Source organism: Chelonoidis abingdonii, chromosome 7 (genome assembly GCF_003597395.2).
Source record: "Chelonoidis abingdonii isolate Lonesome George chromosome 7, CheloAbing_2.0, whole genome shotgun sequence".
Taxonomy (NCBI): Eukaryota; Metazoa; Chordata; order Testudines; family Testudinidae; genus Chelonoidis; species Chelonoidis abingdonii.
Window position 1 is genome coordinate 38,564,640 of NC_133775.1, and position 72,089 is coordinate 38,636,728.

General features: G+C 40.3%; 2 protein-coding genes across 16 annotated transcripts in view; one reads left to right on the forward strand and one right to left on the reverse strand.

The window, feature by feature from the left end:
* The window catches only part of PALMD (palmdelphin), a 68,455-nt gene extending 43,281 nt beyond the window's left edge, over window positions 1-25,174 (forward strand). For both annotated transcript variants that reach the window (XM_032804964.2, XM_032804965.2), the window contains exons 4-9: window positions 4,308-4,438; window positions 15,278-15,392; window positions 16,477-16,510; window positions 16,625-16,738; window positions 17,619-18,725; window positions 25,053-25,174. In XM_032804964.2, the coding sequence (XP_032660855.2) occupies window positions 4,308-4,438; window positions 15,278-15,392; window positions 16,477-16,510; window positions 16,625-16,738; window positions 17,619-18,725; window positions 25,053-25,096 (1,545 nt within the window). In that variant the 3' untranslated portion in view covers window positions 25,097-25,174. The remainder of the gene's footprint in view (window positions 1-4,307; window positions 4,439-15,277; window positions 15,393-16,476; window positions 16,511-16,624; window positions 16,739-17,618; window positions 18,726-25,052) is intronic.
* Window positions 25,175-28,710: 3,536 nt separating this feature from the next.
* FRRS1 (ferric chelate reductase 1) lies at window positions 28,711-57,703 on the reverse strand. Of its 14 annotated transcripts, none has more exons than XM_075067815.1 (18): window positions 57,611-57,703; window positions 56,742-56,848; window positions 47,634-47,772; window positions 46,912-47,107; window positions 46,452-46,588; window positions 45,792-45,886; window positions 44,427-44,577; window positions 42,852-43,031; window positions 39,687-39,785; window positions 38,560-38,707; window positions 37,844-37,960; window positions 36,083-36,195; window positions 35,665-35,751; window positions 34,639-34,736; window positions 34,355-34,413; window positions 33,395-33,538; window positions 31,131-31,192; window positions 28,711-31,045 (listed from the first exon to the last, which is right to left on the reverse strand). In XM_075067815.1, the coding sequence occupies exons 3-18, from the start codon at window positions 47,634-47,636 to the stop codon at window positions 30,953-30,955; spliced, it is 1,782 nt and encodes a 593-aa protein (XP_074923916.1). In that variant the 5' UTR covers window positions 47,637-47,772; window positions 56,742-56,848; window positions 57,611-57,703; the 3' UTR covers window positions 28,711-30,952. The 14 variants fall into 14 exon arrangements, with proteins under 14 accessions (XP_074923916.1, XP_074923915.1, XP_074923920.1 ...); XM_075067814.1 differs by having other exon boundaries at window positions 56,742-56,808; window positions 57,611-57,630; XM_075067819.1 differs by lacking the exon at window positions 57,611-57,703 and adding an exon at window positions 57,526-57,579 and having other exon boundaries at window positions 56,742-56,808.
* Window positions 57,704-72,089: the final 14,386 nt, after the last annotated feature.

The following is a 72,089-nucleotide window of genomic DNA, read 5'->3' on the forward strand; positions in this document are numbered from 1 at the left end:
TCTATTTTTGAAAGCTCTTAAAATATGAAAAAAAACCTCAGACCTTTTCCTAGATATAGTGTGGGTATGCATTTTGCACATTGGGAAAATAGACTATGCACCTGATGACCAGTCACAAAATTTACATAAGACTCTGAAACACCTATGCAGGGGACAAAATAATGACATCCTGCTACATTACTCCAGACTTGTTCTGTGGTCTCTGACCAGCTACACCGCCCTCAGATCATGCTCAGGAGTTTGTTCACAGCAATGTAATCTATTGTCAGTACCATTAGCATGATGGAATATGAACCACATGGGGCAATGATAGCATTCCAGCCATTCAGAGAGTGTTATCACATCCTATTGTATTAGCATCCTTTTCCTCTATACAGAGTACAGAAGTCAACATGATATCAGAGGTACAAACATACTGTAGCATGCATACCTTTGTACCGTACTGGAGCCACTTTCATTCTTTGTAATGAAGGAAGAGCAAGATGGTGCTGCAGAAAGTTTCTGCATGCCTAAAGGCAGCTGTTATTGCTATATCTCAATGAATTATACTGGTTTCAGTGGAGCCATGCAGGATTCTTCTCTAGCCAGAGCTTCTCCCTTTATACTACAAACATTTCCAAGTTATACAGCATGTAAGCCATCCATGAAAGTGCGACTAATGAAATAAAATGTTCAAGAAAGCTATAATAGGAAATTTACCCACATTGCTTATTTTTTATATTATTGTACTTGTATGGATGGGGATTATCCCTGTGGTTCTTGTACACAAAACTTCCATTGACTCTAATAGGCAATATGCATGCCTGAGAACTACAGGATCAGATCCTATGTCATATTTGGAAATTATAATCTCCTTTGCCCACAAGCACTGCTAGGTCAATACAAAGCAGAGCAATACCTCGAAAGTCATTACCCTGAAAGCCCTACCTATCATAAACATTTAAATAAAAGATACCTTGGTTCCTAATCAGACTAGATTATCATAGGAATTGTCCCGATTTGACAAGGGGAAGACACATTTTGAGTGCCAAATATTCTGGCATAATCCCAGTCATCTCCTTTCTGGTCACAATCACACATCTCATCATGCAAAGACCAAGACACATTCATTGCACAAGCACTGCACATCCTCTTTGCACAAGCACAGAACTAGCTTCTTGTGATGGCTTAGTGGTGAACTAAACAAAACCACTTCCCATTCAAACAGTTTCATTAGGAAGCTGATGCTGTGCTGCCCAAATGAAGAAATCATTTGTCAAGTTAAAGATTACGTGCGGAACACAACAGTGGGTGAACAGAGTAGGGGTCAGCCAAAGGCTTCAGTACCCACCAGCATCCCACTGGTGGCCTCCAATCTTAGGCTGAAATATTATGTTAAACTGGCATTTTGACTGAATTTTATGTTAACATCTCTTCCTAGTTGTTTTCACTAGGAATTTCAATACTATCCTGCAAGGCAAGAGGCATTATGCATCAATGGCCCATACTATCTGATCACTTCACAATCTTTGTATTTATCCTCATACCATTGTGAGGTAGGGAAAAGCTGTTCTCTCCGTTTCTCAGATGGGGAACTAAAGCACAGAGAGGCTAAGTGACTTGCCCAAGATCACGCAAGAGGTCTGTGGCGCTGCCGGAACTTAACTCAGGATTCCCAAGTCCTAATCATAGGACCATCCTTCCACTGCCACATCTCCATCGATCAGCAGCAGATTGGAAAGATACCAGGGAGGGCAGTTCCTAGGGAGGGAAAGGCTACTCCTGGTTGTCTTCCTCAGGGCTACTCTTCCAGCCCTTCCAAGTGCAGGCACATGGAATTTGGCTTGGAGAAAGTTTTAGAGCCTGATCAGCTTCTCACAGTTCAATCCTATTTCTATTTGAAAGTGAACCTACTCAGTGAAGGAAAATGTGTATATGGGTGACAATACACTTGTAGCTTCTCAGAAGCACCTTGAGAAATTAACACATTTCCTCTTATTTATTTTAGATTGTAGTGATGAATACCTACACATTACATTCTAGATGTCTTTCATTTACAAAGTCTGGGCAAGATTCTCTACACAGTTATGGGGCTTTGCACTGCTCTGGTGTGCAAAGGAGCCATAGCTTTCACAAGCACCCCACAGAGAATTCACCTGTTGGAAGGAAACTCCCTGCTGGCATAAACATGACAGATTTGGCCCTGTACACCACACATCCTTCCCCTCTCCCCACTCCCCGTCTTCCCAGCACAGGAACGCATCAGGGTAGGAAGGGGCATGCTGAAACATCTCTCTAACAACCCTACACCAGTGATGCAATTTAGAGGAGCCCAGAAGCTGCTCTAAGCTGTGCTGAGACCAAAGCAGCTCCCATTCCTGCACCAAGCACAACTCTGGCATAGGAGAGACTGTAGCCATCTGATCCAAAGCAAGTTCTAAAACAATGGGAGTAATAACTGAGTGTGCTTTATAATCCCGTGAAAGGAGGATCAGCAGCCACTTCATGTAATTGACAAATACATAAATGAAAAAGTGACAGAGCACGTTCTGTGTGATCAATTCACCAGCTCAAAAGAATCTAAACCGCAGATGAAAGACAGACTCGTGTTTTAATTAAGTAATGCTCATTAACAGGTGCAAAAGTCCAAACACCTACTACTAATGCACAGTTCCACTCGTTAACCAGCCACGAGAGCCACTTCATTCCAAAGAGACTGGAAGGTCTCCATCTGTACTGCTGTGGCTTTGTCTTTGAGGGGTTTAATACCTCCTATTTACCTTCAGGAGACTATGATGGAGCACCATCCTCAAGCATGCCCCTTCACAGTCCACTACCCATTTTCTGTCTTGCAGTGATTTACTCCTGCACTAGAGTACAAGGCTTGGATTCCTGCTTTCTAGGACTTATGTATTAGTTGTCAAACAGAGTCCAAACTCTCAAGCCCCTCAGCACCCAAAAGAAGGGCAGAACTAATTGAGGCAGGCCTCCTCTTCTAAATTCAGGAATCCTACAGCCTCCCGCTAGGTCTGTATAACTGAGATAGGCTTACCCTGCTTGTATTCAAGAGTCCCACATGTCTTATCCTGGGATCTGTATTAATAATTCAATCCTTCCAGTCCTACACTGGGAAAGCTCAGCAGGCAACAATTCTCCTGGTATTTTCAGGAGCTCCTCTAAATAACCCTTGCAATGAGAATTTTGCACATAGAGCAGAAGACTGACACAATGAGAAAAAGGCAAGGCAACCTGGGGCTCTAGGCATGCTGATACAAGCCACTCCCCTACACTATGGTTCCCCCTCTGCAGCCCCACTCTTGAACCACGTTCAATCTCCAAGTGAGCAAGGGACAGCTCTCAGAGCTATTGTTTCAGGCTGTCTGGAGACTCAGGCAGTCATCAGTTTGTTGACTGTTTCAAGGTTTTCTTTATAACCTTCCGGGCTGGAAACTGTCATTTAAAAATAAAAAGATATATATATATATATATATATATACACACACAGAGAACATGAAACAATGGTGTTACCATACACACTATAAGGAGAGTGATCAGTTAAAGGTGAGACTCAGGCAGTCATCAGTTTGTTGACTGTTTCAAGGTTTTCTTTATAACCTTCCGGGCTGGAAACTGTCATAATACAGTAAAAAGATATATATATATACACAGAGAACTTGAAAAAATTGGTGTTGTATCAACTATAACAAGACTAATCAATTAAGGTGGGCTATTATCAGCAAGAGAAAAAAATCTTTTATAGTGATAATCAGGATGGTCTATTTCCAACAGTTGACAAGAAGGTGAACAGTAGGGGAAAAATTAGCATGGGGAAATAGTTTTTACTTTGTGTAATGACCCACCCACTCCCAGTCTTTATACAAACCTANATATATATATATATATACACACACACAGATGGAACCGCAGGACTTCAAGAGGTGGGGCCCTAGGCGTGAGCCTGTAGTAGCTATGCTTTAATGCAGCACAGACTAAAACAAACAAATTTCAAACACTGGGTCAGTTCACAAATGTTAACCATCACAGCTAATAAGTGACATGTGGTCTGCTCACCTGTTAATTCAGCCCATCTGTATAGGCAGAATGATTGATAATGAAAATGTTTTGCTCTTTTAAACCAATCACTAAACAACAGTTTATTCTTGTTTATTTATATTTCTATTATGGAAGTCCAGATGCTCCCATTTCTCATTGGTGCTGTACAAAGACACAGTCCTTGCCCCAAAGAGCTTACAGTCTAGGAAGCAGATAGGGAAAGTTACTGATTAGCAATTTTTAAACACACTTGTCTTTATCTTTCCTGAAATTAGAAAAAGGCCCTTCGGGAGAAATGGCTCTTGGATGGCCTGAGTGCTCTCACTCCAAAAGAGCAAGAAAAAATGCAAAAGCACAATAGAGAAGACCAGGAACGGACCAATGACCTGGAAAAAAGCATCTTCAGGTACAGCACTAATTTGTTGTGGCCCCCTATAGTCATTAAAATGGTTCATTCTTAAAAGCATGAAGAAAAGAAGAGGTCCCACCCTCCATTGTTATAGGTAAAATGAAGCATCAGCTAAAGATAATAATTTGCAGTGTTTTATTTAATTCCAAGGGTGCGATACAGTCTTTAATATATTCGAAGGGCTTCTACAACTATCAGAAATATAGCATGTGGGGTTGAAAGTCATTATTCCTACTAATCTATACAATACCCCTGAAGGATTTGTTTTCCTGACTCCAAATTCACCATTCATACTGTATTCTACAGAGGCAAGCACCAGCATGTGGATTTTGCTCAGAGATGCTAACAAATTGAATGAATATTTTAGTAAGTCAGATAATGCACACTTAAAATTAAGATAACCAAAAAGTTCTTAAGTTTAGCTAGAGAACATGTAGCCTTCAAAACTTGACCTCTTGCAAAGCATTCCACATCAAAATATAGTACCTCTAAGTCATGTAATCATTCGTGCCCTGTGATTCTCTCCTGTCCTGCTCTCACTCATAACCCATAATGTTAAGCCCATCCTAAATGTAATCCTCAGAACCCTCCCACAGTGTCCTTTACCCTTTCGCTACCTTATCTTACCAGTTTCTACAAATCTCACAGCTTGGCTCTCCACCACATATAGCTATTTTTAAAGCGACATAAGCAGATTCAGACATGGTGGCTCTATTTGATCACAGGCATGGTCTTCAGGATTGTTATCCACATTCAGTACTTCTTGAATGCTGTGAGGTTTGTACTATACACATGTTGGAGCTCCTCTGTGGCTAGGAGTACCAACGTTTGCTCAGTGAGGACTATAGCAAAGATGAAGAGCTGTTTCTTTAGATCCACAAAGTTGCCTTGTCCCTGGAATCTTGCTGAGGCTTCTTCCTATTTAATAGCATCTTCATCTGAAGAGTCCTCTTCCTCAGCTCTCCTCCCCTGCACGCTCCTTTGGCTAAATTGTCGTCAAGATTATCTCCCATCCACCTCCTCCCTACTTCATGTCTTCTTGGTACAAGTGATATGTGTTTGCTGATAAGCTGGCACAGCAGTGCTGCCTATGTCCCATAATTAGAGCAATTCCTTCCGTGAAATACTTTTCCCAAGGAGAATCACTTTTTGAGTACATCAGTGGAATGCTTTGTTGTGGTGACAAGGGTATAGCTGCCTAGCTGGTTGTAAGACTCAGTTAAAATGCACCATCAACGTGATTGTCAAATATTACACACATGCACAGGGAAGGATAGACTCAGGACCAAACAGAGGACACACTGCTTTCTGTGAGCTGCTGTCCTATTATTAAGGCCCCAACGAATCTGGTTTCTCTGATATACCAGGAGGAGATATTTTCAAAGGCTCACAGACTTCCAGTGGGAGTGGGGTATCTACCTCTGCTTTGAGCCTTTGAGAAGAGAAAGAAAAAACCTAGCCTCCCCAGCAATTTCTTTAAATGCTATTTTTAAAGCCATAGAATCAGGTCAAGAATGTTCATTTTTTCCTTTCTCTTCCCTGTAGCAGTCCTCTGCACTGTTTCAAATTCATTCAGTGGCACCTAAATAAAGAACAGACAGTGCCCTTATCCTGCAGCTCTGTGAACAGTAGTAGAGCTAAAATGAGAGCTGTTGAACTCCTGACAGATTAAATGCCTTGGAGACCGAGACACACCAGTGGGAAAGTACTGTAACTCCAGAGTATAAATCCAATTTGTCACCTGAACAAGGTACCTTAAGTGCTCTCTGTGCCTGAGTCATAGTATCTGGCAGGTCTCATAGCAACAGTTGCTGCAGGTCTCCTGCATCCTATCAGTAGAGAGGTCTTAGAATTAGCATCAAAATAACTCCTACAGTATTAGCTCAAAGCTTTCAGCAAGTTTTTAAATCCTTATAATAAATGGTCAGACTATTGCATAAAAAAAAAAGACTCTACATTCTTAATATTGGCTTAACCAGGTTTCTAATAAGGTTAAATCCTATTAGAATCACCCATGTAGTGGTGATATTTTTGTATCTCTTACTATGTTTGGTTCCTAAGGACTGTTCAGGATGTTGCAGAATATCATTATAGAGTACATACTGCCCTTTGATGCTGCCTTTATTCAAAATATAGCCCTTATTTCCACATGCACAGGAGATTGTATACACTGATAATACACTTTCTTTTGCATCATATGGAACATTAATTGCATATCACTTATTGTTCTTACTATAAAGCCAATATACTGTAAAGGAGAGAACCCCTCCTAAAACAGAACTAAATACTTCTTTTGTATTTCAGGGAGGTGGATTAGAATCAGAGCCTCTACTTTTCATTGCAGGTTGAATACAAAAGTAGACAAAGGGTAAAAATTTCAGAAGGGCCTAAGTGACTTAGATTCCAAAGTCCATTTTCAAAAGTGACTTAGACACTTAGATGCAAGTAGGCTCTTAGTGAGATTTTCAAAAGCACCTAGGCATCAAAATCCTATTTACTTCAATGGGAGTTAAGCACCTATCTGCATCTTTAAATGCCTATATTTAAAAATATGGCCAATAAGCTCCTAGGTCAGTTAGGCACTTTTTGTATTCTAGATCATATTTTTACCAAAGTATAGTTTGTGATTCTGGTTCAGATGTAGCCAAAGCTTCACAGCAACAATAATTCTCATGAGAGTTGGCCACAAGATGTTGAAAATCTCACAGCTGGCCTTGCAAGTTTTCTATTATTTGGAAATAAAACTACATAAAACCAGCTCATAGATAAAAGTGCCATCTAATCCATAATCTAGACGTGATTCAGCCTTGAACCTGAGCCCAAGCGTAACCCTCTAACACAGATCCAAAGACTTCCTTGTCCCTAGCCCATCTCTGATAGTTTTCCATTATTTTTACATTTACTAGCAGAAAACTATCAAATAGCTTAGTTACAGAATGCAAATATCCATTATATTCCTAGTGGAATTTTAGCCTGAGAGTTTTTAATTGTTTCCACTATATCTTCTCTGAAAAGCTGTTTGCAAATCCCTTCCCCAAACACAGTGTTTTCCTGTATACCGAGAAGCCTATTTTGAAAAAGCTAGCTTCTATTGCTGTGCCTGTAAATTCCAGGTACAGACAATTGTAAAAGCAAATTTGAGCCTTTAGTTGTTTACAGGCATGATTAACATACCATGGGTGTCTAAGCACCTGGCTGTGCCTACAAATCAGTTATTTAGATTGCAAATTCTTTAAATTACTCCCACAATCGTTTACAGATGCAAAATCGGAAGCTTAGTTAAACTGAGGGTGAAAATTTCATCCTAAAAGTCCACTGCCCCCACATCACTAAAAGGTTCCTCTCTTCATATTAGGCTACTTCATTTTGCTACTCATGAATAGCAGAACCCAGAACTGTTGCTGATTTTGTGTGCACCCTTGTAGCAGGTGACCTTTAGCAATGTGATATGGACAGTTTCACAGCTCTGTGCTATTATTATTTGTCTCATCTACTTAATTTTGTTGCCCAGCTAACTTTTCCTTCACGTTGACCTTTCTTTGCAAGCACTCAGATCATTTTCTCCTCCAGATGATTTCCACTTCTTGATGCACATACAAAATATCCTAGCTTTAATTGGAGTGCACAGAGAGCCTGACATAAATGGCATGAGTATAAAATGCAAAAGGTTAACTGCCAAGGGAAATACAGCACAGAGAGATGCACCGTACTCACTTTAAGAAGAAAAGATCTAGTTATGATGTAATGCTACTTAAATAGAATGAGGATCGGTAAATATCACTTAGTTTTGTTTTGAATGTCCTGTGTTTGAGAGAATGTAGAAAGGAATCAGTGCTATTACTCAGCAAAATTATTTCCAGAAAGATATGAGAGAACTGAAGTGTGGAACAAATCACACACACAGACGTGCACACACACACAGCTTTCATATAAGTCACATTCTTAAAGCTAACACATTTGGCAGCCAAAGAACTACATTCAGAACCATTGTAAAATACTGCTGGGGATGCTCAGAGCTCTGAGCCATCCTGCTCTCTCTCTGCCTCCTCAGGAGTGGGTTTTGCTGGAAGGTAGAGTGCGTATCAGCTTCTCCCCCCCTCCTCCCGCATGCCATCCAATCTGTCTCCTCACCAGCCAACTCGACACTCGTCCAATCTTCATCTTGCCTAGCAAGTAAAAGTCAGTGAACTCCAGCCCCAGAGCTCCTCAGAGATGCCTCTCTTCAATGCACAGCCCATCATTGCACATTCACAAAAATACTACATTTGTTGCTCCTTTAAAGAGTCAGTGTATTTCAGCTCATTAATGTAGTTAGTATTTGGCACTCTGATTTCAGTCACAGCACTGAACTGGTTTATGGTAAAGATAAAACTAGTTTACTACATAAAAAGCCATAGATTTAAGTGATACCAAGTACTAGGAAGTACAGGTAGAAAGGTTTAGCAAAAGAAAGAATACGCTTTCTAAAGGGCACAGAATTAATTTAGCAAGCTGCAGTCTTCATTCAAGGTAGTTTCCTCACCAATATTCCTTTTTGAGCAATGGCTGATAGTTCGTAGCCAGGTCCTGGTTTTCCTTGTCTCCTCAGGTGAATTATAACTTAGTCTTTGTGTGTGTCCTTATATCTCAAAGTCTGCCCTTCTTTCCAGGGTCAAATTGATCCCCTGGAGTTCAGTCTGTGGTCTCCTCCAGGAGACCAACTTCATCTTGATTAAGGTGTCCCCTGGTGTATTCCAATGTGATGGTTCCTGCTGCAATTTTACAATGTAACTGTCCCTATAGCAATTCCCCATGCCAAATGACTGGGAATTGTCTTTCTTTCTGTTTACCACGTACATAAGTTGCAATCCCACCATCGCTGATCAACCATGCTTTGTTTGTATTCAACTCTTGGGCAGACCTGTTTTCTACTTTGTTCAAATACAGACTTTTAAATCCAATATCAGAGACCATCCACACTCAGCATTGTCACATACATTTCACAAAGACATTATTGACCAGTCTGTTGTGACTTGTCAAATGATACCTCACAAGGCATATTTTGTATAAATATTTATTGCAATAGTGTGTAGGGTGTGAATATGAGAGTATCAAGGGTCACACCCAGGTCTGACATAATACAATTTAATTCCCAGAGAATTTAAAAGACAACAAACAGGAATCAAGCTGAAATGAGTAACACTCCAGGAAGTAGAAAGGTATAATGGGATGGTGTTAGCTCTTGAAAGCATGATCCGAATATCATCAAATTCTCTGGGGATTAAATTGCATTATGTCAGACCTGGGTGTGACTCTAGGTACCCTTGTAGTCACACTCTACACACTATTGCAATAAATATTTATATTATATATAAATAGTAATTTTAATATTAAATTCTAATTGGGGTTTGATCAAACTGTAACAAGCTAAAACTCCATTCAGAGCAAAATGTAGCATAAAAGCATTAAAAATCTTTGAAAGTGAAAGCCTCACCATTTTAGTGCTGATCTATCAATGGCCCTGTGTGGGTGTGCCAAAGAGGAGAGAAGGTGTAAGAAACTCCCATCATTTCACCAAGCCTTCTAGGCATAGTTCAGCTGTCTGCACACAGGGGCACAAAAGATAGTGACCTCCTAACACTAACCAGGCCAGAATGGGTGTGGCTCTGGTCTAACCTTCCTGCACGCTGGTAAGGGCTTGCAGGTGGCACAGTTACACCTTTTAAAAAATATAGCAAGACCTACTCCTGGTCAGACGGCCGAGCCCCACAGGTGTAATAGCTCTGTCTACCATTGGTGAAGATCTAGCTGTGCTTTAAAGGTTTTCAGGACCTTAATATACAAGAAAAACCTAACATGAGCACCTCACGATCATTAATGGATTTTATCGTCAACACCTGTGAGAGGTAGGGAGTCATTATCCCTGTTTTACAGATGGAGAATTGAAGCATGGGGTAGATTAAGGCCCAGACCACAAAAAGATTTAGGCACCTAACTCCTATTGAAATCATTGAGAGTTAGGCCCCTAAATACCTTTAAGGATCTGGGCCTAAGTGTCTTGCACAAGATCACAAGGAAGTCAACATGTGAGCAGGGAGTTGAATCTAAGTCTTACAAATCTTAGTGTAATGTGCATTCGAATAGCCCATCTTCCTACCACTGTGCTATAACTACCTATCCAACAGCTCGGAAAGAGAAGACAGATACACTGCTCATGTGCACGCTTGCCACTGAGTAACAATATATTATTGAAAATCCCAGAAAAAGAATTGTACTGTTCATCTGAATGTCAAACTGGAGAGTGGATGGCACATGTACTGCCAAGGGGTGAGTTATTCTATACTTCTTTCTTTCTTACTCTTCTTTAAGAAAAACATGTAAATTCCTTTAAGGAATATTGCAGCATTTGGTTAGCTCCTGGTTTCTTTCTGCTGTTGCAGGCAAGTTCATAGTGAATGCATGTATCTTTCCCTCTCTTCCCCCTAAGGAGCCTCCAGTTTGAAGCATTTCTTTTTTGGAATGCCCAGTAGATCCCTTCAAGGGTTAATTTGTGCCTGTTAATCCTGTAGTATACAAGCAGGGTTTCTGTTTTTTTAGATAAATGAGAGAGTTCCGTTCTTTGTATCAATACTAAACAATTAACAGTGGCCTGAACCAAAACTGCAGGCAAGTAGTTCAACACTCAGGTTACGACAGGAATAGCACTCACAGTATCTATCCCATAATACCCTGTTTACATGGTAGAGGTTACAGGGCATAAAGCCAAACATTCTCTGCTGAGGGTGCAAACCGGCTGCAGAATCAGTTAGACATATTTTGTCACTTAACTTGACAGCTTGGTTGCAAAAAAGATTCATTTCTCAGTAGAATTAGTTGCTAAACAACTTATTTAAAAAAAGATCACAAAAAACAATGTTACCAAGCACCATCCAGCCAGTTGGGAATATCCAGTATACTCCCAATTATCCAAATAGCAATAGGAACACGGATTTTATTCAGATACTCAAGATTTAGATAATTGAGAGGGCAGGAGCCGTTCAGCAGTGGATGGCCTCCCCTGCAGCCTGAGGCTTGTCCTCTGCCTCTTCCTCACAGTCCTGACGAGGGGTGTCTGCTCTGCCCACCAGGACTGCAGTCTTCTCTGCACCTTGCACCTGCAGGGATTAGGTGTCCCCAGCCCAATGGCAGCCAGGAAGCCCTCTGCAACTCTGCTGTCATGGCCCCACTTAGTCATTCCTGTGACAGTGGTCTACCACAGGAGCCATCCAGCAGCAGGGTGGCCTCCCCTGCTACAGACTGTAGTCCTCCTCCTTCCAGTCCTGGCCCAGGGTCTCTGATTAATTACTTGAACCTCTGCATTATCCGAATCCCTCTCTTGTCCCCCAGCATTAGATACCTGCCCTCTGCAGCATGTATTTCATGCATTTCATGCTGCAGGACAAGGATGGGGTTCAGATAAGGGGAGGCTTAGATAATAGGGTTTCAGAAAAACAGAAGCATACTGTAATTTATGAAGGGAAGTTATGGCTAGGTGGAACCCAGAGCTGCTAAAATGTTGGGCTCACCCAAAACAAGTTGCCTCCCCGCCCCGAACTGACTTTTCCTCTCTTTCTGGGATCTTCCAGTCAGACTCTTGTCTTTTTTCCACTCCTGGGTTCTAGATCTTTCTTCCAGGTGAGGCAGAGCTGTCTCTTCCCGCAGGCAGCAGCAATCAGCTGTGTGCTGTACTGTTTCCCCGAGTCAGTCATTGTTCTGATTGGGCACCCTCCAACTTGAAGTCCCAGTTCCAAGGAGCCTGCCTTAATCTACTCCAGATAGAAATAGGAAACTGCTTCAAGCCCTAAGAGACAAATACCCACATCATGTATTTAATATCCGTAGATATGCCCAGCTTCCCTACACCTGAAACCTGTACAAAGCAGTGAAAACCTCCAAAGATAAGTATCCCATAGCAGCCAAATTCCTCTTAGAGCATATGTATGTTTTAAAACTTAAACACTAAGAATGGGAAATAGTTAAATATGAGAACTTTTTTTCCCCAATAGAACATTTAAACATTTCTAAATCAGATTTTAAAAAAATAATTACAAAAAGCTGTTCTGGCACAATTTTCAGCCTCTCCTGCTATGCATGTGAATCTTTGAACACATATAGCGCAGGGCTTTTGCAAGAATGCATCCCCACAAGTTTCAGTGTGCAAATATATAAGATTCTTTGCAAGCTGACCCTAAACATTTTATACATAAACATGAAAGGGCAGGAACAAGTGCAAAAGCATTTATTTTAGATCCAGATCCAATGCCTACTGAAGTCAATGGGAATCTTTCAATGAATCCAGTGGAAATCTACCTATGGACTTAGGTGGAGTTGGCTTAGGACCATGGTTATTGTTCTCTCTTGTGGGGTTGAATAACATATAGCAGAGCTGGTGAGAAAACAAGCCTTCCTTTTCACAAAAAATTACAAAGTTTCAAAACCTTCATGACATTTTCCTCAAATCCAGTCCCGTTCAGTGAAACACTTCAGTTTCAACAAAACAACATTTTTGATGGTAAAAAGTTGTGCTGACATGTTTTTGACCAACTCTAACAGACAGTTCTGCATAACAACAACAAAAAAGAGAGGGAGGGAAAAAAGAACCATGATTCCCTAGATATACAGAGAGGACACACACAACTAGTAAGAAGACATGGTGAAATCCAGCATAGACTAAGAGATGAGTTCTTTCAGCTGGGTATCAGTGTGTCTCTTCTGTAACAATAAAGGCTTTAAAAGCAACCAGACAGCCAACATGTCTGACAGGGAGGCTATTTTGGGTTAATACTATTGAAATCTGGAAGGGAGATAGCAGGATCTCCAGTAATGGAAACACTGTCTTATTAATACTCAAATTTAGTTTACTAAATATTCATGAAATATCTATACTCTTTGCAAAACACAGTGGTATTTTAGATTTATGCTTGCATTGTATTTAATCTGCTGATAGAGACCTTTGGTTACAGGTAGGCATGACCCAAGAAATTTTCCTGTAATAAATGACTCCCTTAAAATGACTTGTTACAGAACACCTCACCCAAGTGGGTAGAAGGTTCAGAAAGGGGATGTCATTAATAACCCTCTGACATATATCTTGCTTATCAAAGCTGACAAGTTTCTCTTGCAAACTGACTGGCTGCAATTGTGAGGACATTACCTTGTTCACTTGAGATCGTGTCTCAGCAAGCACAATAAATGTTCAGCTTTCCATGCTGCCTGTCCTTGGTACATTGAATCAGCATTTCTGGTCATACTACTGTTCTTCTGAAAAGAGATACTTCCAGAGATGTGGAGCCAACACTTCTTCTACAGAGCAGGATGTACAGAAACATGGAGTTATACTGGTAAAGGGCACATGACAGGAAGGTGGATTTTATTGATAGCTGGGATATGGGTCCATCTACTTAAAACTGGTCAATGTTGTAAAGTTGTAGAAGATATGCATCCAATTCTCTGCTTGTATTAAGGTGTGCCACATCTAAAACCGCATCATCACAATACTTTTCATTTATGCAGCACCCTTCCTTTCACAATTAATCAAGCCTCATGCAGTAACATGCCTGGGAGACAGGTATTGTTACACCCTGTTTACGGATTGTAAAGTGAGAGACAGAGATGGTGGGGGGGAGGTAAATGTTCAAATTCCACCCTCTATATGTGGACTTGTGCATACACGTACAGAGGAACAATTGTTAGAATAGTCGTCCCCCAACCCCTTGTCACTGAGTATCTGTAAATCAGTTCTATTTGGTCCTAAACAAATGAAAGGGAAAGAAGGAAAGCTTTAATCCCAGTCTCCATCGAAGCTTTTGTATGTGGGTGACTTTGTTTTTGCCAGATACACAATTAACACTGTTTGGAAGCATTTGTGCTAGTATCATTTAAAATACTATTATCATCACCATTATGATTAGTAATAACAATTGTTTTCTAAAACTGAAATAATTACACTGAACAAAGATAATGAGATCACTTTATTGGTTTACTTTAGTCCTACAAAGTGAACTTTAGTTATTTGTAGCTGGGTTTTAAAAAACAAGTACTCATAATCACAGTTCCACTGTGTGCCAGCTACAAGGAAGGAATGTTTTTATCTCCAACAGCAGCAGTTTAGCTCTCTGTATCTTCCACCATTCTTTTGAGCTCACTTCTGCCATCCTTACTCACACAGTACCTTATTCTACAGGAAGTCCATCTGAAATCATTGCAGCAATTTATGTAGTAAGGGACTAATCCACATTATGGAAAAATTGTCAGAATCTGGCCCCTTAATTATAAATGGTGTAAATTGTTGTTATAACTTTCCTACCACCAAGCAATCAAATTGCTCTGCTTGTTCTAGAACATGGGAGAATGGTGATCCAGAAGAAGTGAGCAAATAAACACATTCACCCCACTGTCTGTGAACTGGCCTAATATCTTAAGTCATTGTTATGGGGAGGTGAACACCATTTTAGTTGTGATAATACTTGAGAGAGTTTAGTTAAAGGTGAAGAAATCTTTTAGGGACTTCCTTTTCTCCCTCCATCCCCTTCTAAAAGAGTTATAAGGAAATTTTACCAGGGTGCCTTAATCGGTTTATTTCCAAAGTACTCTCTGAAGAGATTTGTGACAAACACATTGGCCTGTAAAAACCAACAGGAATATTCTGATTTCACACCTTCCTAAATCAAGAGCAAATCAGTTACATCAGAGTAAAAATGGTGTAAGTGTGAGAGGAATCAGGTGCATCGATACCGCTATAGGAGATATACTGTAAGCATAATTGCATTTTAATACATATTCTGTAAATATTGTTATGTAAATATATTATGCTTGCAGACTTGAGAAAGAAATTGAAGCTCTGGAAAAAGAAGAGATGAAAATCTCAGTTAATGAACAGGAAATTTTAAAGAAGCTTAAATCAGTTGAGAGAACAGCAGAAGATATCTTAAAGGTTGGTGTTACAACACTTCAGAAACAGGATTCTTTAATTCATTATTATAACAAATAGATTTTAGTAAAGAGAAATTGAATGGATCATGGGACTGATAATGAGATATGAGGTATTTTACCTCAGTAGTTCAAATCTAACACAGAAGAGTGACCAAAAGATTACGCCATCCAATGGCTACATGATCTATATGGAAAGAGTTTGGTGGTTTCAGCTCATTACTCAATGGAAAAAATATCTACAGCACATCACAAAATCACACACTGCAATTGGCAGCTTTGCATGTAATCTCAGCAGAGAGGGCAAGGAATGAATAATGAGCATGGACACTGAGCTACCTAAACCCTTGAGATGGTCATTCCAAGCAACTATATTGTGACAACTACCTTGTCTCTCTAGTATCCTGGGACTGACAAGGCTACAGCTACACTTTATCGTGCACCTGTCATAAGTGCACTTACAATAAAAATCTTATGGTACCATTAATCATTAGTCAGCTATGCTGACATAATGTCAACAGCATTTTTTAAAACCTTCTTATCTCTCACTTGAAATAAAAGAGAAGCCTTAGCCCATAACTTCAGGAAAACCCTATCTAAACAGATTTTCAGCAATATGCCTGAAAGTCAACAAACTTGGGACCAGATTGCACAACACTTGCTCCTGCAAATAGACTCACTGACTTCAATGAGACTACTCACAACCATAATTGCCCTGTGGCTTTGTCAGCTCCCGGGGAAAAGGTAATTCCTGAAGTTAGGGCCCTCCACTAAGAACACCCTGTCCTCTACACTCCAGATGTACAAATCTATGGGTTGTTCTCTAGTTTCGAACTACGAGAGAGGCCGGCAGGAGCCAGACTCTAAGGGGCTAGATAAGGCATGCTGGCAGAGTGGAGTGGGAAAGCTTGCCCCACAACTACAACTGCCCTGTTGAGAGGTTATTTCCATTTCCAGGTATCTTCCAGTTCAAACTGAGCTACACAAACACTTAAACAGTTGTGCAGTAGAAAAGTCTCTTGTGTTTTGAGTTAATTTCTTAAAACCACAATAATTGCATATCACTTTTTGTTGCTCTTTCTTCATAGTCTGTGAAGGCAGCTAAAGCAGAAATTCAAGAAGGTATGTTCAGCCAAAGCATTTTATACTAAATAATAAATAATAAATAATAATAATGTTTGTTGCATGAAGGCAATGAAAAGTACTCTGGATCTCCTATTTATTTATTTTTAACAGAGGCAGTGGACTACATATATACCAATATACCTGACCTTCCAAAATCTTTCAGACCTTCTGCACTGAAAAGGGCAGGACATGCAGGAACTGAAGATGAGGAGGAAAACAGAAGAGGTACAGATTGGTAGTAACTCTAGAAAGAGTGCAGATTTGCAATGGTTCATAAGCCTCTTTAAAAAATTAAAGCTAACTTATTTAGGGAAAGAATAGAGAGAGTACAGATAATAGGCCCAATTCTCTTCTTTCTTACACACAGTAACTCCGTTGTAGTCAGTTGTGTGGCACTGCTGTATAACTGATGTACCATCAAAAATGAGGCCCAATGTTTTCTAGCACTTTCATCCAGCACTTACTTACTGTACTTGATGTAACCCCTATCTGGTTCTGATAGTAGTCCACATAATGCATTTTCCGTGAGCAATTATGCCTGCTGAGTAACCCAAATCTAACCATCTCCTGACCTCCACAAAGCTTTCTATCTCCCACTGTCTTTTAGATCGAGACTCTACTCCTGCATAGTATTACACTCCCTCGATTCCCATTGACTCCCACTGCTCAGCACCTTGTAGGAGTTGGCCTCAAGAGACCCAGTTTAACCTGGCTTTCTCATTTGGTGTTGCATAATGGAGACTCAAATAGCTGATTTTCTGTCAAATGAGTCCCAACCAAAATATTATTTCTTAATATCTTCAAACTTAGAAGAGGGCAGCAGGGGATAAAGTGAGCATTCAATCTCAGAACCGAGATCTGGATTCAAATTACAAGGTTGACCATTTTCGCTATACTACTGAACCAAAAGCCTAGGTCTGAGTGTATGCCTCATTCTTTGGTGCCTTAGACTCAGGATCCAAATTTGGTGGCACAGGCCAATCTCTGCTGAAAATTGGACTACAAGATTTGACAGTTTATCCAAACCACCTATCATAAGGATAAAATCTAAATATTTGGTGCAGCTACTATGTTATCAATATTAAGTTCTTGTTTCTCTTAACAGCATTGTTTGCCATGGAAATTAAAGTTGAGAAAAACATGAAGACTGGGGAAAGCACAGTTTTGTCTACCATACCTCTTCCATCTGATGAGTTTAAAAGTACAGGAGTAAAAGTCTATGATGATGGTAGGAAATCAGTCTATGCAACATGCTCCAATGGCAGTTTAACACACAATGGCATAGATGAGCTTGCACCTGTTGAGGTGGAAGATCTTTTAAGAAAAGCAACTGAAAAAAATGCTAAATCTCCTACAGAGTATCATGAGCCTGTGTATGCAAACCAGTTTTATAGGCCAACAACTCCCCAGAAAGACAAATTAGTTCCTGGACCAAATTTGGAAGACACTGTTAAAAAAGAAACTAATGTACTTGGCAATCACCAAAATGAATCTTTCTATAACAAAGGCAACAGGCAACACAATGAAGAAAATGGTTTTGATCTTCCCAAATTAACACTTCCAAAGTCTCCCTCTCCAGGGTCTCAGCAAAAAGAGGGAAAGGTACACATTAGTCCAAAACCCAGGATAATACATAATGATGAAAGAGGAGTTCTACAAAAGGATTTGGAAGCCTATCAGAAGACAAGAGAGAGTCATTGTGAGGCAATGTTTATGAACTCAGAGAATATCAGTGAAAAGTCTCCTGTCACTCAGGATGCTGATGAAGATGTTAGGTACAGCATTGTTCAAGCTGTGCCATGTTATGTGGATGATACAGAACCTGTTACAATGATTTTCATGGGTTATCAGCATGTAGATGATGAAGAAGCAGCAACAGCAGCAGCAAACAAAAACTTGTCCAGATATGATGGAATTATCCATGCGGAACTGGTTGTCATTGATGATGATGATGAAGAAGAAGGAGGAGACGGTAAATCTGAGAGACCATCATATCATCCTGTAGGCCATTACAGTCAAGTTTACCAGCCACCCAACAAACAAATAGCAGAAGTTCCACAGAGGATCCCAGAGGGTGGAAACATCAATAAATCATCCCACAAAAATTCCATATCACTGCAAGAACAAGAGGAAAGTTTGAGCTCTCCTATGTACCATACTCATCTCAGTGGCCAGCTATCTGGAGATGGTACAGAGGATCCCTCATTAACAGGTAATAAAAAAGGAAAGTCATGTCACTGCTGTTCATTCATGTAACAACCGATTGCATCACTCTTTTTTCCTACTAACAGTCCTTACCACTTTCCCATTCTTCTGCTATCTTATGGACAATTACACAATTATTGGCCTATGTCTTTACTCTTTTTATTTGTTAACATATGTTAATGATTTTTTAATACTGTGAAATGCTTTTTTCACCTTCAGAAATTCACTAGTTGCCATATTTTGAAATAATGATCATTTTGAAAATTAATCTCCAAAAACCTATTTCCATAATGTTCAAAGATTAAAAAAATGAAACAGAAACTTGACAGTCTTGCTTCTTCTAGAAATGCCAATTTAAAATCCTTCTTTTGGCATATGATATATAAGAATAGATTCAGTTTGCTTCTGGGTGACTAATAGCATTGCTTCTTACACTATGTATCTCCTTATTGGAACATTAGCTGTGCCTGTGTTCTAACTACTTCCTGTATAATCTAATTTATGCCTTAAATTAGAAAGACTGTTTAGCAAGCAGGTTTACATTCTTCTTGGATCAATTTTGCCTACCTTGCCTTGACTATGTTTATGCAAATTTTAATATTTTTTCTAGCCTGATTTATTTAGATATTTTTATAATTTTTAAATTATGATAAAATGTCATTTTTCTGTCTGTATGTTAACTTCAGTCTGTCTGTATTGTCTGTCTGTCTTTATTTATTAAAATACTTTACTTTTTTCTAATCTGTTAACATATACAGCTTTGCACTCTTTCTTGATGCAAAATTTTATAAAAATGTTAAAAAGAAATCCTCAAATAGCAGTAGTTGTCTATCAAAGTAAGCTAATATGTTTTATATTTATACTGTAATTTAGCTATCAGTGAAATATATCTAAAGAATAAAAGGAGCATGTTTCAATCAACTGGTAAAGGTTATATTACATTTAAAAGAAAAAGACATCATAATACACATATAACTCAAATGTATTCAATTGTCTCCTGATCCTGCACCCCCCTCCCACCCTCCAAAATTCCCAGTAGTTTTGATTGCAGTAGACATGCAAGACTGGACCTTAGCTAACAAGCCACTGATGATCTAGCAATAGTTAGAATATTAGGAAAGGAGTAGCAATTTAAATGTATCTCCAAAGGACATGGTTACTTCATTGTATCAAGCTATCTATTTCAAGTAATATTGCCTGAATATCACTGTACTTGGAGAAGTTTCTGCATAGCTATTGTGAAAGGATGCATTCACTGAATTCATGTTGTCATGGTGCATTCATGCACCATGCAGTCAGAAATTTTAAAGTTTATTTTTCTTTCACTTTCAGAAGCTGAATTTCTTTTGGCAGATAGAAATACACTCACAGGCTGGTCCTGCCTCATTTTAACAGTAAACTAACAATTACTTCAGCAGGAATAAGGCAAGCCTTAAATGTAGTAAAAACATAAGAGAATCTGCTCCATTCTTTTAAACCATTTTTATCTTTGAGTAATTCTACTGATTTAAAAGTTGTATGAGAGAGAGGAGAAACAGGTCATTGGATGTAATCCTAGTCCCGTAGACATCAACAGGAGTTTTGTCATTGACTTCGATAGGGAGAGAATTTCACACACTATGGGCAATACTATCTCTAACAATGTATTTTAAAGTTCCCAGCAGAACATGGAACAAGGCCACATCCCTCTCCTTCCCCCATCTTTTTTTCTCCACCCCTTGCCATATTAGATGGTGGAAAAAGCCAGGAAATGACTAATTTTTTCCAAATAGCCTTGTAGTCATACTGCTAGCTCTAAAAAGGAAACAAAAGCAGGAAAACCTCTTATATCCAAAGTAACAATGTATTATAAAGGGCTGCTGCTTAGAGAAAGAAACACTGTTTACAAATCAATAATTCTCTTGACTCCACTACCAAATTCATCCTGATAAGGCCACTGAAATCCATGGAGTTACACCAGGAATGAATCTGGCACATTCCTATTAATTGTTATCCCATTCCAAGCTCCTGTTTTATGTTTTAGACCAGTAACTCTGGGTCAGATGCTACATGTAGCATAAAGAGGAAAACAATCAACTAGGCTCTGGAGGGTTGAGGAGCCAATGGTTGCATGTGCACATGAAGAACGTGTATCAGGGGCTCTGCTAAAAATGAAGGGGAAGTGGATGGCAAATTAGACTAGGGTACAGATGTCTTATGGGGAAATTAATTTGAAAAGAATCTCCAGAGTAAATTGCTGTAGAGGTTAATACTAGTCAGGGTCAGCTCAGAGGCACATGAGCTATGTTCTTTGCCTATGTATATGGGGATCCATGGGTTTGAACCAGAGTCTCCTACACATCCCCCTGCAGTACTAGAATTGCAGAACAAACTCCTCCCCTTTTCACCTGGAAGCCATCCCCCTGAGAATGGTGGTGTACTCAGGACACCAAGGTACAGTTGCAGGCTACTGCTTCCATAGGGTCTAGCCGTAGGATTACAACTTCAAATTTAAAAAAAAAAGTGTACTCGAACATTTCATTTTACTTCCAGCATGTGAATTAGGGTCTACAAATGTTTGCATAAGCCAAACACCACTCAGGGAGAGGCAAAGCACTTAGGCACAGGTGGTGAGTTGTATGGGCTTATGGTGCCTGTGCTCCACCAATATTTAGGAACATGGTCCCGGCTCCACCAACATTTGGGCTTACAGTGCTTTGGGGGGGGGTCCCATGCTTCAGGGGGACTCAAGCTCTTGGGCAGCCTGGGGGATTAGCAGGCGACCTGGTACTGGTAACAGCAAGTGACCCAGCCCCAGCCTGCCCTGCTGCCTCCTGGTGTCACTCGGGGAAGGGAGGGTGCAAACTGGAAAGAGGCAGGGCAGGGACTTGGGGGAAGGAGTGGAGTGTGGACAGGGTGGGGCAAGTTGGGGCTGGGTTGCTCACTGCAGCTGATGTCAGGCCCCCCTGAAGCATGGGCCCCCTCAAAGCACGGGGCCTAGGGCAGTTGCCCCAGTATGTCCTATGGATGGATCAGCTCTGGGTCTAGGGCAGCCTGGGGACTAAGCAGGGGGCCTGGCACCAGCAGAAGCGAGTCACCTGGCCCCAGCCCACCCTTACTCCACCCCTTCCCCAAGCACCCTCCCTTGAGCGATGCTGGGAGCCAGCAGGGCGGAGTGGGGCAGGCTGTGGCTGGGTCGCTTGCTGTTGCCAGCACCAGACCACCCTGGGCCCCACATCTTCCTGAAATGCAGGGTCCAGGGCAGCTGCCCCAGTCCATCTTAGAGATGGGATATGTCTGCCCGGATCCCACATCCCCGTGAAGCACAGGGCCCGGAGCGGTTGTCCTGGTCTATCCTATGGATGGGACACTCTATTTGGAGATGTTATGGGCACCACCAAAAATGATACAAACCTGGCGCCCATGTACTTAGGATCACACAAACTAGGAGGAAGGGAATGAAACAAATAAAGGAAATATTTAGGCTGAATAGCAGGAAAATCTCCTACCGGTGACCTTTAATAGAGTGGTAGAATATTCTATCAGAAGTAGAGAAAGTCTAGGCCTTCTGGCAGGGAGTTGGAGTGGATGAACTAATGTTTTCCTTACTTATTACTGTGTTGTGAAGGGGAAACACAACTGACGTGTAACTACATTCATGTAGAGGAAAACAGTATGCAATAAAAACTCCATAGAGAAGAAAAAAATGTGTTCCACACTATTTCTGTAAAGCAAGGGGCAATGCACATCCAGGTGGTCAAATTACATTTTTAAATCAAGTGCTTAACTGATCATTCTTCCAAACCATGATAGGATTCATCATCCAAAATTCCTAGATCTGAAGGTGGTAGCCACAGAGCCTTCAGACTTTGGGTTCTCCAAAGCCTAATCCAGACTGTGGTCTGGTGAGCAGGTTTTCCCCATAGCTGTAGAGTGTAACCTATGATTAGCAATAACTTTCAAGTTTAATATGTACACTCAGGGGCTCCCCAAAGACACTTGTGAGCCTCATAAATCAGATAACAGATGACTAAATCCTCAACACCAGTTATCTCGCAGTAGACAGAGCTAGGCAAGAGCGGGGTGGAGAGGAGGAAAAAAAAATCTGTGACTAACTTTTTTACTACAGAAATTTTCTTTAAATAAGGTTGTATATCCTTGTTTTAGAAAGAACCTTAATATTTAATCACCTGTGTTTCCCTTGTAACTTTGAAATTAGTTACAGTGCTCCAGTCACAATTATAATTAGGCCCTTAGTACTTAGAGAAACCACATTACCGAGACAAATTGAACTTGGGGTAAGATTGTGACATTGCTGCCCCACTCTTACTCCACTGTGAATGGAATCAAATCTTCTACATATGTTAACCCAAAAGAAACAGAGAAGCTTCTAAGTGTTTAAACCAGGGCTGTCAAGTGATTAAAAATAATAATTGCAATTAATTGTGCTGTTAAACAATACCATTTATTTAAAATATTTTTGGATGTTCTCTACATTTCCAAATATATTAATTTCAACACAAAATACAAGGTATACAGTGCTCATTTTATATTTCTGATTACAAATATTTGTACTGTAAAAAAATAGTATTTCAATTCACTTAATACACGTAGTTTAGTGCAATCACTATCATGAAAGTTGAACTTACAAATGTAGAATTATGTACAAAAAATAACTGCACTCAAAAACAAAACAATGTAAAACTTTAGAGCCTACAAGTCCACTCAGTCCTATTTCTTGTTCAGCCAATCACTCAGACAAACAAGCTTGGTTACAATTTGCAGGAGATAATGGTGCCCGCTTCTCACTTTCAGGTGAGACTGTGAACAAGAACAGGCATTCATATGGCACTGTTGTAGCCAGCCTAACAAGATATTTACATCCAAGCTGATAACAGGTTCTGCTCGATAACAATCTGAAGCAGTGCAGACTGATGCATGGTCATTTTCATCATCTGAGTCAGGTGCCACCAGCAGAAGGTTGATTTTCTCTTTTGGTGGTTCAGGTCCACATTGGAGTATTGCTCTTTTAAGACTTCTGAAATCATGCTCCACATTCCATGCCTCTCAGATTTTGGAAGGCACTTCAGATTCTTAAACCTTTGATCGAGTGCTGTAGCTATTTTTAGAAATCTCACATTGGTACCTTCTTTTCATTTTGTCAGTTCTGCAGTGAAAGTGCTCTTAAAACGAACAACATGCTGAGTCATCATCCGAGACTACCATAATGTGAAATATATGGCAGAATGCAGGTAAAACAGAACCGGAGACATACAATTCTCCCCAGAGGAGTTCAGTCACAAATTTTAAACACTTTCAAAAAAAAAAAAAAAAAAAAAAAAAAAAAAAATATGGAGCATCATCAGCATGGAGGCATATCCTCTGGAATGGTGGTCGAAGCATGAAGGGGCATACAAATGTTTAGCATATCTGGCATGTAAATACCTTGCAATGCCGGCTACAAGAGTCCCACATGAACACTTCTTCTCACTTTCTGGTGACATCATAAATAAGAAGTGGGCAGCAGCACCTCCCATAAATGTAAACAAACTTGCTTCCTCTTTGTGATTGGCTTCACAAGAAGTAGGACTGAGTGGACTTGTAGGCTCTAAAGTTTTGCATTGTTTTGTTTTTGAGTGCAGTTATGTAACAACAACAAAAATCTACATTTGTAGGTTACACTTTCATGATAGAGGTTGTACTACAGTACCTGTCTGAGGTAAAAAGAAAAAAACTTTTACCATTTTACAGTACAAATATTGGTAATCAAAAATATAAAGTGAGCAGTGTAGTGTGTTGTAATTGAACTCTATATTTCAAAATGTAGAAAAATATCTACAATTTTAATACGTCAATTGGTATTCTATTGTTTAACAGGGCAATTAATCACAATTTTTTGTGATTAATTAGAGTTAATCATGTGAGTTAACAGCAATTAATCAGTCCTATTTTAAACTAAACCACTAAGTGAAGGCTATAAACAAAGTTTAGTTTAATTACACATGTTTTCTTTTAAACTGGTCACCTATCCAATCAAGAACCATACCAGCTGTTTGCTGTGCATTAAAGCAAAAAATAAATAATAGTAATAATAATAAACAAGCTTTGAAATTTAGTCCACTTTTCTAAGTGTTAATGGATTCATTTTCTGTACTCTGTCTATGCTGTGAAATTACCAGTACTAATCCTTTCTACTAATTTCTCTTTCTATAATACTAAAATAATGCTTAGTCTGTTGGATCTAACCATTCGGGTAAGTGCATTCTTCCTTATTCTGAATAAGGAGATTAGATTCAGAAGCAGAAAGCTAATCACATTATTCACTGAGGTTTTCTGTTCTCTTTTCTATCCACAGCTCTGAGGATGAGAATGGCAAAGCTGGGGAAAAAGGTGATTTAACAGTTGGAGTGACATGGAACTAAAATTTAGGCTTTGTTAATCAAAAGAGAATAAAGTTAAGGACTTCCTTTTCAGCTGTTTTTTCTGGACTTTAACATTTACATTTTAGAATAAGCAAAACATTAATTACATATTACACATATGCAACTCTGTCCCTCTGCAGAGATCCAGTGACTTCACTAGGATTCTCCCCAGACATAGCGGGGCATATGCATAGATAAACAGCGCAACTCAAACCCTGGAGTCCTTACACCTAAATAAAACTACTAATGACGTCAATAGGAAATTTGCCCACATAAGAACCTGTCAACTTTGGCCCTAAACAAGCACACGCGCACACACACACACACACACACACACAAAAGAATAACAGTTGCCATGGAGTACAGCACTGAACCAATTAAACACCCCTTGAGGAAATTGTAGTATTCAATTTTCAAGGACACGTGCACACACTTGAAAGTGAACCAACCTAATTGAAGATGCTATTCAATGTATTTCTAGTGAAAGTTTATTAAGTTATGTTAAAAAAGCAGCTATTTAAAGTAGAAATATGATGGAATGTAAATATGCAGAGATTCCCATAGCATAAATGGAAGTAGCACTACTGGACTCCGATGGATTGGTAGCAACTGACAACAGCTGAGGACTTGGCTCAAAAAATGTTTTCATCAATAATTACAATTCAGACTGTAGCTGCCTATCAGGAGGCTCTCTCAAGCCAGCTGCAACCCAGCAGGGATGTAAAAGCAAATCCAAATTCTCTCTCATGAGGTGGTAACTGTCTGTCACTGTGCCGGCTGCGGGTGGGCATTCCATAGCTGTACTCCTACACAGCCAGTGAGCAGGCAACAGCTAGTGCTGAATCTGGTGCTAGACTTAGGTGCAACTCACACAAAAGCACCCTGTTGTGCTTGGCAAGCGTGAGTCTGGTTATTTAGCTCCCCTGCTGCCCCCCATCCAGTGAGCTGTCATCATACCCGACACAGACGCCTTCTGAGATACACACAGGCGTTTTTTAACATGTAGGGCTGCAAAATCTCAAATGTTAGAACTTGGGCAAATGCAGGAAAATGGACAAATAAAACTGAATAAAGTTTAAACTGTTGGGTGGCAGTTTTTTCCACTTGGAAGGAGAGAGAAAACAATGCATCCTTAGTAATCTCACATTGTCATATTACTTTGCTTTTCCCTTTTGTCCGTCTTCTCCTTCTAATCTGACCACCCTGTTCTTTAGTACCACATTTGCTCTCTCTCAGGCATTTCCACCCTAAGAAGATGGAGTCCCTTCCTTTCTCTGTATATTAAGTAGTGTAGTTTAAGTATTTTTCCCCACAATGTAAGGAAACCGCTCAAGTATTAATGCCCAATTTAAATATATTTCTGACCTGATCCAGAAGTCAGTCAACATAAACATTATACCACGCATTTCTCATGAATTCAAGCAATGCCCTAATCTCAGGCTGCCTGTGCTGCCACAGCTGCGGGAAATATGCTGCCCCCACACCCTCAATACCTGTGGCCAGACTATCATTAGCAAAACAATCACAAGCATTAATTTTTCAGTGGTAGTATAGTTTTTACAGTGACTTATCTCAGTGCATCACTAAACTGAAGGGCACTGGGAGGGAAGCATTAAAAGACGACTGGGATTTTCCTTGCTACACCACCACTAAATAAAGACTTTTGGAACATAACCCTAGTGAAGTCGTACAAGTGAAAATATAAACTCTGTAAACCAATCGCAGTCAGTTCAACCATGACCTCTCAAGTAAAGACCCAGTTTCACTATGTATATCTGTGAAATACATTCAATTTATTCACCCAATTATCTAATATTTTGATATTATAAGCAGCTTCTTTAGGCCAATTTCTTTTTATTGACTGTCTTTTGTAAATAATCTCCCACACCTAGGCCCCCACATTTACAGTTCTAAAAATTGAAGAGGGAGAAACAAAACCAAAACCCCAACCACCTGGACTTCATGTTATTTGAACAAGAGCGCCACATAGTATCACAAAAGCTGAAGTGAGCAGGAAAGAGGACAAAACAACTTTGTCCACTTATGTATCTCTGATAGTTTCAAATCCTAGGAAGAAGAGGAAATATGGAGTAAATTTTAAATACATTTTCTCCAGCTGGTACTTTTTGACAAGAACAAAAAAGGTAGCAACAATGCAGGAAGTCACAGTGACTGGGAGGAAGAAATCTTTTTCTTAAAGTGCACTGTACAAGCTACCACTGCATATAATTTTAAATTAAAGTTCTGTTAAACAGTTTTCATAGTCAAGAGAATTGACAGTCTCCAGCACCTTTATAGCATCACTTGTGGGTATTTTCACCACTTCATTTTTCCTCTAAAGTAGATCAGGGTGAAACACTGCTTCAGCAAAAGGAGTTTTGCATTAAGGAGCAAACTCTGGTCCTATTGACTTCATTGGGAACAAGATTTGGCCCAGGAGTGAGTTTACACTGCACCTCGGAATCCTTTGTTTCCTCTTTGGGAATATTGGAGGGTGACAGAACTTCAACATAACAGATTACAGAAGAAATGACTTCTAACTGAAGCCCTGATCCTTAAACCCTAACTCATGGGAACAGTTCTGTTAACATCAATCACACAATGTAAGTGGAACCAGAATATGGTTTTAAAGGAGAAATGCATTACCAGAATGAAACTATTCTAGTGATTAATTACATCTTGTGTCATAATGAGTTGGAAGGAAGGGGTTCTGCTCACCTCACTGGAGCAGTCCCACTGAAATCAATCGGATTTCAAACAGGAGTACGGAAGCAGGATTTGATGCTGGTAGTAAAGTAATATAATATATTAAACATGAAATGATGGCATGGAGGAAGTCAAAAATCAGTATGCCTAATTCTATGCTCCCTTACACAAGCAAAATTCCCCTGGACTTCAGCTGGGAGTTTTGATTGTGTCATGATCAAATCAGTCCCACAGAATTAGTAATTTTGATTGAATGTATTTTAATAGCAAGATATAGCCTTAAAGATACAGACCAACAATAATTCACCCACCTTCATTTAAAGCTAGATTACCAAATGACTCAGAAGGAATAGTAGTAGCTCTCAATGGCTCTGGAAATAAACCTGCTGCCAGTGCCATCTGTTCTGCTGCTGCCATGGGATGGTCCATCAGTCTTTAAACAGAGTTATAAAAGAGGAAAGGGGGGCAAGCTCCAGAAAACATACCTGAGCAGTGTTTTGTACTCCTATTTATGCTGAGCCTGGTCCAACACCCATTGTCATTAATTCAAAAACTACTGTCTTCACTGGGTGTTGGTCAGGCCCATTGTGCAGAGACTTTAAATGAGGAGCACCCAGCAATAACTGTTAGCAGATTGATCCAGTTATTTTTCCCCCCCCTCTTTTGAGACTAGCAGGTTAGTCTCACTATCATCATCTGGGAAGGTGACATGAGCAGCAATCCCTGGAAGCCCTTTTGGGAAAAGCCAGTAGTGCAAGAGATTAATTTAAAAAAAAGAAACAGATCTTTAAGGTTTAAAAGTTGAATAGGTTTTCTTTTGTAGGAAGGAAATCTTACACAATATTTTGAAGTGTCTTTATCCCACTAAAAAGACAAGAGAAAAACTTTAATTTCAAAAGTACTTATATTAATGTTCTTTAAAACAAAAAAAAAATCATCCAGACTGTGTTCACATTTCCATGACAGAATGGACAATGTTTGAGGTATCAGAGTACGCATCACATACAGGTATCAGGGTAAAAACCATGCAAAAGAACTCAACCCTGATAATTAAACAAGAATAAAAACCCAGTGAAATGTCTGGTTTGACAGCTTTCCCCCCCCTCCCCCCGCCCCATAAAGAAATACATTTGTATGCAGAGTCCCTAGTGACTTTAAATCTGATCTGCTCATATGACAGTAGGGTACCAGTGGTCCCCAGGCTCCTGAGATTGGGAATTGATTGCAATGGAATATGGGGATTTCCAAACTCATATCCCAGTATAGTTCCTGCCATTTCTTTCCTTCTGTATCCACACCTAGAGTTTTTGGTAAGTACTTCCTCTTTTTGCTTGGTATTTTTTGTTTGTGTTTTGGTTGCCCCACTCCCTCCTTTCTGCTGGTGGTGGTTCTTTTCCATTCCTACACCCACTTGAAGGCTTATCATTGCTGCCCATGAGGTTACCGATCAACAGTAGGGGCTGAAACACATGTTAAGATAGTTCTGGAGGAGCCAAGAAGAAAATCTTGAAACAACAGCCTGAGCCCATAGCCCTCCACTGAGCTGCTCCTTTAACCAACTACAGTAGTAGGTACCCAATGGAAGAAGTACAGATGGGTTATACAGGAGACAATCGGTAGCCACCACTTAATCCCTATCTATGACAAATGCCACAGCTACATCATGCCTGCTAAGAGAGTGGAGGGTGCATAGGTCTGGTTTCATATACACCTTTCTTCATCCCAAATCTCACCCCATCACAGCTAGTCAGGTATTCCCTGGTTAGCAAAATATTCTGTTATAACATACCTAGATCTTTATGCTTTGAAACATCATGAACTAGAATAAAGCATGAATGGAAGCAGTTCAGGGTTCACAGGGGGTATTATTGCAGTTATACACTAGTAAAACACTGCTTATAGAATGCTTTGACTATATAGTTGGCAGAGCTACTGCTACCCCTAGACAAACCCACAAAACAAAAACCAAACAATTTAAAACAAGAAGTGGAGAGAGTTGCTTTTATCTAGCCAATATTGCTTACGGGAATCTCGTACTGCTCAAAGTACAGAGAGGCACCACCCCTTCTTCCACTCCCCCCCACAGTCTCTAATATTCCTGTGCACATGAAGCAAAAAAGGTCATTCTCCTGTTGGATGGACACGCTAATTCAAAAAGCGCTGTGGGAAAGCAGCTTCTATCAGGTTAACCAGGAGGTCAAGGGAACACTACATTTCTAACAGCACCATGTTTAATCACAAAGGAATGGAAGAGACTTAAGTGACCAGAAGACACTATGACTATGTAGACACATTGCGGCGTAGTTTCGCTAAAAGTTTCTCATAAAGAGTTTGCAGTGTGTGTCTTCTCTTTATATTCTAAAGATTTTTTTTAAAATCTTGTGACTGATGCAAGTAATGACAAAGTTACAGGACCGAAGCTCAGCCCAGTTTGTGTGTTATATGGAACTGCTCTTAGAGCAGAAAATGTAGGTTTTGCATTTAATTGCAGAGAAATATGCCAATGTACTGTAGTCTCTGATGCATCAGCTACTGTTTGTGACAATCATTCTGAGCACAGATTTTTTGGAGTGCACAATACAAACATCACATACTTTAAATAAGAGCCATTTAGGCAGTACATTATTCAGTTTACCATGTTGCTTAATGAATTATACGACGAGCAGATTTAGGACTGGTCTATTCAGTATTTCAAATAATGTACATATAGGTACAGAGAATGACAACAAAAAGTTCAAAACAGTGATTTCCACCCATATCAACCAGTAGTTATCATACCCTCTCAGTCTACACAATTCAAAACAAGAAGTTAAGTTACTGGGTTAAAAGTTACTACAGTCCTTACTCAGGAAGAAAGTCCCATAAAAAAAAAAAAAAAAGAAAGAAAAAAGAGAAGTAGTTTGGGCCGGACTGCAGGATCAGTCTTTAGAATCTAAACATACATTCTCTCTGTTGATGGTCATGAGAGCACAGACAGATGGATCATCATCATCACACACAATTATTCTTCAAGTATAACTTCAGGAAGATATTGAGGCAACCTTGGTATCTGTAAGAATTTCCTTGAGTGGTGCTTCACTTTTGATTTCACTGCAAATGCTCAACATCTAATGTCCTTGTCAGAAATTCATAGTTGGTGGATTGCTGCCAGGAAGGTAAGAAGGAATGCTATATTTCCACAGATGTAGATGGTTAACACAATCTCTTTAAATGTATGACCCTGTAAGAGAAAATACACATTTCACAATTACAGCGTTGGAAAGTATTTCATGGTATGTGCTTTTCTTTACAAGGTAGCAACTTGCCTCTGCCTCTGCCGATGTAAGTGACTGAAGAATTTGTATTCTATCCTCATCAATCACTTCAACTGTAAAACCAAAACAAACACATGGTTAGCCTTGTACTTGATAAGAAGAGATGCAACGTTTCACATATACTTCTTTCTGGCTAATGGTTGATTAAGCCTGATCAAGAGGTATCTCTCCTGCCAGTTCAGAAACATCATTGAAAAAGCCTCATGCAATGGCATCCTCTCATGGCCTACACTTCAGTGTTCACAGTTAAGTTAATGAAAATTTGGAAGAGCATGCCACAAGCATAAAGGACACTCTCAGGTGTTTTGTCTTTTCAATGCTAAAGAGCAGTGGTTCTCAACCAGGAGTCTTCTAGGCCAGCGGTTCTCAAACAAGAGAAGTGGGGGCCAGTACATCCCTCAGCCCGCGCTGCTTTCTGCAGCTCCCATTGGCCCGGAACAGCAAACCGCGGCCACTGGGAGCTGCGATCGGCCAAACCTGCAGATGTGGCAGGTAAAACAAACTGGCCCAGCCCGCCAGGGGCTTTTCCTGAACAAGTGGTGGCCCTAGTTTGAGAACCATAGTTTATGCAATACATCGACTCATCTAGACATTTGCCTAGGTTTTACAAGAGGCTATATAAAAAGCAGCATAAACAAAAAATTTCATACAGATTATGACTTCTTTATACTGCTCTATGTACTATATGCTGAAATGTAAGTACAATATTTATATTCCAATTGATTTATTTTATAATTATATGGTAAAAATACAGAAGTACACAAATTTTCAGTAATAGTGTGCTGTGACACTTCCATTTTTATGTCTGATTTTGTTAGCAAGTAGTTAAGTGAGGTGAAACGTGGGGTATGCAAGACAGACTCCTGAAAGGGGTACAGTCATCTGGAAAGGTTGAGAGCCACTGCTAAAAAGGACAATTTGATTATGATTTCTACATTGTCTCTCTAGATTTCTCATGGTCAGCTCCTCTTTCCTCCAAAAATCCTCTATCCCCCTCTCGCCCTGCCCATTTTGAGCCACTTGATGCTGCTATCTCTCCGGTTACTGGCTTGAGTAACCAGAGAGTCACCCAGTTCTTCTCCCTTCATGTATAGGCAGCATCTAACTCCTCCCGCTTCTCCACATAATAGCTAAATTGGTCTCTTCTCTTCATTCTATTTTATTAGTAAGTATCACCCTTCCTGTCTACTGTAACCAGGGGTGAAAGTAAGCTGGTACCATGTATTGGTAAAAAGCTGGTACCAACCCGTACCAGCAGGGCCACTGAGCGAGGGGGGGGGAGGGGCAGCTGCCCCAGGGTCAGCGATTTTAAAAGGGCATGCGGTTCCCAGCCGCCACCACAGCAGCAGCTGGAGCTCCAGCCCCTTTTAAATTGCTGCCGGAACCCTGGGCAGCACAGGTCAGGCAGCATGGATGGGCTGGCTGGGGGAGGCTGACCCCTCCAGCCCTGCCCCTTCTACCTGAGGCCCCGCTCCTTCCACACATTTAATATTATTTTCACCCTGATTATAACCACTGCTCTCCATCCTTCTTGACAACTATGCAGTGGTTTATTTACTTGTGTGTGTAATCTTGACTTCTGGTGAGATACTGACCAAAGTGAAGATAAGAACTTAGGACGAAATCCTAGGCCTTACTGAAATTAACTTCAAAACTCTCTCAGGCTTCAAATGGGGCCAGCTGGTATTTAGCAGCTAACGAGTTACCCATTTTTGCTCAAATAGTGTTTGTGCTTAAGGTCCTCTGCTGTAGGCCAGTCTGTTCATAGGTAGGCAGCCACGGCTAGTTACAGTAACTGTTTAATCGCAGAGGATCTCAAGCGACAGTACCTGCTTTCCTACCTAGTTTCAAAGGACCGAGTTCACTCTCACACTAAGCTTGACTTTCCCCAAACACAAAAAAGTTTTTTGGTGTACATTTTAGAGATTCATATGACCCTCTGGCACTAAGTTTTGGGATTTCACGAAAAACGGGCCAATTCAAAAATGTACCAGCACTTATAGCCAGGAAAGTCTAACCAAAAAAGCGTCACAATTCATTTATTGTTTTCAAAAGTAGCCATCCATGCATCTATTTCACATATCCAAAAATCACCTAAATGAGCAGATATTTGCAAGCACAAAATTAGAGACTGGTTTAAGCCTCTTAACTAAGTGAACTAAATTATCCAAGTTTTTGCATTTCACCTGGGAAGTCCTATTTTGCACTACCTGGCAAGCAAAGCAGTGACAGTAGTCATATTGTTTGGTTTGTACCTTTGCGAATGAGACAGTAGCTATGTATCTCCAGGAGAATATCAATACTGACATGCCAAGCTACAAATCCAATCATTGTATAAGTGTCCCATGGGTCTGGAAGGTTGAGTGCTGGTAGATCCATTCCCAGGAACATAGTCACCACTGTTAAAACAAAGTTAGTTTAAAGATGTGAAAAGAAACATTGAGAATTACTGTCCCCAAGACAAAATAACACAAGCTTATGACTTAGTAGGTGAATGGTTATCAAGAGTTAAATATACTTATAGAGGCTTAAGAGTGAAAAACCACATCCAACTACCTCTAACTGTATGGCTCAGGATAACCATGATCCTTGTTATACGTTGATTCTATGAAAAAAGCTCAGAGTCCGGAGCTACTTTACTACATAGATTAGCATGTTTACAAGGACAATGGATGTGATACACAGCCACAATGGTAACAAATTCCTCCAAATAAATGGAGGACCACAGCTGATTTGGAAACTCTGGTGATTACACACCCTTTAAAAAAAACAAACCAACAAACCCCAAAACAAAAAAGGTTCCCCCAAAAACTATAAGATGAGGCGAGAGAGAGGTGCCTCATGCAGGAGATGGGCCACCAGAGTCCCAGCACTCCATATTGATAGGTGGAGACTTAGGGAAAGAAGAGGAGCTTTGAATACACAAGCAAGCCTGTAAACATTTGCCTGGTTGTTGCTTACCCTTGCTATTGTACAGGGTTAAGTCTGGTTTGTACATCCCATACAGACAAAACCCCTTATTCCAAGTTCATTTTGGTGATTAATGAGATTGAAGTAGTCATCTACATTAAGATCCATGTTTGAGTAACTAGTGTTCAACCACCACTCCATTTCTGCAATACCAACATATCTCAAGATGCCTAAGCAAGTTACAAATGGGCTATAAAACAATGGAGGTACACTAGATATGCCTAGACAAGATTACAATTACTCACCAGCTAGTATTCTAGCTGTTGTGCCAGTACTCCAGTGAATCCAGTTAAATACTTGCCTTCTACAAGAAGAAAAAATAATCAGTGTTATATCAAGTAATTTAGTTGCCAGCATGAAATCTTCCAAAGGTTGAAAAAGAGATCCTTAAATATGCCATGTTATCTTGAAAAAATATAAAAGTTTATATCTGTATGAAACATGTTTAAAACTTGCTTTGTATGCTATCAGCGTAATCTCTTGGAGAAGAACATTATGACATTTTAAGAAGTGTAAAACAACAGTGTACCTTGGTGAATGAGGAGGTGGTCTGAAACCTGCCATCAGAGGTTGAAAGATTGCCAGAGCCATCACGGTACAGCCAAGGTATGGATGAAATCCTGCCCACTGAACAAATGATTTCTTTTTATTAATACTGTGACATTCATACTAAAGAATGCAAGCATCATTCAGACCAAAGAACAGGTCAAGAACAACTGTACACAATTGCAAAGCCTTATTTTAATACTGTTTCTTCCAAGTGCATTCCAAGCCCCTATCCTCAGCTACTAGTGTTCCTATCTCACATACCTTTTGGTCTAAGTCTTGGCTACGAGTAGAAGCACTTTTTTCTCCTGGTGTATGTTTTTAAATTAATTTAAAACTGAATTGGTATTTATAGTGTACAAGGCAGCTTGAGAAAAAACAGAACGAAGTGGAACATGGTGACAAAATTAAGAGCAAAGGACGTAAACAGGAAAAGGAAGATTCAGACTGAGTGTTGGGATGAACTTGAGGTCAACTATCATCGTCACACATAGAACAGTTTTCTTAAGAGAAGTGCTTTGCCGTCCATCATTTAAAATTAGGCTAGATAAAGCACTAGAAAATTATACCACAGAGAAGAATCCTGTATTAGCTGGATGAGGGGAGAGGAAGCAGCAGCAGAGTGATTCAGGACCTAATAGATCTTTTTCATCTCTAGTTTCTGTGGTGAAACTAGAAAAAAGATGGACTCAAAGTGGGTAACAATTCTAAACAAGGTCTTTCACACAGGGGGAAAACCAGAAAAGGTGACAAGTGCAATTTTTCAACTGAAAGAAATAGTAAGTAGAAAAACAAGGTAAAAGCCTGATTTATACTTCTTGGTCATCAGGAGGTCACTAAGCAATGAGGTAACCACTTTCATGGCAATTTCTTCAGAATTAAATAACTACCTATGCCATGGACACTAAAAAAACAACAACAAAATCTACTGTTCATACTTCAAATGACATTTATCCGGGAAACAATACAGACTTAAATCTCAGAGGCAGCCCAAAAAGGTTTTACTCACTTCACTCCAGCCTCCTCTGTATATAAAAGGAAGAACAAAAGCGATGCTCGTAAGAAGCACTGTGGTCAACATCAGCATACGATGTACCTATGAACATTTAAATAGGTTTAAAATGAAGGAGCGGCGATATATTTTGAAGTGTATTTAGAGGAAACTGTTAGAGTTTGCATTACATTGGGAGGCAAGCAGAGATTATAGTAGAGGCAAAGTCCACTGTAAATAGGAGACAATACCTAACTGAACTCATTGTACTTCACAAATCCAAATTAAAGTTATGACCTGTTGTGGCACTCCAGGTTAAGAAATAAAGGAAGATGCAGTTTAAGGAGCAAGACAGTCTCTTGTGTTTTAATCTATTTGTAATAAGACTAATACAAATACATACAGCTAAACTTTTTATGTAGAGTTTTTTGCCCACCTGGAACCAAATCTCCTTCCCAAACAATGAATGAGGCCAAACTGGTTTGAAGAATCTGGCAACAATAACGCCAATACTAACTGTAGTCATCCATGCAACAAACATTAATGAAGCTGAAGGAAAAAATATTCACATGAACATTTGGTTACAACACTGGATATGAACACAATTGACCAAATATTGCAGGGGATAAGCTTCAAAACATAACTTTAGAAGAACATAAGAGTAGAGGGTCAAATCCTTCTGGTACTTGGTTCAAAAATGCCTCACATTGGTGTACTCTTGCTATGTTATATCTGTTTTTGGAGCGGAGACCAGTCAATAATAGGACTAATCTGTATGGATAGTACTGTAGAGAGATCGGTGCCAGGTCAGGGAAAGCACATGCACTAAGACATAGATTTCACTTCCAAACCAGAGGGCAGTCTATTGCTGCCTCCACGAGTCAGTTCACTGTGCAATAGCACAAGTCAAAACAGAGGCAGTAATGAGCAGCCTGTGCTTCATCTGCTGACCACAGGTTTTTTGGTGAGCACCTACACAGAGAATTCTTGAGTTAGATTTTAGTAGCAAAAGTTTAAAAGTTAATTCAAAACAGGTCTTCTTTCTTTGACAAAGTAGAATTGTCATTCAGCTCTTTATGGACCTGTTTCAAAACCAATTAATGTGATCGGAAAGACTCATTAACTTCCATGGCCTTTGGCTCAGGCTCTGAACCACGACCCGATGAGTGTCTTATGATTAAGGCTGCATGTCTGTCACAGAGATCATGGAACTCATGGATTCCGTGACCTCCATGACTTCTTCAGCTGAGCCAGGCAGATCCTGGGCCAGCAGCAGCAGTAGTAGTTTCGGTGCGTGGGAGGGAGCTCGGGCAGGGGTTTGGGGTGCAGGGTGGTGTTTACCTGGGGGAGCTTCCTGGCTCCCATCAGCATGTCCCTGCAGCTCCTAGGTGGAGGAGCCAGGGGGCTCCACATGCTGCCCACATCCATAGGTGCTGTTCCCCCAGCTCCCATTGGCTGCGGTTCCCAGCCAATAGTAGCTGGTGCTTGTGGCAGGAACAGTGCATGGAGCCATCCTAGGAGCTGCAAGGACATGCTGGTTGAAGCCAGGTAGGGAGCCTGCCAGCCCCACCAACCCTTCCCCCCAGAGAAGAGGTCCCGGGCCATGCACTGCACCTGTGGTGGCCCCAGACCATCACCATCCCCAGCACCCACAGCTTCAGTTAAGGGTATATAGTAAGAGTTATGGACAGATCACAGGCCATGAATTTTTGTTTACTGCTTGTGACCTGTCCATGAGTTTTACTAAAAATACCTGTGACTAAAACGTAGCCTAGATCATGGTACACGCATTTATTTTACATAGTATTGGAAAAAGGGAACTTCAAAATAGAGACGCAATTCTAAATTTAGACTGCCAAGTCATTAAAATAAGATGACAAAATTCCTTTAACACAAGAGAGCTAGTAATATGCTTGACAAATGAGTAAAACAAGTTCCTCTCTCTGGATGAGTAGAATCCTACAAAACCATATTACAGTTTGTCAGGTTTTTTAAAATTAAGAAAAAAAAAAAAAGTTTTCCTACTTTTCCCCCAGTTTTCCAAACCAGCTCTTATATCAGGAGAAGCAGATACCCCAGTGGACTGACACCACAAGAAATAGCTTCTTTACAAAATTTTCATCCTTCTTTCTGCAATCAACAGTAGCTTCTTCAGCACTGGGAAAATCTAGTATTTGCTGTTAGAACTGTAACTTGCCATGGAGTTTAAGAAGAAGTGGAGAGCGGGATCCCCCTACATCCTTTGGAGAGTCTGTGACATTGTACATTCCATTGGTGATCAGAGGCTGACGATGATGTTTGTGGATTAGACCTCCTATGCAAAGACACGGAGTAGTTTATAGATAGATGGTGAAAGTCCCTTTCCCTCCTATCCCTTGTTTACAATTCAGTGAGCACCATGTCTTGTAGGGGGATGATGATTGTGTTTGTAAATTACACCTCTGCAGATTCTGACTGGAATCTTTTGGATTCAACTCCACCCGCCCCCTCCTCCCCCCCACACCAAGATTTTTCTTGTATATTTTATACACACACACCCTACACAAAAGATATCACTATTAGATCTACAGGGTTTCGAAGATTATCTTGTATTCAATACTATTTAGTTTCCATACTCGTTTCAGTTTAATTCCTATTAAAAATTGTATAGGATTCTCTCTCAAGAATACTGCTCAAAGCACCAGATGGTTATGGAACACAATTATATTAAGAACAAACCAGATTTTTGTTACATTCCCAGAGACGAGCCAGAGCTCATCACATTAAGGTTATTTTCACTGGTTACATGTGAAACTTGAGACAGAAGTCAGATTACGTCTCGTGTTTATTTTTAATACACTTTATAGGGGATAGTCCTTGTTTAGCGTGGTTTGAGAAATGTGAATATTTAACCATATCTTCAACCAGACTTACCCTCACTCGCCTCCCCATCTGCCAGAAATATGTAATAATTAGCATCTAGATTAAACCTCCCTTTATAAGCAGGAAGATGAAGGTTTCTTCTGAAAGAGCACTGAAGAAGACCATCAGCCACCCTCCATGAGAGATCTTCAAGGCCATTCTATGAAACATACAATGAACATTTAATACTCATTGTGTGGGGTCTTTCAAACTTGAAAACAAAATTTACTTCACTCCTTCCTCAAGGCCAGTGATTTTGGCCTGGCTCTACTTGACCAGTGTTGGACAATGAGCCAGTGTTCACTGTCTCCTAACAGCCCATATCATAAAAAGAGAGTTAGCTGCACCAGCATAGCCAGTGATGCCAGCAAGAATCAGAGTTCTGTTGGTGTGGTAGGTTTCTAGACAACAGCTGTAGGGACATGCTTTCATACACTACATTTTAGGGCATTGTCTTCAAAACGGTGACTAACCAAGTTGCGTCTTACACGAGTGTATTTACAGAAAGCTATTTTAAGAAGACAATACATGCACAGGAGCACTGTGCAGTTAAATTATTTGCTCAAGGTCACAAAGAGGGCACAAGGGTAAAGATAGAGTGCTTCCCTGGATACAGAATCAGGAAGTTTGCATTGCATTACCCGTTTGTCTGCCATCTCAGCACGACCTTGAGCAAGTCACTTCCCCGCTACCAGTTTTACTCTCAGTTAACCTTTTGTAGAGACACTGCAGGGCTCTTGAAAAGTCACTTACACTGTGGAGCTCCATCAGCTTTAGCAATGATAGGAGATTTTCTAGAAAGTTTCCCTAGCATAGGCCGGGCAATAACAGACAACTACCTTACACGTTGTTCAGATAGAAGTAATAAAGAAGCCAGCAACAGATCTGGATCTCGACATTTCTTGTACATCAGGAATAAGCACCTTCTATGTGAGGTGGGTCAGTGAGTCCAGAAAGGGAAAAATCCTGGGGCCTTTATCATAAGATGGCTAGTTATAGAACTACTCCCTTATTAGCTTCATTCAGAGCTATTGGATTTAAAAAAAAAAACAAAAACCACACACCACTATACATCAGTGAAATATTGACAAATTAGAACCCAGCAGCATGCAAAGTGACTTAACTGTCACACACCATACCTCTGAGTCCAACACAGGAGGAGTTCGCCCACTAAGATAGGCCGTGTTTATATTAATACGGTGATCTTCATTAATACACAGATATGCATCATCGTCACCCTGAAAATAAAAGCATTTTCCCCCCCAATTTAGACAGTAATTCTAGGCAAGGCCACATGCAGATGAATGGTTTATTCCAAGCTCTCCTTTCCACCTGCGCTATACTTTAATTGCCATTACAGCAAGTTTACAATGGTGCAACTAAACAGAATCTGGCCTGAAGTACTATAAGAGTTGAAGTTTGAACTTACAAAATCTAATGGAAAAAACCTACTTTTTTGAAGGACATTGGCAAGAACTATATAAGGTATTAAAAAGTTATTTAATTGCATGCCATATACCAATACCAATCTTTGCATTGTTAAGTTGAAGATAATGTTATAGTTTAAAAAAAGTTTACTCCAACACAATACACCCTACACTGTAAGATATAGTGCTTGAAATGATAAAGGCTTATGTCATAAACAGATAGTTAAGGGTTAATGCCTCTTTTACCTGTACAGGGTTAAGAAGCTCAGTGAACCTGGCTGACACCTGACCAGACGACCAATAAGGGGACAAGATACTTTCAAATCTTGGTGGAGGGAAGTCTTTGTCTGTGTGCTTTGTTTTGGGTGTTGTTTCCTCTTGGGACTAAGAGGGACCAGACGTCAATCCAGGCTCTCCAAATCTTTCTGAATCAGTCTCATGTTTTAAAATTGTAAGTAACAGTCAGGCAAGGCGGATTAGTTTTATTTTCTCAACTTATAAATGTCCTTATTTTTGCTGAGAGGATTTTACCTCTGTTTGCTGTAACTTTAAACCTAAGGCTAGAGGGAGTTCCTCTGGGCTATACAAATTTGATTACCCTGTAAAGTATTTTCCATCCTGATTTTACAGAGATGATTTTTACCTTTCTTCTTTAATTAAAAGCTCTCTTTTTAAGAACCTGATGGATCTTAAAAGGAAAAATCAAAGGGGATTGGCTCTGTGTTCACCAGGGAATTGGTGAAGTCCCTCAAGGCCACCCAGGGAGGGGAGAATTTTGGGGGTACAGAGTGCTCCAGACACTGAAATTTCTGGATAGTGGCAGAGTTACCAGATCTAAGCTAGTAATTAAGCTTAGAAGTGTCCATGCAGGTCCCCACATTTGTACCCTAAAGTTCAGAGTAGGGAAGGAACCTTGACAGCTTACCACCAGGAGTCAGTGGTACATGTACCTTTTGTAGTATTTATGCAGTGAGCACCAGGACAGTCTGTAAAACAGTTTGATCCTGGTATATGACAGCCCATTGACAGTATTTTTGGGATGCTAGAAGTGTTTTCATCTAGACCTTTTGAACATCAGTGCCAAAAAGGGGTGGGATTTTAATTCAAATGAATAACTTGTTTATAAATCTGGCAAAGTGGGTATTCACCCACGAAAGCTGATGCTCCAATACGTCTGTTAGTCTATGAAAGGTGCCACAGGACTCCGTCACTTTTTTACAGATCCAGACTAACATGACTACCCCTCTGATACTGGTTTATAAATTAAATTATACCATTACTTTTTCTACAAAGTATCCCCATCCACATTGCCAGAGTCACAAATACTTCTGGGAGTATTAATAAGTACCTCTGATTATTTAAGCTAAGTAGATCAATTTAAATTATCAAATTATGTGATTAAAACTGGAACTAACTGTTGAGGTCAAAGCAGAGAATGTTATTTCTTCCTATATTTGTAGAGTGAAGAACTACTTTTTCTTGTGACAGACACATATAGAAATGCTTTAAGAACATTACTCTGTTCAGTAAGGAAGTTAGATATAAAGATTAGTACATAATACTCTTGCATATTGTAACTCTCTTCAGTCATAAGAATCTCCAAAGGGCTTTCAGGAATGACTGCGTCCACCCCTGAACTGCACACTTATTTTGGACAGAAACCACTGTGAACATACAGCACCTTACATAGATTCCTTTTAGGATAGGCAGTGAAGAATAATGCCTCTAAGGACAACTAACCAGGAATTTAGTTATGCTACAATGTAACTGTCTGGAATTTGACCAAGACAGAATGCCAGAGAATCTTAAATGCAACTGTTTAGTCAGGGACTACATTTTTCCAGTCATACCTATAAGAGGCCACCTCCATCCAGCAGTGCTCTCAAGCATCACATGGGAGTAAATTATTAATGGGGGCAAGTCCCACTATCACTTTTTCCAGTAGCATTTCAGGTTTCAGAGTAGCAGCCGGGTTAGTCTGTAGCCACAAGAAGAACAAGAGTACTTGTGGCACCTTAGAGACTAACTAATTTGTTTGAGTGTAAGCTTTCATGGGCTACAGCCCACTTCATTGGATGTATGTAGTTGAAAATACAGTAGGAAGATATAGACACACACACACTGAAACAATGGATGTTAACTGATCACTCCCCTTATAGTGTGTATGGTAAGGGGAGCTATTATCAGCAGGAGAGAAAGAATTGTTAATGGTAATGAAAATGGCCCATTTCTAGCAGTTCTTTTTCTCTCCTGCTGATAATAGCCCACCTTAACTGATCACTCCCCTTATAGTGTGTATGGTAACACCCATTGTTTCAGAGAGAGAGAGTTTATCTGTCTTCCTACTGTATTTTCAAACTAGATGCATCCAATGAAGTGGGCTGTAGCCCATGAAAGTTTATGCTCAGATAAATATGTTAAGTCTCTGAGGGGCCACAAGTACTCCTGTTCTTTCTCCTAGTAGCATTTCAGTTTCTCCTGAAGGGATCTCATCTGATTACTACTCAGGCTCAGGTCTATTTAATTTATAAAATCTGATGGACGTGCAGCTGAGAATGGTGGGGCTACACCAGTCTTCATTCTCAAACAGGGCCGCCCAGGGGTGGGGGGAGCAACTGGGACAACTTGCCCCAGGCCCCGCAAGGGCCCTCCCATGAGAGTTTTTCAGGGCCCCTGGAGCGGGGTCCTTCACTTGCTCCAGGGACCCCGGAAAACTCTCGGCAGCAATTCGGGGGTGTGGGCCCCCCCGCCATCAAAGACCCCAGACCCCCTGAATCCTCTGGGTGGCCTGATGCTCAATATCTTGACTAAGAATTATTTGTGTATTTTGTTGCGCTACTTGGATGGCATAGGAAATACTGTAAAAGCGATACTCACCATCCACTGGTCATGAGATAATGCAAAGGCTATATATCCTTCACTAGGACCACTCATTTCAATAAGTACCGAGTAGTTACTTTGTTTGAAGGACAGAAAGAAACAATAGGCAGCCCCAGGATTACATTTTGGAGGATTCCTTATGCAGAACTTTGTAATTCCACAGCTGGAGGCATTAAACTGGACGGACAAGTAGAAAATTAAAGTTAACAAAACAAGCTGGTCATTCTCCACCCCACATACAATTAAAATTATTATAGCCCCAACTAATATAGAAGTGAAGATTTACACAGAAAATACATAGAGAAACCCCTCTTCTCCCTCTCCCCCCCCCCACCCCACATAGCCAATTACTTACTTACCAGGATTAGAATTCACTGTCATGGTACTTATTAAATTGTGAGCTTTGAATTCACCAATCAGTTTAAATGAAAGAGTTTGACATCACAGTGGTAACAAGGCTATAATTTGGAAGTGTATTACAATCCCCTCCTGTTCAAGGACATTTCTTCTGTTTAATAAAGTAAGTTATTAACTCAAGTAAAATGTTTCTATATACTTTTCAGGCTTCCTGGGGTCTCACTTTTCCTAGACTATTCCAAGTCATTAACAGCCCCATAGTGCTTAAGTTATTAGAAAGATGCTCCTGTGGATTCTTACAAACTCAAAATAACACATTCTAGGGGAGAAAATAAAAGTGTCTATTTTTTTCCTGAATGGTTAGTTAAAAGCCCACCAAGAAAAGTTAAGCTGCACAAATGCCCAATACATAGCATTGAACTTTAGGAGTACTTTAAATACTATAAATTCAGAACAAGCATGCTCAAGATAGCAATAAGTGGAAAAGAAGTCATATTGCTATACCTAGCCATGTTAAAATGACAAAACTGTTGCCCAACTAGTGTGGCAACTTTAATTAAAACTTCAAGAACGAGTAATGGAAGTCCAAACAAAGAAAAACCCATATGAACAAGCAGTTATAAATTAAGCCTTCCCACTCGTATATAGAAATCTACTTTGTTCCTGCCCACCCACACCCTCACTTTATTAAATTTGAGTTTTAATCTATACAGAACAGGTCAGCATGGCTCTTTATTCATGAAGCATAACATGACTCCCCAGATGAGCTTAGGTATTTGTCTTTTCACCTTCTTACTAAATGGTGCTTGAACCGAGTTTCCTTCCCCCACTCCTCTTCTCTCAACATCTCAATAGTTAATAATCTGATAGAGACACATGGTGGGTGAGGTAATATCTTGTATTGAACTAACTTCTGTTGGCAAGAAAAAGACAAGTTGAGACAAAAAGAGAGAATTGGTCCAATATAAGATATTACCTCACCCACCTTGTCTCGCTAATATCCTGGGACTAACCTGACTAGAACAACACTGCATACAATAACCTGATAGGTCATTTCTTGTCTTCCACCTTCTGTCAACACAGTGGCTAAGAAAGCCATAACTGCAGCCCTACTTGGGAAAACTCCTATTGAAACCAGGCATAAGAACTGAATCCAGGCATAAGAACTGAATAAAGCTTGCAGAATTTAGCTCATAATAGAGAAATAATACCTACTGATGTTGTTAGATGGAAAACTGGCTGTGAAGTTGGTAGACTCTCTGGTGTAATACTTGTAGGTGTCGTCAAAGGTGGTGCATTAGGTTGGGAAATGATGGGACCAGGAATCTTCACCCAAAAGATTTTATATTTCTCTACAACTGTGGCTCTGAAGGGAGGGAAGGAAACCACACAAATACTGAGTACCTCGAGGGGTAAGTACTAAATGAATTACTAAATAATGCTTTACAAAAAAGGAGAGAGAAACTCCTTTATTTAGCTGGACCAAAAAGAAAACATACTTGTCATATTGTATCATACAACTACTCTCCAAACTTGGCATCTACACAGGTACCTGATGGCTTTGTTTTTTTGGGGGGCGGGGGAGGGAGTATGGGGGGAGAACCTTCCAGCTAGAAGGATCCACCACACAGCAGATCAAGCTTCAGAAATGGATTCAAGGCAGTCACTTCTCAGCTGCCTGCTGCATAATTTGCAGCATCACAGAAGGGTGGCATTTAATTTCTGTTTCAAAACATACAAGTGTCACTGCTCATACCATACATTTGGGGTCCAGATTTTAAAGTCATATAACGGTAGAGCACGTGTGCAGTTTTGATTAGGAATTAAACTAAAATTCACACATCACAAAAATATTTCTATCACTACATTTGTAAACCACCCCTTGCCAAGAGAGAGGGAAAATCCTAAGCAGTAGGCCAGTGTCAGCCAGTAACATGCCTTGCAACCTTCCCACTTCAGAAGAGGAGAGAATGTTGATGATTTTCTCTCCCCCTTTTCCGCCCCTCCCCACCAATTCAGGATTGTAACTTTATTTGGGAAATGCATAAAAAAAAAAAAAACAAAAAAAAAAAACACACAACACCTTCTGCCTTGATATTCTCTTCCACAAGGTTCTGTATTAAGATTGCTTTTTGTTGTTGCTTCCAGATGCGGTAATTGAGCACAGACGCCAAAGTTAACCAAGCTAAATAAGGGAACATCAAATATGCTGCTTTCTTGTTGACATGGTACCAGGTGACAGGTGTAGCTGTTGCTGCACCACTCGTGAGTAGGAGATTGACCAACCCCCATCCTATTTTGTGAGCTCTGAAGAATATGGGAGTCCATGCCCAGTTTAATGCCAGCTGCCCTGCATAGAGCCCAAGCTGAACCACTGAGTCTTCACTGAAGCCTCCCAGCTCCTTCCATAGGCAGCAGAGCCAGTTCTTGAGCAGGAGTTGGTGTGGACAGAAAAGGGAGGAAACAACCATTTCCCCCAGAGACATTTCCTGGGTGCTCGTCAACATTTCTGACAGACACACTATATATTCACCTAGTGTGGATTTCTAATAAAGTAGCTCCAATATTGTGTTTACTTACAGAAATTGTACATGTTCTGGTACATCTGTGGGAGCAACCCAATAAGCCTCTACATTGGTCTTTTTTGATTTACTTGTGTGACTGACAGCAGAATTCTGAAAGAGATATCCAGAATCAGAGTATATATTACAAACTATGTACATATAGCAACACTCCTATGGTTATTCTACAAGGCAACACAATGGTGCACCAGAGAGGCAGTTAAACTGAGTCCTGAACAAGCCCACAGACCCATCCCACCTTCCACTGATTTCAATGGAAAGCCTCCATACTAACTTCAGTGGGAAATCAGTCGAGTACCATGAAAGGGAATCAGTGATAACCTGGCTGTGGCAATGATAAATGTCTGCAATATATGGTGTATGGAGTGCTGTGTTTTTCTACTTAATATTAACACACTAAGACTTATAGTCTACTTGCTGTGTGAAGAGCCAGTTGGCACTAACCATTTCACATTAGTGGAAGCTGGAGACTTTGGCCAGAGCTAACTGCAGAGAGCCACACCTCCATCTGCAAGTTACTGCCCAACCGTGTTGAGCTGCCTGCCTAAACAGAACTAGAAGGGCTAAAAAGCTTAGGCCATATCTACACTGGGGATTTTAGCTATTGGTGTAGCTATACCAATGCATCTTAGTTCCTGTTTGAAACCACACACCATACCTTTACAAGTCCACATGTCAGAAGCTGAGAAATCCTTTCTTCACCTAGCATAAAAGAGCCAACTGCAGGGCCAGCCAAATTCTCTGCATTCCGGGCTTGTATGAAAAATCCTTCAAAAACTGGACCAGATAAACTAACTAAAATAAGTGGGGGAGGAGAAGAAAGGCAAGATGTTTCCAATGTCATCTGTAAAGGTGGAAGTGAACAAATATGCTTCCCCTGGCCCCGGAATCCCATGCCTTAGCAATGGCCACTGTTTAACATTATTTTAGAGGGTAATTGCACTGACTTGGATGAACACTCATGAGCATCACCAGGACATTTCAACTTTCTCAGGATGGGGTTATCAATGGTTCCTTTAACCAGGTAACCACAAAGAATCTACAGAAGATGAGTGAGGCAAGACAAAGCATTTTTTGACCACTATAGTTTTCCGCAACTGCAATTGTGAACACAATACCTTTTATATGGTTCCCTGGTCTAAATTTGGTCTCATTCACTGATATAGTGTGCTCAGGGGATGGCTGTGGAGAATGTCCATGGGAAGGCATCATACTACTGCAGGCCTCTCTTACTTTTCCATTTGGATAACCAGCCGCAGGAACAGAAAGAAAGCCAAATATCCAAAGAACAAAAGCCAGTACAGCAGGCTCCATCTGAAGAAGTTAAAGTCACACATTATTAACCAGCATTGTAAATGCTATGCTGTTTATAGAGTAGGAACACTAATGTTGGTCTTTAGTAGACATGATTAAATTTAAAAAAAAAAAAAAAAAAAAAAAAAAATCTATATGTTTGCAAACATCTTTGCTTGTGAAGGCACCAGGTTCAAGAATCATAGCAAACTGGAGTATCCAGGCAATTGCCAGGCATTCGTGAGATAGTTTATAGACACCAAACATTTGAACAAATAATCATTCATACTAAAATTTGTTCAAGAACTCCTGTGGTTGTGGCAGATCATCCAGTCATGTGGTACTGTTTGTCCTCTCTGACCAGATTTGTGCTGTGGACAGGCTGCCATTTAAAGCAAGGTCTATGTTTATTTTCTCCTTTTAAAATAGCCCTTTCACAACTTTCAGAAGAGTCTTTTCTATCTTTCTGCTGATATTCATGGGTCTTCTCAACAGTGGAGAGAAGATAGGACCATGAGCAATAGCCCCCAAACACGAGTGGGCTCACCATTTGCTCCTTCTATGTTCATATACTTGAAGTGAGTATACTTGGCACTTATTACACGGTATAGGACACTCCTCACTTTCCTTTTATATTTCAAATGCTTCACAAGACACTAACATTTTCACGTATGTAAATATCATCCCTGTTTTACAGATGGGGAAACAGAGGAAGAGAGATTATGTGACATGATCAAGGCTGCAAAGAATATTCGTCCTGTGATTATAACTCAGGAATTCCTGCTTCCCAGTCTCATGCTCAGCCCATACTACAATCTTCAGTTGCAGTCTTCAGTCTGTCCTAGAAGAGATAAATCAGCCTCAAACAGGGACTTGACCCAAAACTGGCATTACACCCTTTCTCATCTGACCACTCCAGTCAGATGACACCCACCAGTTACTTGGGGACTTATGCAGCTTCAGAATCCACCTAATAAAATACAAATGCAAAGGATCATAGTATTGAGGAACAAAAGCCTATGACAAGTCCAGATGTTTATTAATCAGAGTGACAAAAGTCCAAATCTACATCATGCAGCACTGATGGTGAACCAGTCACATAGTATATATATTCCTTTTTACATGACTAAAGATTCCCCAGTGACAAGATCTTCCCCAGCGATAATGGCCAAGTAGTGGAAAACATTTCTTCAAAGTCAGATTAAACAAACTATTACTGTGACATCCTAAAAATAAATAAAAAAATCAAGCTACTGTTTCAAAAGTACAAAAAGTTAGTGACTAGAACTAAACTTTGATCTTATGCTCTAGTAAAATATTTGTCTGTTTATTAATTTTGGGGAAAAAACCCTGTATTCCATTAGCTACAGACAGGTGGCTGGAATTCTCCCCCAAAGGATCAGCTTTTGAATTTGAACAGAGTAGTTCTGGACTTTTTCTTTTCCCCCCACCTTTCATCATAAAGAAACAAATATTGATGCAAAGAACCTTGATCTATTAGGACTGAAGATCATGACGAAGGGCAATGTAGATCTCACAGCAGAGGTTTAAAAAGAAGGAAAATTTACTTTGTTCTGTCACAATGGAGAGTGTGGCAGAAAGAAAGGCAGGTCTGGCTTTTAAAGTTACATTTATGTGCAGTCGGATCTTCTATGGGGATGGCGTTGCTAGTCTGCATGTTAAGCAGAACATTGTAAATAAAGTTTTCAATTATGAGGAAATTTTTCAAAATAAGAATACATTTGATACTGATTTTGCCTCATTCTCGTGTTTCCTTGCATTATGGTACTGTTACATGAACATTATTTGTATACACAACAATACGTTCTGTACTTAGAGGTATAAGACAGACATTTGATATTATGCACAATATTGTTCCAAGACAGATGCTAAGGATGGCAGCATTATTTCAGGACGTACTCATTAAATGGTGCCTGGGGTTTTGACATGTACTTGGTGCATCTTTAACACATGATTAAAAGAACTTGTTTCTAATATGGTCAAACAAAATGGTAAGAAAGACTCTTGAAATCTTCACCCCCCGCTGAGACATCAAGGTTGAAAGATTACCAGAGAACAGAGTTCCCCCATTCAATTGTGTAGGAGAGACATATCCATGTCAGAAATATACTAATGTGAGGTCCAAAGATCTGCTTTCTGAGGAAGTACAATCTATTTTACACAAATAGATTAGAAAAACCAAGTTATGTGCTTAGGAAGCTTCCTATGGATGTAAAGATAACACAGGCACAGCACCATTTCTCAGATAAGCTGAGCCCTGACCTCTGATAAAAAGAGAAACCAGAAAGGCTACAAGGACAGAGTAACCATTTACTCACTCTAGAACAGGGGTTCTCAAACTTCTTTGCACCACAACCCGCTTCTGACAACAAAAGTTATTACATGACCCCCAGGACTGGGGACTGAAGCCTGAGCCCAGGTGCGGGTGGCCCAAAGATGAAGCCCAGGGCTGAAACTGAAGCCCAAGTCCTGCCACCCAGAGCTGACGCCCCTGGGCTTTGACCGCAGGCAGTGAGGTTTGGGCTTTGGCTTCAGCTCTGGGCCCTAGCAAGTCTAAGACCAGCCCTGGTGACCCCATTAAAACAGGGTCATGACCTACTTTGAGGTTCTGACCCACAGTTTTAGAACCGTTGCTCTAGAAGCATGTAATAGTAGCTCTTTTCCCAGAGAGTCTGGATGCAATTGTACAAAACAATGAAGGATTTGTGCTTCTACATAAAGTCAGCAAACAGCTCTTATGTTCAGTAAATTTGAGAAAAATCTAGGTCTTCAGAATGATTATATTCCAGGGACTTCTAGAACAACCCCCCCCCCCCCCAAAGCAAAACCATTGCTTTCCCTAAGAACACTGAGACACAAGACAGGCTAGTAGACAAACTCACTGTGTCATTGAAAAAACAGCAAAGAGTCCTGTGGCACCTTATAGACTAACAGACATACTGGAGCATGAGCTTTCCTGGGTGAATACCCACTTCGTGTCATCGATTACTTCTAGGGAGCTGATTTCCAAGCTTATTGATGATAAATTAAAATACATTTGGTGAGCTCCTCATAGTCCCCAATCAAGCATGTCTCAAAAATCCATCACAAGTCTCAATCACCACCAGAGTTCTGCACTGGAGGAGCAGAGCAGTACATAGTTCTTGAATACCGTATCTTCTAAGTTGCATTGGATTTTTGGTGTAAAGAAAGTTTGCATAGTCCTTGTTAAGATCACAGTATGCTGGCTCAGGACATGAGCTCGTAGTAACAGAAGCTATAACAAGCTTCAACATGTTGACAGTTACCAAGAGATAAGACTTGCATGTGATAAGGTGATAACAAAACAATGTTAGGGTTCCAGTTTAAATAGTAGATGTGGTACAGATTAAAAAGAAAAATAAAAAAAAGAGAAGCCAAGGTTATTCTTCTTCAAACTGAATTGATAACAATGCTACTTTTTCCCCATAAAGATAAAAATGGCTTTGCAGAGGGGAGAGAAAAGAGGGAGATGTGAAACAATTGTTATGCCAAACAGTAATTTAAAATGGGAGATGGGGTGGGGAGACATTTACAAAGGGATAAATTAGTTTCTGCTAGGTATCCCAACTTGCCTACTAAAATGTAATCCTACTTAAAAAAAAAAAACCACACCACACACACGCAGCTGAGTTTCCTAAGAAAGTCCCTTACTTTCTTTGAGTTAAGATTCTTTTACAGCATAACATTTTTCTCAGAGTTCTTCTCCCAGTAACAGGAAGTTATTCTCTGAAAAAACTCAGTTCCTTCTAGTGCATGTATATACAGCAGTATTTTGAATCTTTTGGAGATTCACTTTCTGTGGAATGTCAGAGGGAAGAGGAATTTGGCACTGAAGAGAAGCCAATTTTTGTAAGAGATAAGTCCAACCAAATACCTCAGATTTAAAGTTGCCCAAATTCTCTGACAGGAGTTCAGTGTTTGAAACCCAGTCCAAAGCAGAATGTCATGCCAGACACCATTCCACATAGTAGTAACGCCCCAAACCTAAACATCTTGAAGTTTGTGAGTTAAAGCGTAGAGCCAAAGATCATTCTCACCTCTGATCTGTTGTATATCTTACCTTCCTTAAGGGAATATTAAAAAAAAAAACAAACAAAAAAACACACACACACACACACACACACACACACACAAGGAAAGACTATCAAAGAGCTGACTTCAAATGTACCTATGCTGAGGCTTTATTGTGAGACTTGTTTGCCGTTAAGTCCATAGCAGTAACAACTGTGAGACAGAACACTTCACAGCTTTGTGAATATGACACCATTAACCACACATTAACTCAAAGCCATGATGTAAAAATTGAATATATATCATCAGTAGGTCAGGACGGTGTGATATTCAGAGTTTCAAGGGAATTAGCTAATTAACTTACTGAACCAGTAATAATTGCTTCAGAAAAGTCACCATAAATGATGATAGAAGTACCATAAGATCTCTATAATTCAAATAATGTGTTGAAATCGAGAGTGGTAAGATAACAACCTGGCAAATCTATGTCAATCTTTGCTAAAATTATGGAACATTTGTATTCACTCAATACAGCCAAAGTCTCTGAACCCTTTCACATATAACATCTTAGTGGAATCTAGAATAGCTACCCTTCCCTCCCTAAAATTACAGGGCTACTTTTTCTGATAATTACAGTTCTCCAGTCAGTAGCATAGATTTGCTTTATCATCATAGGCAATTTCCAAAACATGAAGTCATTCATGTTATTTGCTAAAAATGAGCAATCATCACAGAAGAAAGGGGAAAAAAAACAAACAAAAAAAAAAACAAAACACACCACTCTTAACCAACACATTAAGATTATTGCTATACTTGCCTAGTAGGTAAACAAATTCAAATGTCAGTCTGTCCAAAAGGTATTAAAGTTGAAATAAGCGTATGCACAATACACTGCAGAGCTTAAAAGATGCATTTTTCCAGGGTAGCAATGAGATATACTTACTGTAAAGTAAGGAGGAAAATTAGGAAAAAAACCTGTTCCTAATCACGGTGCTTTGAAAACACACTGGAAAAATTAGACTTCACGTACATCCCATTTTTTGATCAGGCTCTTCTGAGGTAAAAATGCACATATATCATATCTGAATTATTTTCTTTGAATACCACATTGTTGTCGTTTATGTTTAAAATTCACCATGAAAGAGAAGAGGAGTTTGAAAAATTTTAAACATGCCTCCTTCCCCCAACCTGTATTAAATAATTTGGAAGTGATCACAGTTATAAATGTCTTATAATTCAGAAAAAAAAAAAAAAAAATTTAATTAAATTCCCCCCCCCCCCCCAACAGTATGGCTTACTAAATTATTTCCAGCTCAAAAGCAGTGAATTGATTTTTGTCAGCTGATCACCTAAGAAAAGCTCAATCAGAAGGTCACATGCAATCCAAGACTCTAGATAAGATTTAATAGCATTTAACTGGAAAAAAGACTAGCCCTTAAGCTACAAATAAAACTGAAGGCTACCCACAAATGACTGGTTTTATACCCAATGTGAAGCAAAAAGCAGTTAGCTACGCTGGTGCCATACGTGAAGAATCCATAGTGATCTTTTAACAGGAACACACTCATTAAAAGACAGCAGTTCTTGTGATACTGGATAATTAATATTCTCTAGCGTTTATATTAACTGTAGAGCCATCTATATACAGTTTGAAATGGAAAGACATCATGGAGTTTAAGGTTTTGTTCACAGGTTAACCAAACTGCACCACCCAACAACAAACTGCAGTAAATCACGAGAAGAAAGTCAAACTGTTTTACCCTTTTTTATTTTTAAAGGGTCCAAAAGTATTTTCAAAGTCCAGAAGTATTTTTTATGACCTTATGACATAGTTGTCCTATATGGTGTGAGAGCTGGCAGACCTTAATGTCAGCAGATAGTTATAATATGATTAACTCTAACAACGTATTCTAGCACAGTAGATCAAACTGTTACAGGATTTATACCTTTATTTACAGTGGTTACTTGGGAAATGCTTCAGAACTTGTCAGTTAGACAGGGACTTTTGTATGTTCATTATGTACTTTGTAACTCATTTCTATGCAATACACTACTCATTTTCCACCCTCTCAGAGAGAACTGGTAATCCACTAGCTTCAAAATACACTGATCTGAATAAATCCCCACTTGCAGAAGTGTTATACAACAATGCTTCAAACACTGAGCTATAAAAAGCACTGAATACGGAACTGTCCACAGAGTCCTAATTATGCAATGTTCAGTATATTATGATGATATTTGACAGTGCCTGCTTCCTGTCTCTGCTGCCAGTCCTAATTCAGGAGGGACTGACTCTCTCTGGAAATGAACATAGTTTAGTTTCCAAGTCCATTTCATCCTTAGCTTCTTCATGATCAGACTAACCCAATTAACAGTTAATGCCAGCTCTGGTGCTAGCATTTGTGGTGTAAACACTTGTTTAGTTTGAACAGGGCCATGACTGTAAAACAAGTTTTAGAGAGGTCACCTAAACAGACAACAGCTGATAGGTAACTTGTAATCAGCAATGGCCCCAGCTGGAGTTGAATTGGAATCTTCAGTCTATTCCCGGAGCCATTTGTTACCCAATGCCTTCCATTTTAAGAAGTCTCCCACAGGATAGGCAAGCTTTTCAGGGCTCAAGCAGGAGCCTTCTGTGCTGGAGGCACCCAGATCTGACTCCTGCACTGGGCACAACCCATGCAAATAGGGTAAACATGTTGGTAGGCCAGCAAGGATTGCCTAAAAACCCAAATATTGTTCCAAGGAAGCTAGTGATTTCAGGTGAGGAACGGATATTTTGGTTCTAAATAAGATCTGGATTTCCAGTCAGGTCTTCTGGGCACCTGGAAGAGACACTCCTGAAGGACTGGTAAACTGAAGTCCCTCCCTCTTCAGCTTGTCTGAACTAAGGGAAACAGTTGTGCTTATTTAGATATGTAATAGAGTAGAGCAAGAGTACCTCTCTACCTGTAACCACTAACTGATGGAGTTTAGAGAGGTCATTTTGACCTCAGAAGAGAGACAGGAGAGTCTGTCCACAAAAGCTGTTATGATCAATAAGCCAGATTGTTTATCCCCATTTTAAGAATTGAAGTATCTAGCACTGGCTAAATCCTTTGGAGGGACAGATTGGAAAATAAGAGATTCTGCTTTCACGGACTACAATGACCTTCGCATCAAGCTGTTAGTAGATGTGGGACAGTGAGAACTGAAAGATACTGGATTTGACTTCAGCTATTATCAGGACAATGTATGGTATGAGAATTTTTAAGCTTTGGATTCTGTGCAGATCACAAGTTGTAAAATAAAACAAACCCCAGAAAAAATCTGTTTTAAAAAAATGAAAATGGATTCCTGCTGAATGTTCCCAGCTGTGCCAACATTCCCTCTCCATCCTGCCACACTCAAGCATCATATTGCATTTTTAGAGGGACAATATTCAACATTAATGGGCTAAAAAGATGCACCCATACTTCATCCATCACACACATTTTTCTAGAAGACTAAAGGTTGTAAGAAGAAGATTAGATTCCCGGGGCCTAATCATTCCTTTTCCCACCTGACGTGTGTACAGAAACTACCCCTAGATGAGAGGCTCACACTAGGTAAGCACGTGGCTTTGTAGCACCAGCACCATCCCACCTCCCAGGACATCACGGAGGGTTCTCTGCAAGATCAACAATCTGCAGCTGAAGAGAAAAAGTCAGCTGGACCCATGGAGAATTTGCAGAAAAAGCAGCAAAGCCTCAGTCTGTGCTATCTTCCATGCCAAACCCCTACACGTGGGGGAGTGTTCCTAACAGAGGGCCCTGAAGCAACTGCCAAGGAAGCTCTGAGAGCATGGCCTCATTCAGGCCATACTGCCAGGGATTCAGAGAGGGAACAGAATGCCAGTGCATAACCACTGGGCCTCTATACCAGAGGCCCCGGCATCCAGCAGGTCCCACGAGCAACATGAGGGGGTGTGGAGGGAAAAATCAACAGCTAGTTCCACTGGGGTGATGGCAGACCTCACCCCTTCCCCAAATTGAACAGTCTAGGTTCACACACTCCATCCCAGAGGAATTTCTTCAAAAGAGGGAGATTGAGCATCTGAATTAGAAACTGGGTGACCTACTGTTCAGATTCTGCATGCATTTCTGTGCATATCACACTATACCATATTTTCACTATCCTCACAAGGCACCAGGGGGCAAAGAGCCCTGCTGTCTGAGCTCCAAGTTCCTGAGTAATACAAAAAGGAGGGTTGTGGTCACTTCTGATTCCCTGCCAGCTCTAAAGAACAGAGCAGTCACAGAGAGCAGAAAGACAGAACTGTTTGCATACTCAGGTCAGCAATAAACTCAGCACCCTCTGCTAGTAAGTCACTTGGAACTTGGAACTTAGAGACTAAGATATAGGAAGTCTGACATATTTCACCATCTCGGGGAAAGAAAAAGTATTTCAAAAATTTCTTTTATAATAGAGGAAGGAGGTTATATTTTAGTCCTATCATCCTGAGCAGTATACTATCTGTTTTAAATCAGAAGCTCTCTGTATTCAGTCCACATTCTCTGTTAGCTTGCAAGAGACAAATATATATTTCAATGCAAGAGCAGGAATAATCAGACCAATTCAAGTCTGAACAAAGGAAAAATTGGGTTTCATTTGCTTTTTGCAGTGTAGGACATATTACAATGTTTTCTATTTCAGTTAACATTAAAGCTGCATACACAGAAGTGTCTTTTTAGGGAGGTCTACACTATGAGGTTAAGTTGACCTAAGTTATGCAATTTCAGCTATGTGAATAATGTAGCTTAGGTCGACTTATCACTGTGTCAATAGGAGAAACTGTCCTGTCAATTTACCTTACATTACTCTCCTGTTGACTCCGCTGGAACAAGAAATCTATGGTCAATTTAGCAGGTGATCACTAGACCCACTAAATGAACTTCCAGTGGATCAATCACCGCAGAATCATTCCACAGTAAGTGTAGACATACTGTTAGAGGTATAAAAGCCACACAAGTGAGCAAAGTGCATAAGCTTTAAAATAAAGAAACCTGACATTGTCATTTTTAAATTAACCTTCCAATTTCAACCCACAAACATTTCACACATACATTATGTAATATAGGAAATTGTACACAGGTGAACAAGGAGCTAATCTTGCAATTTGTCACACATTGGCAGACTGCTGAGCTAATACAGGATCAGAGCCTTTTTTTTTTTTTTTTTTTTTAAGCACATACATGTTTTTCTGCTACAAATCAGGAAGATTCTTTAACAATTTGTTCCTGAAAATACATTTTTGCCTTGTGATTTCATACAATAATTTCTGATTATAATACACACTTTGCTTTGTGCCAGGTAAAATTCATATTTTTTTTAAAAAATTAAAAGGGGGATAATAGCAACCTAAACAAATATAAACCGTACTTCTTTCAGAACATATTCCACTGAACAGGTATAGAAGTGGAAGAGTAGAGAAGAAAGTTCTCTTTTTTTCTTAGCCAGTTTACTTTGGTCACTTTTAACACTATGCAAGATTGGGGCTTGCAGCAAACATTTATGCACATGCTTAAAGTTAAAGTTACACATAGGTTTAGAATACGTGCAAGAGTGGAGTCAGCTTTCCCACCTTTGGCTCCAATCCTGCAGCCAGTTAATCGGGTCCACTTGTGTAGGTTGAGTTACAAGATCAGGGCCTTTGGATAGTTTCCCCCAGCCCCGCAGGAATAGAGATTTCTTTAAAGAAAAAGAATTGTAAAGCACTAAGAGGCAAATGTATTTTTTTAAAAGTCAAAATTGTTTCAATATAAAGTAGGCTGAAATTTAGTTTAACAGTATCTCTTAATATCTCAAACTTACAGCAACAAACATGCTTGCTAAATAATTAGACCTCTTTGAAGTCTTCCATGAAAGACATTATATAAACATTTTTATTATTATAAAACACTAAATACACAGCATTTTCATTTATTTGATAACTGTTAGAAACATAGCTTTCTCTTTGCACATATGCTGTCTTAAGAAATTTAGACTTTATTATGATATAGACAATACTGGAAGTGAATGGCATTAAAATAGTTAAGCTTTTGATTGAACACAAGTTCTGGACTTCCAGAAATACTTTATATCTATATAAAGTTTAAAATAAGAGTTCTCTCTGCAGACACCAAATTATAATAATTGAATTTTGCTATACATATCTACAGTTCTCTATAGTACAGGGAACACAGAAACTGAGATTCCTCCCCCCACCCCCAATCAACATACATTTTTTAAAAATTCTATTTACAGTTATTACTTACTAATCACAGGAAAGCAATCATTAACTTTACACCTGACCTACACAATCACAACAGTTCTTGAACCAGACTATAGGACACCTGTTCTTTACTTGCTACATACACCTTACTCACTATAAAGCAGTCACTTCTCCCAGTACCACAAACACTCTTAAAACTAGTATTTTGGCTACCAAGAGAATCTTAACATCATGCTTACCTTATCAAATCATGCAGACTACTCTAGCCACACTTCCTGCTTTCTGACAAGTTGTAACATACTTCAACAGGGGGGTGGAGCCAACCAGCTTTTTAATCAGAAGGGAACAGGCCCTAGGAAAAGCTGGTTAAAGCAAGCAGGAGGCTAGAAAGAAAAGGAAAAAATAGTAATACTTTAAATTAACTTTTAGAAATACCTGTCGTAATAAATTGTCATAAACATTTACCACACCACATATAAAGTCTGCTTTACTTCCCTTTACCCTGATGAATGACTAATGAAAAATACATGGTATTTTACTCACTCAAGGGGGAGGGGGGAGGGGAACACTCTTCTTAGGCAAATAGGCAAGAAGAATTTTGCCAGGCTGCAACAATTAATGCATATAGTTATACACACACTTAACTTCACTACTGGAGGTAGCCCATTGATTTCAATGGGACCATTCAGAGTAGTAAAGTTAAACAAATGCATGTTTGTAGAATTGAGAACTAAGGCCCAGATCCTCGCAGGTATTAATTAATGCCTAACTCCCATTGAAATCAATCTGGGGATCTGAAAGTTAAAGTCCTAATCGTATAATGAGCTCTAGACAAGCAGACTTATTTCCATGGACAGCTGAATTAATTTCTGAGGGGCTTGATGTGTGCATATGTGTCTGCCTGCATGTTCATTTTGGGATTGGGTCCTAAAAGATCAAATTCATTTTTCATTAATACGCCTTTTTCATTTTAATTTTCATTAATAATAATATGTGTTCAAGCAAATTGCAGGGATATCCTTAAAACTTATAGAAGCAGGAGAGCTATATTTTCCTCCAAATGAAAACATTTGAAGATATTTTAGAATAATTTATTGGTGGGGGCACTGTTTCTAGTAATTGTTAATTTGTAAATAAGGGCATTGTCTTGCTATTATTATATAAAAACTTCGCCCAGTTGCTCCCACTGAAAGGCAAATTAAAAGAGTTTGTGTAAAACTTAGGACTGATCCTACAAGCTGATCTATACAGCTGGATCCCTATACAGATCCCCCAATCAAGTCAATGGGGCTTTGCAGGAGTCAACCTTGCAGGATCCAGTGCAATCAATAAGCATATTTTGTTTTGCAAACTTGAAATGTTAAAAGTTACCTAGTAATGCTTTCAAGATACAATCAGACCCTTGTACCAGTGAGGTGCCCTGTTAACTTCATTGAGGCTCTGCCCAGATCCTCAATGGCATCTAGACACCTAACTCCCATTGAAATCAATGAGGATCTGGCCCTCTGTGGCTATGCAAGGATCCTTCCTGCAAACCATTATGGCTGTGAGAAATCTCACTGACTTCAATGAGACTAGTGCTCAGAAGTGTAAAGTTAGTCCTGAGTGTGCATGTTTGCCAGATTGCAGCTTTTATTACCAGCAAAGCAAATATGTACTGTCTTTAATTGGAAGTCTGCCCTAAGTATTTATGCAGACATCTTATGTCACAACTTTAATGTCCCTCATCTTTTGACTAAATCCTTTATTGCTCGATAACGACAGTATCTTTTTTTTTAAAAAAAGGAGGAGAAGGGAAAGAAGCCACAGCAAATATTCATAAAAACTCAAAAGATATTCAGAAGCAGTAAGTATGTCCCTTTCAGCCCTTGTAGAGCCTCTCCTGTTTACGGCAAAGAGAGGAAATTTTTGTTTTATTAGGGTTCCCATAGTTTCTGCCCCACTCACTGAGATAACAACATAGGGCCTTGAGATAACATGCTCTTATCCTCTTTTCCAGACCAGCCAGTATAGGGAGCATAGTTCAGCACAGCTGAAGTCTCAGCCCACTGAGTTTACAAGAAAGCATAAATCTTCCAGGGAAATACATTAATCAAATGTTCAAATTGTGTGTTTGCGTGCTGGGCAAAAGTGTATATCTATATTTGGCTGGTTTTATGTTAAAACTGAAGGGGAGTTTGTTGTGGAATGAAAAGTCTGAGAGGGTTTAAATATCTTGATGTGGTATTTGGGGCTGGTATGGAGGGGTGTCTTGTCTTATATCATGCATCTGACAAAGTGGGTATTCACCCATGAAAGCTGATGCTCCAATACGTTTGTTAGTCTATAAGGTGCCACAGGACTCTTTGCTCTTTTATAGGTCCAGACTAACACAGCTACCCCTCTGATACTTGTCTTATGTTTTGGAGCATGAGCTTTCGTGGGTGAATACCCACTTCGTCGGATGCATGTAGTGGCAATTTCCAGGGGTCGGTATATATATAAGCAAGCAAGAAGCAAGCTAGAGATAACGAGGTTAGTTCAGTCAGGGAGGATAAGGCCCTGTTCTAGCAGTTGAGGTGTGAAAACCAATGGAGGAGAAACTGGTTTTGTAGCTGGCAAGCCATTCACAGTCTTTGTTTAATCCTGAGCTGATGGTGTCAAATTTCTAATGGTGTCAAATTTCTTCTTCAAAGAGAAACTGCTGAGCTTCACTGCATCTTCAACCCCAACGCCAGAAAACGCCAGCGAGCATGAACTGGCAGAAGCAGCAGACAACCATACCCAAGAGGCTCAACCGGAGCCTGAAATACCACCTGATGCACCAGCGGGGAGCAGTTCACCAGCCACGAAAACAACCCCATCACCTACATGGCTCCCGAAGGACCAAGCCCAAGTCCACAGTCTAAGGAAGAACTGGTGTCTCCAGCCTCCAGGAAACAGTTCCAGACTGAGCAGGAAGCAGATTACAGCCTTCAGAAAGCTTGGGCGGCAGCATGGAGCACCTCACCGCCTCTCAACTCTTCTAACTGATCTCGGTTTGTTATAGAACAAGGGCTTTTATATAAGGAGATTCTTTCTGGTGGACACCGGGAAGACTGGCATCCACAAAAGCAGTTGGTGGTTCCAACTAGGTACCGGGGGAAGCTCTTAAGCTTAGCCCATGATCATCCCAGTGGCCATGCTGGGGTGAACAGCACCAAACACAGATTGGGGAAGTCCTCCCACTAGGAGGGAATGGGCAAGGATGTCGCCAAGTATGTCCGGTCTTGAGAGGTATGCCAAAAAGTGGGAAAGCCCCAAGACCAGGTCAAGGCCCCTCTCCAGCCACTCCCCATAACTGAGGTCCCATTTCAGCGAGTAGCTATGGATATTCTGGGTCTTTTCCCAAAAAAGACACCCAGAGAAAAGCAGTACATACTGACTTTCGTGGATTTTGCTACCTGATGGCCGGAAGCAGTAGCTCTAGGCAACACCAGGGCTAAAACTGTGTGCCAGGCCCTAATAGACATTTTTGCCAGGGTAGGTTGGCCCTCCGACATCCTTACGGATTCAGGGACTAATTTCCTGGCAGGGACCATGAAAGAACTGTGGGAAACTCATGGGGTGAATCACTTGGTTGCCACCCCGTACCATGGAATAGGTACAGCGGTCTTTCAGCTTAGACATCTTGGGATTTTACTTCCTTCCCTCATTTCCTATAAGTATACAAGTACAAATTAAAATCCTCAGCCAATACACATATTGAATAAAGAAAACTAAAAATAAGCCTAACTCGCCTTATACTACTAGTATCTACTATTTTGAAATCTATAAGAACTGTATCGGGAGATTGGAAAGGAAAACCTGGTGCACGTCCGGCTCACTCTCAGTAATCCAGAGGAACAACAACTTGTAAGCAACCTACAAAACACCCTCCGACACTCTTTAGCCCTTGCTAAAGAAAACCTAAAGGATGCTCAAAAAGAGCAAAAGGCCTGGTATGATAGACACATACCAGAGAGCGTTCCTTCAAGGTAGGAGACCAGGTTATGGTCTTGAAGGCGCAACAGGCCCATAAAATGGAAGCATCATGGGAAGGGCCATTCACGTCCAAGAGCGCCTGGGAGCTGTTAACTACCTCATAGCATTTCCCAATTCCTCCCTAAAGCCCAGAGTGTACCACGTTAATTCTCTCAAGCCCTTTTATTCCAGAGACTTACAGGTTTGTCAGTTTACAGCCCAGGGAGGAGATGATGCTGAGTGGCCTGACGGTGTCTACGATGAAAGGGAAAAGTAACGGTGGCGTGGGAGAGGTGACCCTCTCCACAACCCGGAAAACGTCTGCAGCGGCAACAGATCAAGAAGTTGATGCACTCTCCCGTGAAAGTTCCCTAGAATCAACTGGTTAAAAATTGTCCTTACAATGTGAAAAAATCTTGTAGTTTTACATAATTAGTGGCATATGTAAGGATGCATGTGTTTATTGATCTGTTTATTCTAGAGTTCTAGGGAGAAATCACTGCCAGTGTGTTCCACACTGTCAGCGATTTGGGGGGCGTGTCATAACAGATAGTAGGAGTTAATAGAACAGAAGTACTTTATATCTCTTTTGACTGTAAAGGGTTAACAAGTTCAGTAAGCCTGGCTGTCACCTGACCAGAGGACCAATCAGGGACAGGATACTTTCAAATCTTGAGGGAGGGAAGTTTCTGTGTGTGCTGTTAGTTTTGGTTGTTGTTCTCTCTGGGGGCTCAGAGGACCAGACGTGCAGTTGTTGTTCCTCTGGATTACTGAGAAGTGGACCGGGACGTGCAACCAGGTTTTCTTTCCAATCTCTCTGATACAGGTTTTATAGATTTCAAAATAGTAGTACTAGTAGATAAGGCGAGTTAGGCTTATTGTTTAGTTTTCTTTATTCAATATTGTGTATTGGCTGGAGAGATTTTAATTTGTACTTGTATACTTATAGGAAATGAGGGAAGGAAGTAAAATCCCAAGATGTCTAAGCTGAAAGACCGCTGTACCTATTCCATTTTAAATTTACAAAGATAATTTTTACTGTTTTTCTCTCTTTAATTAAAAGTTTCTTGTTTAAGAACCTGATTGTTTTTTTATTCTGGTGTGAGATCCCAGGGGTCGGGTCTAGATTCACCAGGGAATTGGTGGGGAAAAAGGAGGGAAGGGGGAGAGAAAGGTTAATTTCTCTCTGTGTTAGGATTACTTTCTCTCTCAGGGAGAATCTGGGAGGGGGAGAGAGAAGGAGGGGGGAAGGTGGATTTTCCTCTCTGTTTTAAAAGATTCAAGGAGTTTGTATCACAGTGATCTTCCAGGGTAACCCAGGGAGGGGAAGCCTGGGAGAGGCAACGGTGAGGGAAAGGGTTTCCTTTCCGTGTGTTAAGATCAGAGGGACTGGGTCTTGGGGGTCCCCAGGCAAGGTTTTGGAGGGACCAGAGTGTACCAGGCACTGGAATTCCTGGTTGGTGGCAGCGCTACAAGTACTAAGCTGGTAATTGAGCTTAGAGGAATTCATGCTGGTACCCCATCTTTTGGACGCTAAGGTTCAGAGTAGGGAATTATACCATGACAGTGTGGGAATTTAAATTGAGCATAATGATATAACATTATGATTTCCCTAGCATGCTCTCAATGAAAAGTCAAGACTTTAATAAAGATACTGATCTGAGTTACTATATCCCCCTCTAACTCCCCTAATGCATTGCTGGACTCTACACAGGAGTGAATTTCACTTATGATGCACAGTAGCAATATTATATTTACATTATGTTTTGACATGATGTGCAATTAATCCACTCAGTGGCTTATTTACTAGTAAACTGGAACAATTTTTATGACCTCATTGGCATTCAGTTATAATTAATGCTTGTTAGAAAAATATAACTATCTACTGAAATATAGGAGACTTGCTTAGTATCATATAATTTCTCTCTAGTCCCACTTTTCCTAAATCATGTCCACCACCAACCAACTTCAATACTATGATGCATTTTAGAGATGATCTGTAAAAGCATATTCCAAGGTAGGTTTACGGTGCAAAATAATAATGAAATATCATTTCAATAAGCCATCAACTTGTTAGTGTTTTAGGCCCTGATCCTGCGTTGATCTTCCTCAGTGAAGTCATTGCATAAGCAGGTCCTTATTGTGTAGTATCTAGGGAAACTTCATACAAAATCAAAATACAGGGGTGTTTGTTCCAGGTCAGTAGCAAACAAGGTTACTTCATGTCCACTTTCCACTCATAAGTAAACCTAAAAATACAGTCTTTTTGATAAAATTATGAGTCACAAACCCCACAAAAATAAGGCAAATCTGATTTGAAAAGTGGCCAACCCATTTCTCTGTTATAATTTACAACCACTTTGTTTGTTTGTAACTGTTATTTGTAAACCACTTAAAATATAGCCAAGTTAGGAGAACTCAGCTGGAATTAAGGTCTCAGCAGTCGGCTTGTGCAGATCTCATTACAGTATGAAGGTCTGTGCCTCTGAATGATGGGGTAGAATTATAAAAGATACAGCTAATTACCTGATTTTCATCTTCACAGAGGGAGGCTCAGCTTTGAAATGTAGCCCTTGATGCCACTTTAGTGTACATTTTGCTGATAACAGTACTTAAGACACTGGAAGAGTGAATCCATTTGTTCCTCTATGTTAAACTGGGCAAAAGGAGGGGATGACATTTTGTTGTTGTTCACTTGTTCAGCTCCTCTGATTTCAATAGCTGTTACTGACTGTTTTATAACAGTTTGGCAAATATTATTACACACACAAAAAAGAAGGAACCAATAACACTAAGTGAGAACAGGTGCATATGCTCCCTCTAAAACAGCAGCCCTTAATCTTTCTCCAGGGATTCTGCAGCTTTTCAAGCTTGTGGATCCCATTTCCAAAATACATGAACATGTGCACAGTCCTAGTGAAAATGTTTCTATAAACAAGATTCTTATGCTGTAAGAGGCAAATCATTTTTAAATTTAATATTTCTGCACAATATGCTGTCGAAGCCAGAAAAGAGTGTCAGAGTTATATCAAAGAAATATATCCCCACAGCATATGTACTAGAAAAGGCCCACAGCTGGATCCTGAGGCCGCAAAAAAGTGTCACTTACTAGTAGTACGACAAATATATTGCAGTTATAACAACCTATGACTTGACACTGTTTAATCAGTTTAAGGAATAATATACTCATTGCAGACCACAAGCTCCCATTTGAATGACCCATCAAAAATACAAGCTTTCATGACACCAGCTTCTTGCCTTTCTTGTTAACTTTTCCCTCTCCCGCTCTCCCCGCTTGTTCTTCGCTATGAAAGAGCTGTCTCACGTTACCCTTCTTCTCCCTACCTGCCTCCTCTCCACTAGCCAAGTTTCCCAGACAGAACCTCTCCCAAACCAATTTTCTTGTGCCCAGCCAAATAGTTCAAAATGCTTTGTAAATATCAATGAATTAATCTTCACAACACCCTAGTGAGGTAGATACGTATTATTTTGCCCATTTCACAGATGGTGAAACTGGGGCAAAGAGACTACAGCTGAAGTTTAAACATGTCCACTAACTAATTCTGAGCATATCAGTATTTAGGGTCCCAGTTTGAGGTACCTAGAATCCAATTTTCAGAAGCACTTAGCACATAGCACTCAAACAGAAGTTAATGGGAACCACAAGTCCTCAGCATCTCTTAAAATTAGATCCTAAGCATCTCAATCTGTGCCCCTAAAAATTGAGGCACCTAAAATTAGTAGACATTTCAACATTTTAGTCCAAGGACACACCGCAGTTAGTGGTGGTTCAGGGTCTAGAAACCAGGCGTCCTGGATTAATGATGTGTAACCCCTTTGGAGATGCTCCTGTACTACCACACTGAGCCTCAAGGAGACTGGCCCCTGGACTCCAGAAGCAATGACGATGGAGGCTTAGGACTTCGCTTCTCAGATTATTTTAGGCTCCAGGGCTGAGATGGAAACAAAGAGAGAACCGTCACAGCTAGGGAGAACCCTACTGTTATCCACACTCCTACCCAAGGGAAGACTATGAGCCCTTTGGGGATTTCTGGGACATTGGACAGTGTCATCTCAGCAGAGACCAGAAACCCAGGAGTCTGAGGACAGAGTCATAGTTAGGCTACCAAGAGGCAGCCTAACTTCATATTTGAATCCAGACCAGAAAGCCACAAAGATACTCTTTCAGTTCTTAGCGTGGGATACTTCAAGAACACCCCGGTTTGTTTATTTTGATATTGTATTTTAAGCCATTCTCTGACTTTAGCACTGCACGCCCAGCAAAGACTGTTCCTAAACTCACTGTTTGCCTAGGCAGGTGCTGGGAGAGAGCACATGGTGGTGTGTACTGGCTGTGAACATTTGGAGGGATACAGTTTACAATTGTTGTTTTTGTCTTTTATTATCTTGATCCCTTGTTTCCATTGTCCTTTATCCCAAGTGCCCCATACTTAATAATGGCCAGGTACAGTTTTGTTACTTTGAGAGTTGTGATAGCTATTTTATTGTTGTGTGCTCTCACTGACACTCCTTTGTATGAGAATATTTACCCAAGGGACAGAGCCTCTGTGCTGTCTACACTAGAAGGGGTTTCCTTGCCTGGAGGGATCTGGTGCCCCTATAGGTGAACCCAGGACTCATACACCAGAAAAGAAAAAGGAGAAGGCTGCAGCCAGACCTCAAGGCTGGATTACATATGCTTTTTTCTTTAGGTAATAGTGTATACACATGCAATCATTTAAATTGTAATTATAATTAGGAATAGAAAACTGCTCCTCGGGGGGGTTGCTCTGTCATTTTCCCCCGGTCAGTACAGCTTGCTTGTTTCATAGTCTTACTGCCCTATAATTGGAGAGGACTGTAACTGATACAATATTTGTGTAAATATAAACATTGTTTTTGTACAATATCTTCCATTTGACTATGGTTATCCTCTTGGGATCAGCAATAAGTACAAAAGAATAAAAATGTCCTCTCTTCAAGGTCTCTCTATACAGATACAGAGAGATCTTGTACAGATCTGTCTGATTGTCCCTTAACGTCCTAATGTAAAGTTTGGAAACTGGACTTGTCTGCAGTCCTTGTGGTCAGCATGGCACTCAAGAAGGGAACAACACAAGCACTCAGAGAAGAATGCCAACTTCTGTTTCTTTTGTAGAAAGTTTGGTCATTTTGCAAATCCAGCTGCACGAACTGATTCTGCTTCATGTGCCTTCATCACAACAAGGTACTAAAATTGGAAGCAGGCATTTAGAGGTTTTGGAAAGCGTGGTTTCTCATTAAATACAAAGCTGCCTGGTGCACCTGGGAAGTGAGACAGAAGAGGAAATGGATTAATACCCACATCAGCATTTTACTTTGTATGAGGGTCTTTGAGTGTAATGGATTCTGTTCAGCAGTAGCAGAGGCTTTCCCTGAACAAGCTGCAGACCGGTTTTGAGAATCACTGGTCTGTAGCAGTGGTGGGCAACCTGTGCCCCACTGGCCACACACAGCCCATGAGGGTAATGCACTGGCAGGCTGCCAGAAAGTTTGTTTACATTTGCGTGGCCACCTGCAGTTTACATTTGTGGTACAGGCCACAGGGATGTGCTGGCTGCCACTTCCCGCAGCTCCCTTTTGCCAGAAACAGCAAACCGCAGCCACTGGGAGCTGTGGGTGGACGTGCAAATGTAAACAAACTGTCTGGCGGCCTGCCAGCAGATTACCCTGATGGGCCGCAGGTTGCCCACCACTGGTCTATAGTGATCAGAAACTTAAAAGCCTTCTTAGACTGCAGACTTAACTCATGTTCAACAATGGGTTTTCCCCAGAACACATTATTCATTAATACATCCACATGCCTCTGTCTGTGCCATATGGGAAAGCAACCCTAACGCAGATACTGAGATAGCGTATCCTGTGTATTTCTAACTCGGGAGATTGCAGTGAAAATGTACAGCCACAGCCAGTCACGGCAATTAACAGATGATGGTCTTCCACTCCTTTCAACAAGTGCCTGGGCAACCATTCCTGTGTATTATCTTGAAATCTACCTGTGCTTTGACCCCTGACTGGAAGTAGTCTACTTTCATATGCCTCTGCTCAGCATCCTTGATCCCACACTGCTTGCCTGCCTGCAGTTCCTTTAGTTTCACTCATTTCCAGAATGCCTTGTAAGAAGCCCATATATCACTGTGCGCCCACCTGGCCAGGGATGATATCAGAATCTTGGTGCAAAATAACATCAGCTCATTCCATGTATCCATATCCACATGATTCCAGTCTGTTGTTGTGATTCTGCTTGTAACTGTAAGCCACTGCCTCCATCTTCTGCAGGCTAAACACCACCTTTGAGACACCTGCCACCATCTCTTGGAAGCAGTGTCTGCAGAGGCATGCCAAATAAACACTGTCTCCCTGAAAAGCAGCAGCTGTTAGTCCTAATTATTAGGGTGAGTGGGCTCCATACCTTCGGCACATAATGATGCATCATGCTGCCAGAGTGGGTCCTGCCAGGAAATGAATTTCCTGTGCCTAACTTATTTCCTCCCACAGTCCCCAGAGTGAGCAGACAAGATGACCCACAACAGTCTTCAGCGATGAGCGTCGAGCGATACAGTGCATTGTTGCACTTGTGAATCACAGGATACACATCTAGAAAGCTGTATTGCTTGTCACAGCCAGATGCAAGGCCAGTGCAAATGCCAAACATGACGGCAGTGTGCTGATATTGACATGGTGGTCTCATGGTAGGGGTTAGTTTACCCATGGTTAGCATGCAGTGAAGACCTAGACAAAGAGGGACAGAGTATCTTTATACAATAGGCTATTTCTGTGGTCCTGTGATGTAACAATGGAATGGCTAAGCCATATACCACAGGGGTTCTCAAACTAGGGATCAGAACCCCGCAGGGGGTCACAAGGTTATTCCATGGGGGGTCATGAGCTGTCAATCTCCACCCCAAACCTCACTTTGCCTTCAGCATTTATAACGGTGTTAAATATATAACAAAGTGTTTTTAATTTAGAAGGGGGATCACACTCAGAGACTTGCTATGTGAAAGGGGTCACCAGTAAAAATGTGTGAGAGCCACTGATATACAGGATTTAACCACTCGATTAAAAGGTATCTACTGAGCCTGCAGCTTTATTGGTCAAAATAACAAACCAGAATGGCCTGTTGTAGCTCAGATCATTGTTTCACTTTCCCCAGCTAACTGGATCATATAGTCAGAGGTAAGATACAGAACAGAACTTGCTTCAAATAATTCACTGCAGGAATTAAAGGCTACCAATGGTACTATAAAAATAATGTTGATTTAGGTGAGCCAGGCCTGGGTGTCCTGGACACCAAATGTAAGCACTATAAAAACTCAAGATATTCTCATTTCATTTGTACCATTTGTGTCTTTCAGATATGTTATGAGTTGGGTGGTTATATACCCCATTTTATCAGATTAGTCTGGACTATATGTAGCAAGTATAATCAAATGGACATGGCAGCTATCCCAACTGTGAAGTGAGACTCTAAGGAACTTCATCTGCTTATTACAGGATTGACTATTAGATGATCCTAACATCAAGTGGTGACTGTAATGCTCCTATACCAGATATGGTATAGACCCCAGATGTGTTAGTCATAAGATCCTTTATTGCTCTGCCAAGTATAGCTGAGGTTTATTTAAATAAAGTACTGTATACAGTGCCATCTAGTGGCTGAGTGCCGTCTAGAGGTAGCCATGTTAGTATGTATCAGCAAAAACGACGAGTCCTTGTGGCACCTTAGAGACTAACACATTTATTTGGGCATAAGCTTTTGTGGGCTATAGCCCACTTAATCAGATGCATGGAGTGGAAAATACAGTAGGAAGGTATAAATATACACCATATGAAAAAATGGGAGTTGTCTTACCAAGTGGAGAGTCAGTGCTAACGAGCCAATTCAAGTAAGGTGGAAGTGGGCTACTCTCAACAGTTGACAAGAAAAGGTGAAAACCAAGGAGGAAAAATCACTTTTGAGTGCTAATGAGGCCAGTGTAACCAAAGTTGCCCATTTCAAACAATTGACAAGAACGTGTGAGTATCAGCAGGGGGAATTAGTTTTTCTAGTGACCCATCCACTCACAGTCTTTATTCAGGCCTAATTTGATAGTGTCTAGTTTGTAAAAGGAGTGGTCATCCCAATATTCTGGGGATCCTGGCAATCAGGTTGTCTCCTAACTATTAGAGTGCTTATACAACCACACTGGTGTTTCAGTCCTGTACTTGCTCAATACACATACAGCCAATTTATATAAACACAAAATGACCAGAGGCATAGACAAAAGTGAACCTAGAGATTTAGCTTACTTGTAATTCCACTACACTGTGAAAGCACATTCCCTATTTTCATCTGGATACTTACGCCACATCATTGAGCAATGCTGGAAAAAAAGAAAGGCTGATCTTATTTGGTTAGCATTTAATTAGGATCTAACAACCATATTAGATCTCCCTGGTGTATCTACAGGAAATTTTCTCAGAAGCCATCTCCAGTCATTTTGATTTATGACAGAATGTTCTAATTGAAGGGACGTGTTCATATGCATGGAAATATAGACCAAGTAAGTTTGAGATATTCTGGATGATTTCAATGGAACTTATCTCCATTATTATTATGTATTTATTATTTGTATTATGGTAGTGCCCTAGGAGCTGAAGATGAGAATCCCCCACTAAACACCTTGTTCTCAGGTTACTATATTTTATATTACTTAGACTATAAATTGGTAAAGTAAAGGTCTGTGAATAAAGGGAAAAATAGGTTACAAATTCCTTAACCTTATTCTAGCAAACTCCTCTCATGTGTTTAGTGTTTGTATAGGGGTATCTATTACCACTAATACCAGTACCACATGAGAGACGGTGCCTTCCATAGCTCCTTACAACATTCTCTACTCTCTGCACATTTATGCCTGGCTAGCTACAGGCCTGGACTTGATCTACACGTGGAGGCACTTTATATGTCTGCCTCTCCACCCGTGTCACTATCATGCATACTATAGTTTTCCGGGACAAAGCTGCTACACTTTGAAGTTTCCTAATAGGCCTAATTATCTTAGCTTTAATTTTTTTGTCACACTCTCAGTAAAACATACGTTTGAGTTTAGATGATGATTCACCTGACCAACCTACATAAGAAAACCAGCCTTAACAGCCTTAGCTCTTTTGAAAAAAATCTTTTGAGTAATTGAAAGAATCCTGATTCTCTTTGCCCAAATTAACGGATACAAGATATTGCAGAATTAATGATGAAGAAAATTACACTGTCTTGAAATGATGATCTTGACTGATATTATTTTTCATGGGACCGTTTCAAAGAGATATAGAATCTATTGATCACTTGCTATTCCCTGTACCCTCCAATCTAGTTAAACCTATTCCCCTTGTCTCTAAAATCTTCATATCACTTATCTTCTTTCCTTTTCATTTGCACTTTTTTCTTAATATTAATCACTTCTTTACTCCCTCTCTTTTACTTTTTCTTTTAATTGAATTTCTTGTTTAATTGAATTATATACATGTAAGTTTATTTATGAAGAGGTTATAGAAAAGACATAAGCAAATCATGCTGTACATTAAATGGCCACATGATGGCATCAGACACTAGGAAAACAGGATACGCTTCTCCACTTCATAATGGCTGAATATGAACATACACCTGTACCCCGACATAACACAACCCAATATAACACGAATTCGGATATAACGCAGTAAAGCAGAGCTCGGGGGGTAGGGGCTGCGTACTCTGGCGGATCAAAGCAAATTCGATATAATGCAGTTTCACCTATAATGTGGTAAGATTTTTTGGCTCCCGAGGACAGCGTTATATCAGGGTAGAGGCAGGGGTGGCTCCAGGCCTCAGAACGCCAAGCACGTGCTTGGGGCGGCAAGCCACGGGGGGCACTCTGCCGGTTGCAGTGGGGGCGGCAGGCAGGGTGCCTTCGGCGGCTTGCCTGCGGGAGGTCCGCTGGTCCCGCAGCTTCGGTGGACCTCTCGCAGGCATGCCTGTGAAGGATCCGCTGGTCCCATCGCTTCTGGACCTCCCGCAGGCACGGCTGTGGGAGGTCCGCCGAAGCCGCGGGACCAGCGGACCCTCCCCAGGCAAGCCGCCGAAGGCAGCCTGCCTGCCGTGCTTGGGGTGGCGAAATGCCTAAAGCCACCCCTAGGTAGAGATGTATTTTCTTTTTGGATCACAAGTATTGAAAGACAACAGCTAAGGAACACACACAATAGCTTCTTAACAAGATGTTCACAGATTGCTTAACAAGTTTTATATCTTAACTTCTCTCCTCAGTATTACCTCTGCCAAGTCTGCTAGATGCAGTGAGAGATTGTATACAGTATATTCAAACATATATGCACAGAAGTTAATTTTCCACTCATATTCCAACTGTGTTACATAATCCAGACATAATCTACATATTCTGTAAAGCTTTCACTGTTGCAAAGTATTAGCATAGACATTATGGACCCTGGCACATAGATTAAAAGAGACCTATATCTTTAGAGACTTATTTCTATCCAGATAATTACACACATCCATTAAAATAATATTAGTAATATTGTAAAGTCAAGCACTCAAAAATAAGGAAATGCCAAAATTAGGGTTGCTTGGACAACCTTAATTTTGCCCCTTGCGCACGTGCATGATGATACAATTGTTAGTCACATGCTATTTCTTTCACAGAACCTCTGCTCCATTCAGTGCACAGG

What these genes read in the sequence shown, in the direction of transcription:
- FRRS1 (XM_075067815.1), bottom strand. An exon ending in CTCCTGTGTTGGACTCAGAG is followed by an intron (nt 38,708 to 39,686) that starts GTATGGTGTGTG and finishes TATGTTTCATAG; the next exon opens with AATGGCCTTGAAGATCTCTC. An exon ending in TTACATCGGCAGAGGCAGAG is followed by an intron (nt 31,046 to 31,130) that starts GCAAGTTGCTAC and finishes TTTCTCTTACAG; the next exon opens with GGTCATACATTTAAAGAGAT.